A 72,089-nucleotide genomic window follows, 5' to 3' on the forward strand; every position below is an offset into this window, starting at 1 on the left:
TAATCCCAAACAATATCATATGGTGTCATAAGAGGCCATATGGTGTCCTAAGGGGTCATACAACACCATATAACCCCTTAGGACACCGTATGATCCCTTTGGACACCATATGACCCATAATGACACCATATGGTGTTGTTAGGGGTCATATGGTATTGTAATGGGTCATAGAATACCTTGACCCCTTAGGACACCATATGACCCCTAACAACACCATATGCCATGTCTTAAGGGCTCATATGGTATCTTAAGGGGTCATAGAACACCACATGATCCCTAAGGACACCATATGACTCCTAAGGACACCATATGATCCCTTAAGACATAATATGACCCCTAACAACAACATATGACCTCTTACAACACCATATGACAACCCAGGATACCATATGGTGCTCTTAGGGGTCATATGGTGTCCTAAGGGGTAATATGGTTTTCTATGATCCATTAGGATTCCATATGACCCCTTAGGACACCATATGATCCCCAAGACCACCATATGGTATCTTGACGGGTCATATGGTGTTTTTAGGGGTCATATTGTGTCCTAAGGGATCATATGGTGTTCTATGACCCCTAACGACACCATATGACCCCTAATGACACCATATGATGTTCTAAGGGGTCATAAGGTGTCCTTAGGGGTCATATGGTGTTCTATGACCCCTTGAAACACCATATAACTCCTTAGAACATGTCATATTGTGTCCTAAGGAGTCATATGGTATTATATGACCCCTTAGGACACCATATGACCCCTAACATCACCATATGGTGTCCTAACGGGTCATATGATTTCCTAAGAGGTCATATGGTGTCCTAAGGGGTCATATGGTGTTCTATGACCCCTTAGGACACCATATTACCCCTAACATCACCATATGGTGTCTTGAGGGGTCATATTATGTCGTTAGCAATCATATGGTGTTGTTAGGGGTCATATGGTGTTCTATGACCCCTTAGGACACCATATGACCCCTAATGACACCATATGGTATCCTAAGGCGTCATATGGTGTGCTTAAGGGTCATATGGTGTCCTTAAGGTTCATATGGTGTTCTATGACCCTTTGAGAGACCATATGACCTGTTAGGACATGTCATATGGTGTTCTAAGGGGTCATATGGTATTCTATAACCCCTTAGGACACCATATGACCCCTAACATCACCACATGGTGTCCTAAGGGGTAATATGATTTCTTAAGGGGTGATATGGTGTCCTAAGGGGTCATATGGTGTTATATGACCCCTTAGGACACTATATAACCCCTAATGACAACATATCGTGTCTTAAAGGGTTATATGGTTTCTTTAACCCCTTGGGACACCATATGAGCCCACAGGACACCATATAACCTCTAAAAACACTATATGGTGTCTTAAGGGGTTATATGGTGTTCTATATCCCCTTAGGACACTATATGACTCCATACAACAACATATGAACCCTCACGACACCATATGGTGTCCTAAGGGGTCATATGGTGTTCTAAGGGGTTATAAACTACCATATGACTCATAAGGACACCATATGACCCCTAACGACATTACATGACCACTTAGGACACCATATGGTGTCGTTTGGGGTTGTATGATGTCCTAAGGGGTCATATAACACCATATGACCCCTTAGGACATCATATAGCCCTTAACAACACCATATGATGCCTTAGGACACCATATAGTATCCTTAGGGGTTAGATGGTGTCCCAATGGGTCAGATGGTGTCCTAAGGGGTCATAGAACACCATATAACCCCTTAGGACATTGTATGATCCCTTAGGACACCATATGACTTCTAATGACACCATATGGCATTGTTAGGGGTCATACGGTGTCCCAATGGGTCATAGAATACCATATGACCCCTTAGGACACCATATGACCCCTAAAGACACCATATGGCATGTCCTAAGGGGTCATACGGTATCTTAAGTGGTCATAGAACACCATTTTACCCCTTAGGACACCATATGGTGTTGTTGAGGGTCATATGGTGTCCTAAGGGGTCATAGAATACCATGATTAGGATATAATATGACACTTAATGACACCATATGACCCATAACGACACCATATAACCCCTTAGGATACCATATGGTGGTCTTAGAGGTCCTATGGTGTTCTAAGGGATCATAGAACACCATATGACCCCTTATGACACTATATGACCCCTTAGGACACCATATGACCCCTAGCAATACTATATGGTGTTGTTAGGGGTCATATGGTGTCCTAAGGGGTCATATGGCATCCTAATAGGTCATAGAATACCATATGACTCTTTAGGATACCATATGACCCCTAACGATACCGTACGACCCCTTATGACACCATATGACCCCTATCGACACCATATGGTATCTAAGTGGTCATGTGGTGTCTTGAGGGGTCATATGGTGTTCTATGACCCCCTAAGACACTATATGACCTCTTTTAACATTCTAGTACATGACATGACCATTTGTGACACCATATGAACCCTCAAGACACAATATGGTGTCGTTAGGGGTCATATGGTTTCCTAAGGGGTCATATGGTGTTGTTAAGGATCATATGGTGTCCTAAGTAGTGATATGGTATTCTATGACCTATTAGGACACAATATAACCCCTTATGACACCATATGACCCCTAACGACACCATATGGTGTCATTAGGGGTAATATGGTGTCCTAAGGGGTCATATGGTGTTTTTAGGGGTCATATTATGTTATATGACCCCCTACAACACCATAAGATCCCTAACGCCACCATATGATGTTCTAAGAGGTCATCTGATGTTGTTAGGGGTCATATGGTGTCCTAAGGAGTCATATGGTGTTCTATGACCCCAAATTACACCATATGACCCCTTAGGACACCATATGGTGTCGTGAGGGGTCATATGGTGTCGTATGGGGTCATATGGTGTCCTAAGGGGACATTGAACACCATATGACCCCTTAGGACACTATATGGTGTTTTTAGGGGTCATATGGTGTCCTTGGGGCTCATATGGTGTCCTAAGAGGTCACAAAACACCATATGAACCCTTAAGACAACATATGTTGTCATTAGGGTCATATGGTGTCCTAAGGGGTCATACAACACCGTATGACCCCTTAGGACACCATATAGCATCGTTAGGGATTATATGGTGTTGTATAGGGTCATATGGTGTCCTAAGGGGTCATAGAACATCATACACCCCTTAAGAAATCATATGACCCCTTACAACACCATATGGTGATGTTAGGGGTCATATGGTGTGGTAAGGGGTCATATAACATAATATGACCCCTTAAGACACCATTTGGTGTTGTTAGGGATCATATTGTATCCTAAGGGGTTATAGAACACCATATGACCCCATATTGTAGGTCTCGCAGACAACTAAGAGGGGGGGGGGTGAATCAATCGTCTAATAAATTCAAACCAAAAACATATTAACCAACTTAATGCTTAATACCGATAAAATAGTTAAGTATGTCGATAAACAGTGTTAATAGAAAATTACTATACCGGTAAGAATTAATGCATGAAAGATAAGCACAAAGTCATCCACAACACATGACACCAGTATTTGTACGTGGAAACCCTATAAGGGGAAAAACCACGGTGGGAAACCTTATCCACAATCAGATGATACTACTGTAGATAGTAAGTGTACAAAAGGGGTTTGCACATGCAGAAAGGCCAATAGCCTAGAGCTCATTGCTCAATCACAATTGGGAGTCACACTGATTACAGTTGGATGATTAAATCCAATAAGAATGTACTGCACAAAATAGCATCTTCATATGCTAGATTCAGTACCGGTGTAATGCTAATATGCTTCTACAAAAACCTAACTTCACCTTCAAATGATGTCTTCGTGTATGCCTCTGCTTTATCTCGCATATACCCTTTCTTAAATCTTTTTCACATTTCACACTTGATCTTACAAATAAGATCTTACATTTATACCATACCCTAAGACCAATTTTAGTAGGTCGGCTCTACAAGATATTACAATAAAAACATTTTACAAACAATACAATGTTTGATGCAATAACTGATTGAACATGTTAGCTTAATGCATTTACAACAATAATAAATCATCTCCATAGCATGCCATGCTGATCTGGAAAAGATAAACCTGCCGGTGTAACCCTAGATAACTTGAACCTATGTGCCAGTAAAAGCAAATATGCAAATAAGAATATACCAATGATTATTACTTCAAAATAAAGTGTCCACATGATGTCTTCGACATTACCAAGTGTCTTCCATGTCATTGCAGGTACTGGTGAACATTATATCCTGTCGGTTAACCATATACCGATAATTGTTGCACAGTTTACTATTTGTCGGTGAATGTTGTTGGATCTCCAAAGTAGGTGTTGACATCAATGACAAAACCATACCAAAATAAATCAGTGTGAATTAAATCAAGGGCATTATTGGATTTTTTTGGAATACTTTTGAAACTAGCTCTAACTTGTTTTCCAAATTGACATTCCTTACAAATTGTATTCTAAGGTTTCACAATTTTAGATAGATCTCTAACTACCTTAGAAGTACTGATTTTTACCATGCAATCAAAATTTACATGACATAGTCTTTTATGCCATAGCCAACTTTCATCTATATGTGCAATTAAGCATGCCTTTTCACTATTATTCAAATGAAAGATATTACCTCTAGTCTGATTACCGGTTGCAATTTCCAAACCAGTTCTATTCATGATTTTGCATTTTCCATTTTTAAATTGTAATTGAAACCCTTTCTCAACTAATTGACCAACACTTAAAAGATTATGTTTTAATCCTTCAACATAGTAGACATTTTTAGTGTTATGTTTACCATCAAGAGATATTGAACCCTTACCTTTGATTGAACAGGCTTTGTCATCTCTGAATCTTACTAAACCTCCATTGTATTCTTGAAAGTTCAAGAATTTACCTTTGTCTCCAGTCATGTGATGTGAGCATCTTGAGTCAATAATCCATTCATCCTTTGATTCAACTTTAGCTGCTAGGGCTTGTGCTACCGGTTGAGCAATAGGTACCGGTTGATCTTCTGTTATAGCAACAAAGATCCATCCATTGTCTGCTAGATCCTCATCAGAATCATCAGTCACACCTTCATCAGCAATGTAACAAGATTTATCTTTGTTTTTCTTAAATTTGTATCTCTGATATTCAAGATTAGGTTTGTATGTTCTTATAGCTTCTTCTCTTAGTCTAGCATGTCTATCAGGGCATCTTGAAGCCATATGACCAATCTTATTGTAGTTAAAACATTTAAAGGGTGCTTTACCTTCATACTTACTTCTAATTCAGCCTTTTGGCATTTTTCTTGCAAATAGTGCTTCAAGTTCTTCAAGCTCTTCATTCTCCTTCTTGGTTTCTTCAAGTTCTCTTGCATAAAAGGCTCTCTAGTCTGATTTTTCAAAGGATGGAGTAGATGATGTTGATGCTTTGAAGGCCAAATCAGTTTTTATAGTAGTAATAGGACACAATTCCTCAATTTCAAAAGCTGAAAGTTTTCCAGTCAATGTATCCCTAGTTACTGATGTATTAGGCATTCTTCTCAACTCATTTATAGCAGTAACCTTCATTTTATATGCCAGTGGCAAACCTCTTACAATTTTTGAAACAATCTCATCTTCACTCAAGGTTCCTCCACAACATTTGATACCCAAAACAATTTCATTTAACCTTTCCATAAAAGAAGAAATCCTTTCATCTTCTTCCATTTTCAGATGTTCATACCTGACTCGGAAGCTTTCAAGTTTTGCAATTTTGACTGTGGAATCCCCTTCATTCAGCTTTCCCAAATGATCCCAAATAGCTTTTGCAGTGGACCTATCTGATAATCCCATGATTTGTTGATCTAATAATGCACTCAAGAGTGCTTCTCATTCTTTGCAATCATTTTCTTCATCTTTAGCTAAAGTAGTGGGAGCAGTCTGACTAGCTACAATAGCAGTATAACCATTCTTAGTAACTTCCTAGATGTCTTTACCAATGCAATTCAGATGTGTCTCCATTCTGATTTTCCATATCCCATAGTTGGTTCCATCAAGTTTAGGACTATCCTTTCTAAAATAATTAGTAGACATTGGATCTCCTCAAGTTGTTAAACTTCTGGAAGAAGAGGACTAGGCTCTGATACCAATTATAGGTCCCAGAGACAACTAAGAGGGGGAAGGGGTGAATTAGTTGTCTAATAAATTCAAACCAAAAACATATTAACTAACTTAATGCTTAATACCAGTAAATCAATTAAGTATGTCGGTAAACAGTGTTAACAGAAAATTACTATACCGGTAAGAATTAATGCATGAAACATAAGCACAAAGTTATCCACAACACATGACACCAATATTTGTACGTGGAAACCCTATAAGGGGAAAAACCACGGTGGGAAACCTTACCCACAATCAAATGATACTACTATAGATAGTAAGTGTACAAAAGGGGTCTGCACAAGCAGAAAGGCCAATAGCCTAGAGCTCACTGCTCAATCACAAATGGGAGTCACACTGACTACAGTTGGATGATTAAATCCAATAAGAATGTATTGCACAAAATAGCATCTTCATATGCTAGATTCAGTATTGGTGTAATGCTAATATGCTTCTACAAAAACCTAACTTCACCTTCAAATGATGTCTTCATGTATGCCTCCACTTTATCTCACATATACCCTTTCTTAAATCTTTTTCGCATTCCACACTTGATCTTACAAATAAGATCTTACATTTATACCATACCTTAAGACCAATTTTAGTAGGTCGGCTCTACAAGATATTACAATAAATTTTTTTTACAAACAATACAATATTTGATGCAATAACCGATTGAACATGTCGGCTTAATGTATTTACAACAATAATAAATCATCTCCATAGCGTGCCATGCTGATCTGGAAAAGATAAACCTGTCGATGTAACCCTAGATAACCTGAACCTATTTGTCGGTAAAAGCAAATATGCAAATAAGAATATACCAATGATTATTACTTCAAAATAAAGTGTCCACATGATGTCTTCAACATTACCAAGTGTCTTCCATGTCATTGCAGGTACCGGTGAACATTATATCCTGCCAGTTAACCATATACCGGTAACTGTTGGACAGTCTACTATTTGTTGGTGAATGTTGCTGGATCTCCAAAGTAGGTGTATTTAGTAGGTGTTGACATGAATGACAAAACCATACCAAAATACCAACAAGGACATCATATAACCTCTAATGACACCATATGACCCCTTAGGACACCATATGGTGTCATTATGGGTCATATTGTGTCATGTGAGGTTAGATGGTGTTCTAAGGGGTCATAGAACACCATATTACCCTTTAGGACATCATATGACCCCTTAGGAAACCATATGACCCATTTGGACACCATATAGTGTTGTTAGGGGTCATATGGTGTTCTAAGGGGTCATAAAACATGATATGACCCCTTACGACACCATATGGTCTCATTAGGGGTCATATGACATCCTAAGGGGTCATGGAAGACAATATTTCCCCTTACCACACTAGATGACCCCTTAGGATACCATATGGTGTCCTTAGGGGTCATATGGTGTCCTAAGGGGTCATAGAATACCATATGAGACCATATGACCCCTCACTTTTGGCGATAATTTTTGTGATGAGTTATGATCATTTGACTTGATACACTGCACCTAGGAGATTGTGTTATGATTTCCTTAGGCTGAAATGAAATCTAAATGTCTATATATTGACATCTTAGTAAATCATTTAAATCATTATTGGTATGATGGTATGCATGAAGAGCGATAAGTGTTAAGATGAAGAGTGTGTTGAATAGAAATGTTGAATATGCTTAGAAGGATCTGATCAAGCAAGTATTGTGCTACTCAGATAGATCAAACCAATCCTGTTGTTTTCTAACTGTTGTAGCAGAATCAAATCCCCTAACTGGGTAACCTCTAACAAGCTTCAATGTATAAATCCTCTAACAGGGTGATCTATTATTTTAGATTCAGAAATCCTCCACTGAGGTTACTCCTAATAGGGTACTACCTTTAATAGGGTATAAGCTTCTAATCAAGCTTTGGGATCTCTAACAAGAATTGCTCCTAGTAGAGCACTTTGTAGACCTTAACCGGCCAGTTATCTATTACTAAAGATTAACTTGTGAGTTCCATCTCACCGTGGTTTTTACCTATTTGGGTTTTCTACGTACAAACACTTGTGTTATGGTGGATTTTGTTATATCATTTTGGATTGAATGCATTGTATTTAAAAGCTTTGTTAAGTTCATCTACCGGTTAGTGTTTGAAGTAGTTTTATTTTTGGTGTCATTGATTCACTCCCCCCTTTGAGTTCTTTTCAAGTCCATCAATTGGTATCAAAGCCAAACTTCTTTGAACCCTAACCTCTTAGAAGGGAGCCTTTAAACCACCATGGGGGACATGAGATACTTCAAGATGGCTAGAGAGCTAGAAGCTAGCAGAAATGAGCTTGAAACCCATAGGGTCAAACTGAAAGCTTTACAAGTCAAGAGGAGAGAGCTAATTGAATAACTGTTAGAGATACCTGATAATAGTTCTTCAAATGAGGCCAATATTGATGCTTTAGAAGAGGAAGTTGAAAAGTTAAATGGTGAGAAACTGAATCCAAGGAGAGAGCTAGAAGGTCTCACTATCCGTATGAGTTAGGAATTGGAAGCCAGAAGAGCTACTGAAAATCTTATCAAGGAAAGATATCAAGAGATTGCCAAGATCAAGTGGGAAAATGTCACTATGCATGATCATTTGGTTGCTGAAAGAGAAGAAAAGGAGAACCTACAGTTAGAGCTTGAACTTGCATCATCTCAGAGAGACAACATGTCAAAACATAATGAAGATCTCACAAGATAGTTTATCAAAGTCAATGAGAAATTGGAGAAGTTCAATAGAAGTTCTACCATGCTAGAAGAACAAATTCAATCACAAAGGATGAAGGGTGATATCTCTGGACTTGGTTTTCACACATCTAAAAAAGGTGAATCCTTTGGTACAAGGAGCAACACTCTTAAGAACAAATCTTCTCCTAAGATCAATAAACCTACTAGTAAGAAGGTCTTTAAACCTGTCTATTATGTTTGCCATAAACCTGATCAAATTGCAAATGTTTGTAGAGACAAACCTAACAGAATTGCAAGATACAATACTAATGCTAGGTATGTGTCCAAGAAGTTTGAAGGTCATTTCTTTGCATGCGGAATGTATGGGCATAGATCTATTAAGTGCAGATATGGAGCAAACAATCCTGTATCGCACATGCATCCAAGACCAAATGGTGACCAGATGAGGAATTTTGACAACTGGGTAAACTTGAACTAGCAAAGACCCTACGACAACCGGTTTAGTCCATTTAAGATGGAAAAGGTAACAAATGTTATTTGCACCATCTGTAATAACTTTGGTCATGTGGCTATGAACTGCAGAAGAAGAATAGGAAGAGGAAATGCAGGACCTTCAAGATCATCTGGTATGGTCTGTTATCACTATAACAAACTGGGGCACTTAGCAAAATTTTGTAGATCCAGAAATAGAAAACCAGTCAATTCTTCTAAGGATTAGAAAGGAAAGCAAAAAGTTAATGTTGAAGAAACCAGAGAGGAAATGAATCAGATTTGGAAGAAGAAAAGTGATGACTCACCCTTAGAAGAAATTGTTCCTTCACCTAGTGAAGAGAACCCTGCACCGATTACTTAAGCCTTTTTAATATGGCTAAGGGGAGCTTAACGGTCGAATTACCTCTTGACTCCTTGAGAAAAATGAGAGATAAAAGAACTTTGAAGCATGAAATTTTGGTAACTTTTTGTCAATATGCTATCAACCGGTTTTCTCCTTGAGCGATGAAATTAGGGTTTGTAACCCTAACAGGCGAGCATTTAATGCAGTAGGTAAAAAGGATAAAAGTGTTTTATTACTTTGTCATTTTTACCCTAATGCATTCAAGAAAGAAATCAAAGTTCTTGCTAAGCTGAGAAAGATCATTTTCTATCAATTGCCAAATTGCTTTGTGATCTATGTAATCAAGCTGAATTGAAGGTTGCAGAAAGTTGAATTGGTGTGGACTTGGGAATACTACTAGTAAAATGAGGCAACGTCGTAAGAAAAGGTATTTCTCTAAAAATCTAGCTTTGAAGTCTTGTTCATCTACAATTGCATCATCTTCAAAATTTGTAGAGAGGTTAATGATTACTTCTAAGCCTATGGAAGTTGTAGTTACTGAACAAATTGTGTCATATAATGCATTGTCACAAGTTCCGAGTGGAGTTTTGGTCAAAGGTGATTTATCTAGTTATATTGATTGCAAGATAGAAGATCTAGGATCTCTATACATTTATACTCAGTTGAAATCACTTTTTGATGAGAACAGAAATATTGAAACAAAGAATGCTAGGGTTTTCATAATGCTACTTACTTTGTTGAAGATTTTGAGGAAGATCATATCAGAATAATTTTGAGTCGAGTTCATGGAGAGAACATTTATTTAGAGAGAACTCACACAATAACTAAGGAAGCCATTCAGCCTGTAACTGGTTCTTTTTTAACTGGTGAAGTACCTATTCTAAGACAAATTTCAAAAGATACAATATTCTCTTTAACCGGTTCTACTTATGATAAGTGTTCCTTTTCTATTAACAATATTAGAGACCCTATAGTGAAAGTAGTAGCACTGGTGATAGGCTACCGATTATTTTACTCTAGTAGACTTAATAGTTTTCCATCTATAGCAATTCATACAACTCACAGAATAATTATTGATAATGCAAATTATGATCTCTGTGAAGCTATCAAAAGGCAATTATTTCAAAATTTGCAATCTATTAAAAAGGACAACAGTCAAAAGTTCAAATATGGTCAGCTATTAGTTGGGTTATTCTTCTATTTCCAGAACTTTCTACTGGGAATTGGAGACATTGAATGGTCAAAAGACCTACCAGTCACTGTACAAATAAAGAACAACATTAAGGCTATAAGAAATACTTTCCCTACAGCTATGAATAAGTATTTTAATGAATTTCAGAAAAAGATGAGTATGAAAATGAAATTACTAGAAGATATGGTAAGACACTTTGCAAAAGACATAGTCTTTAACACTGACTTTTGCTTGATGCAAGCAATTGAGCCTAGGAAAGAAGAGATGGAAGACATGAGTTATGAGGTGAACTATGATCTTCTGGTTGGATATGCTAACAACCTATTAGCATCGCCTAAAGACAAAAAGAAGGCAAAATTGGACATTGTGGTAGTCCAAGTTGCACCAGCAGAAACCAATACTACTCCTGTTACTAATGTGAAAGGAAGGAAAAAGAAGTCTGATGAAGCACCTCTAGTGATAAAGAATACAAGGGTGACTTAGAGTATCCAAACCAAGAAGAAATTGACATCTAAATTCTATGTAAAGAAGGAGAATGTGCCAAAGAAGAGAAGTCAAAAGCAAATTCTTCAAGAAGAATCAGAAGGAATGGACACTAAAGAATAACCTAAGAAGATGAATGCAACCGATAGAGTTGCAAAGTCAGTAAAGGTAGTAAAGGAAGTGTCGAAGGAAACTGTACCTTTTGATATATCTACCTACAAGTCGGTAACTAACTCTCAAAGGACAATGAATCAATTAGAAAGGAAAAGATATGAACTGGTAAAAGAACATTTTGATTCTTTTAGTGAAGATTAGAAAGAGAAAGTTACTCATTAGGTAATTGATCATTTGTGTCAATATATTAAATTGCCTCAAGATACTGAAAAGGAAATTTCAAAGTCTTTGTACACTATTCTTGTAAATAAATGGGAAGAAGCTATCAAGTTGGAAAGAGAAATTATTAATGAGATTCTTTTACAATATTTTCCCAACTTGTCTAAAGAAGAAATTATTGCTTTAATTGATCAATACAAAACTCAGTTTGCTTTCAAAGCAAGAAGACTGAATATTCTTAATGGAAAAAGGTCAATTATTGAAACTAAGATCCATCAAATTTCCTGCAATATGAAGTGGATGCAAGAACTCATACAATCCTGTAAGAATGAGGAAGATGTTGTCAATAGACCAGAATTAGATGAAGAAGAGATTTTTCAAGCAAATGTGGTATATCTTGTCAAGGATGACACCACTTTTCATTTTATTGATGATGTTTAGGACACAGTTGATATATATGGAGATGTCACTGCACTAGATATGGAGCCTCCTGAAGTAACAAATTCACAGGTCAAGTCAATTGAGCAACCGACAACTCAACTAAAAGTGGACAATCCACCCAAAATAAAACAGTTGGAGAAACCCCAATCTCCATAGGTCATTGAAAATAATAAGGAGTCTACTGAAAAAGTTGTTACATAGTCCTCTAAAAAGGAAACGAACAAGAGTATAGAGAAAGCAATCATTAAGGTTGTATCCTCTGAACCATCAAAGCAAATGCAACTTGATGAAGATGTTGATGATTCTTTAAGTATTTCAAGACCTATTGATGTGGACACCATGAGTGCATTAGAAATGATGAAGATTGCTAATGTCATGCAATCTAGAGTGCATAAGAAGAGACTCAAAGAGAAAAGGATTGAGGTAGAGACAATTTAGACTGCAGTAGACATTTTATCTGGTCTGGTACCAGAAACATCTACAAGACATCTATCTAAACCTATTAGCAAACTTGGTTAATTAATTGCAGATGCATCTGATCAAATTAAGTGAATGGAAGATGCTACTCAAATCTATTCTGAAAAGAGATCACAAGAAGAAGTATGGAGAAAAACTAGCAAAGGATATTCATAGTGGAAAAATGGCTCTATCGCACAATACAGATTTGTTGAGCAATGCTATTGAAATGGGAGGAAAGTTTCTTGCTTCCACCTCTAATGTTTCTTTTTTTTATTTTGACATTTCAAAAAGGCATACAAAAATAGAGCAAGAGCTCGAACAAGTATGCAATGCATATGCTCCTCTTAAGGATTTTATTTTTTCCTCTAACAAATCAATAGATGATTTGCATAATAGGATGGGTATATAATATATTGAGAAGGCAAAGAGACTCCAGTCTCTAAAGGAGCTCAAAAGTCTACTCACATCACAATAGACATACTTCAGAGAGCTTACTCAAATGTAGAAGCTATCCTAGCAACTCCTGAAACCTACACACTAGATTCCATGGAAGATTTTTGTTCACAGCTGATGTCTACATTTGAGTACACTGAGAATGTGTTAGAGTCATGGACAAATGCTTTGTCACAATTTAAGAACAGCTACAATGTTATTTTCATGAGAATTTCTTATGCCTGAACTTTGATTCAAGTTTTTCAATTATTATTGTATATGCTAAACACTTTGATACAGATTTTCTATATATATATATATATATATTTTACTTTTTCAATTTGGCATTGTTGTCAAAGTGGGAGTAGAAATATGTATGTGTGTTTTTGAAAATTTTGTATAATGTTTGCATTAAGGGGGAGCATGAGTATATGTGTAAATTTGTTGTGTATGCACACTTAGCGGTATTACTGTAAAATTTTCTAAGTGTTGCCATCAATGCCAAAGGGGAGATTGTTGGTATGATGATTGTAATCTATTCATCATATGTTGTCACTGATGAAACACTCACACACACACATATGATTATATTGACTACCGGTGTAACTTCAATTGTTTACACTGTCAACCAATATACTTAGTGGTTAATCTCTAACAGGTATGTGCATAAGAGACAACCGGTACTTTGTGATAACCGGTATGTGAAGATCATGACAGGTGATTCAAGGATAATGGTTCATATGTTTTACTCAAACCGGTATTTGATTGTTCCAACTAGTATTCAATAATTTTGTGATGAGTTATCATAGATCATGATGAGGTATCCCACTAACAAACTTTTGGCAGTAATTTTTGTGATGAGTTATGATCATTTGACTTGATACACTGCACCTAGGAAATTGTATAATGATTTCCTTACGCCGACATGAAATTTGAATGTCTATCTATCGACATCTTAGTAAATCATTTTTGATATGATGGTATGCTTGAAGAGTGAAAGATTTTGATGAAGAGCGATAAGTGTTAAGATGAAGAGTGTGTTGTATAGCAGTGTTGAATATGCTTAGAAGGATCTGATCAAGCAAGTATTGTTCTACTCAGATAGATCAAACTAATCCTTTTATTTTCTAACAATTACAGTAGAATAAAATCCCCTAACTGGATAAGATCTAACAAGCTTCAATGTATAAATCCTCTAATAGGGTGACCCACTGGTTTGGATTCATAAATCCCCCACCAAGGTTAGTCCTAATAGGGTACTACCTTTAACAGGGTATAAGCTTCTAATCAAGATTTGGGATCTCTAACAATATTCTCTCCTAGTAGAGCACTTTGTAGACCTTAACTGGTCAGTTATCTATTACTACAAATAGTTAACTTGTGAGTTCCCTCTCACCATAGTTTTTACCTATTTGGGTTTTCCACGTACAAACATTTGTCTTATGGTGGATGTTGTTATATCATTTTGGATTGCATGCATTGTGTTTAAAATCTTTGTTAAGTTCATCTATCGGTTAGTGTTTGAAGTAGTTTTATTTTTGGTGTCACTGATTCACCCCCCCCTCTCAATGCTTTTCAAGTCCATCAGATGACCGGAAAAGTACTTTTGGTTGAGATTTCTTTCTTGGAAAGAAACTTATTTCATGGATCAACAAGAAATAATCATGTACCTCTTTATCTATTGGTGAAACTGAGTATGATGATGTTGATACTAACTGTACACAAGTTCTATGGATGAAGCAAATGTTTAAGGACATAAAAGTGCATTGCAATGAATAGGTAGTTATTTACTATGATAACTTTGCTACCACAAACATATCAAAGAATCTGGTATTTCACTCTAAGAAAAAGCACATATCTATCAAGTATAAATTTTTAAGGAAAAGATGGAAGAAACGGAAGTTAGATTGGTTTGTGTGAACACTAACAAGTAGATTGCAGACATCTTCACTAAATTTTTGCCTAAAGAATCATTTTGAGTACCTCAGAGATAGATTAGAGGTTTCTACCCCTCTGATAGAAAAATGATTGATGCTATTTAGCATCAGTCTAATATGCATTATCAGAGCTATTATTCATTTCAGATTGATGTGGTGATGCTATTACTCAGGTGTAGTAGTTAGTCTTGTGATTCAATGGTTTATGATTTTGTTTTGATATTTATGTCAGATTTATGACATTCATGTCAAAGGGGGAGAGATATTCATATGAAAAACTTAAGGAGTTATATACATTAGGGGATAAATTTGCAGAACTTAACTATGATATCATCTATAGGTGGAAATGGATCAAAAACTTCACTACAATATTCTTGTGTGGGAGATTTGTTTGGCATTTCTTGGTACTTGGATGTTTTTCACATCTAGTGTTGCCATCAATGCCAAAGGTGGAGATTTTTGGCCATTTTGAGGAATTGATTATGTGTTGCATTGATGTTTTGTCATTGATGTCAACACTATTAGCTTTGGCTATTTCCTGGTATCCTTTCGGTTCCAGTAAGATGTTTGGTTTCTGGCTGGTAAGATCATGTTGATCTGGTATACTCCGGTATGCTTTGGCTTATGAAATTGGCTTAGATCTACTACTCATACTGCTCAGATACATGTTCAGTTAGTTGGTATTGATTTGGTGATCGGATTCTATCTTATATGTTGGTAAGCCTAGTTTATTTATTTGATGAGGGTTTCACCGGCAGAGCTTTATTTAAAATGTTTTGATATTATGCATAAGTTGTGTTGGTGCAGCTTCTAGTAGGGATTCAGGATGTTGATGGTGATCATGTTCAAGCCTTAACTAATTGGGATCTTTTCTTAAGCATGTGTGGACCAAAATTGGGTCTTGTACTATCTAGGTTATGTACTAGCTTAATGTAACATGTTGTTGGGACTTCTTGATGTGATTCCGGAATGACTTATGGGTTGGATGATATTTTTTTGGTCTCAAGCCAACATGTTTTATTGTTATGTAATTGATTTTATTGTCTAGTGGCCGATCTAATTGTTTAAGGTCAAGGGTTTTTATATATATGTGTAAGATCTCTTTGTAGATCATGTAAGGGATAAGGTAATGCAAGCAAATAATGTAATAATCATTCATGTAGAGGATTTGGTCAATCATAGGTGATCGAGTTGGGTTTATGCAAGAGGTTTAAAACCTCCAGTATTGAGCTTAACTAACATTGTATTCAGGCATAAGAGATGTTATTATTGTAGTTCACTCTTTCTTTCGGATTGTAGTATGGATTTCTATGTAGTCAGTGAGACTCCTTTTTGTAATGGGCAGTATGATCTAGGTTGTTGGACTTCCTACAAGTGCAGGCCCCTCAATTTGTAATCACATACTTACTGTAGAAGTATTATCTGACTGTCAATAGGCTTCCCACCATAGTTTTTCCCTTTATCGGATTTTCCACATACAAATCATGGTGTCATGAGGATGTTAACTATTCTCTAATTGTTGGTTGTGCTTAATTGGTATATTTGCTATTTTGGTAATTGGTTTATGTATTTTGGTATTAATTTTATGTGTTCGGGTATTAAAGTTTAAATTCTGAATATTTCGGCAATCTGGTGACAACTGATTCACCTCCCCCCCCCTCTTAGTTGTCCTCCAGTTATTTGAACTATCTAACACCACTCACATTCTCATGAAACAAATTATCCAAATTAGGCTCCATAGATTTGGTAATTAAACCTTGGGAAGTCTTAATTTAAGAACTTCTTCTCAAAGAAAAATTATAGGTAGGACTAATGGTAGTAAAACTCATGCACAAAGGAGGGAAATTTGAATTTGAATTTGGAAATTATGATTAAGCAATATAAAATTTTGTGAAAATGATTGTTTAAATAATTAATTAAGAAATTTGAATTATGAATCTGAAAGATAAATGCATCTAGATCATAGAATAACTTTCATAAAAATCAAATCTCATAGTTACTTTGAAATATTATGTTATCCACGTGAAAAACTTTAGAGTTTAAAATTAAGGTTTTTTTAAATTCAGCCACTAAATTTATGTAATTCAATTTGAAAATGAGATCTAGGAAGGAAATTTTGAACTTTAAATTAAATCAATAATCAATTTTGAAATAATAAATCAAAATGAGACAACGCACAAGCTCAATTTTAGGATGAAATTTTAAATGCATAAATAATCAGATTTAAGAACATAAATAAGAATTAGAAGTAAATAAAACTTTAACTCTAATCCAAATAATTCTCTTGAAGAACTTATTCAAATATTATAAACTTAATTCTAAAATGAAATCACCAAACTGAAATCTAAGAGATAGATCACACAAAGAAACCATTGCACAATATATTATGTGGAAACCCAAGATGGGAAGACCACAATGAGAAATGTTGCTAGGATCTACTATCCTAATCCAAACTCATAGTTAAAAAATTTATAAACTTTTAGGGCACTAGCCCAAGGAAACCCCAAATACCCTATGAGAGCACCAACTACCTACAAAAATCTCAACATATCAAACTGAGCACAAACTTAGCATTCTTAAGGCATTAACCAAAAGAATGTTACAAATATATCATTCCAAATTTGAAACATTGTAGTTAGCACAATTAGAATTATATATTAAAACATTAAAAACCGATTACTATTTGCTTTGAGATGTTTTGATTAGATTTACAAATCACAGTGGTATTATCTTGTAAACAAACTTCAATAAAAGAACTATCAATAATCTTCTAAATGATGTTTACAAACTTAGAAATATTCATCAAATAACTTACAATATACTTCTTTTATTTGAATTACAATTATATTCAAAACCCTAAAACATTCACCACAAAATGGTCATATACTTGTATCCATAGCACTTCATCAAGTATTGTTATTGAATGGCCTTCACAATATTGCAAGATGAGTTCTCCCTTTTTTTCAGCGATGTTACATTCAGACTTTTTCAATATAGATATCTTTGTATCATTTTACAAAAATTGAATATATAATATTATTATCAATACTATAGTTTTTCTCACACCTTCTTATCTCTCACTCTTAAAAATGTCTAAAATATGCATCCATATAAATAGAGAAAGAATTGTTACAACTAAATGATAGTTTTTTAACTAATGATAACTAATCATGATGGGTAGAGGTTAGTTACAACTTATCTAACCAACTTGGAAGATCATTCTGTATATCATTTGTAGTAACTCTTTTTGATCAATTGTTTTCTATTTGTAAATTCAACCATCAATTCGATGGCTAGAAGATGGTTAGAAACTACTTTAACTGTCAAGACATCTATGCCTATGTAGTATTTATAACCAAAGCCAACTTTATAAACTGCAAACATAACCAATAATAAAGCTCACCATGTTTTAATATAAACATATCATCTAATCAAAATATATTGAAGCTAAGGTTAGAGATAATTTATATTGTTTATTCAATTTATATTCTTTATCACCATTCATCATTAACATCATTTTGAAACTACAAGTACTTGTATCAACATAACTCATCCTCCTGAAATATGAGACTAAAAATAAGACAATCTTAAGAGATTTCAACACCAAATAATATGTAGTTTTGAATACAATTTGAAACAACTAGTGATAAAAAGAAAAGAATATTTATGAATTTGGTGACTATCAAATCTATGAGGAATTTTTATTCTATTATCTATAGGAAATGCCATCTCTACATATCTAGTTTTAATGTCAATGACAAAAGAAAATATGTCTATTTGTTTCACAATGTCTAACACCATTTCCAAAATATGATAAAGGAAAAGCCCCTAAAACAAACAATAATGCCAACTACACTAATGTGTCCTATGATTATACTATCAATCATATCATTGAGTTGGACAAAAATGTGTCTAACAACATCATAAAAGGCAAAGCCCCAGAATGCAATGTCATTATTGATGAGGGAAAGTTACTTTACAAGGTGCTACATCCAAAAACTAAAATGACCTTATAGACCAATTGAGAAACAAACCCACTCTTATTTTGATCCTTGACCTCTTGCGTATTTGACGTTTGCACAAATCCATTTTGGAAAAATCTTACAAGAGACAATCATCCCTACCAATCTAAATGTGGACCAGTTTCAAGCCATGATGGGACACCATTCTACCTTTCATTGCCTTACATTCACCATATAATATGACACATCTCTACAACAACTACACAATGCACCACTTCACATTGAAGCTTTCCTCCATAAACATTAGATAAAATGAGTCTTGATAGATGGAGGAGCAGGTCTCAATATTTCCACTTTGAAAGTTGTCATAACACTGAGATTCTTTGAAAATGCTATAGATTCTAGAAAGATCACTATAAAAGCATATGATGATGAATGGCCCTCAAAAGAGAAAATCATTCCACCTCTCCAAATTGGGATACTAACAAAGGATGTGGTATGCCAAGTCCTTGATGTTGATCTCACATACAATATACTTTTGGGACAACCTTGGATACTTGCAATGAATGTAGTGCCTTCAACATACCATCAATGTATCAAGTTCCCACACAATAGAACATAAGTCATAGTTAAAGGTGATACAAACCCATACATGTATTGCAATAATATTTGACCAAGACCTATAACAACAGTCACTATAAATTGGGAAGCTAATCCATCTTTAGCATATATTGATCTAGAACCACTAAAAGCTTTCACTTGAAAAAAAGAAGAGCTCAAAGGGAAATTCAAGGACAAAGGCATGGGAGAATATAATCTAAATCAAACCATGTATTTAAGGCAACTAATGGACTCTCCCAAGATTTATGATAGATCACATACTTCAAAGCAGGCATCAACAATCATCATAAAATAGGATCCCACTACTTTCAAAAGATGGGGTGAAGTAGAAGAAGATATTTACAAGATGCTTTACAAAGAACCAAATGAATAGCTTGATCAAGACTACATCACAATACTAATTGAAAATTATGAAAAAGGCTTCAATTTTTTGCAAAAGGTGGGATATGATGGGAGAGGTCCTCTTGGACTATAAAAGAAAGGCATCATCAAAAAATTACAACCTAAGTTAGTACCAAAGAAATAGAGGACAAAGGGACTTGGCTTTCCACGATTAAGGTTACATGATCTTGACTATCAAGAGAAATGGCAAATTATTTATCCCACTTCCACCAATGATCAAAATAAGGTAAGGAAAGATGGCAACCTAAGTTAGTACCAAAGAAATAGAGGACAAAGGGACTTGGTTTTCCACCATTAAGGTTACATGATCTTGACTCTCAAGAGAAATGACAAATCATTTATCCCACTTCCACCAATGATCAAAATAAGGAAAGATGGTATTCTACAAATTCAAACGAGTGGGAATGGGGTTCCAATAAATTATCTAGTAATTATGACATTGCAGAAACCTTCAGAGAACTTTGGAGAGGGTGTCAAACCTTTTAGTCACAAAAAATATTAAAATACAAACAAATGATGGGATTTTTTTTTTGAAAACTGCACTAGGATGTCTTCTGACCCCAAAAACTAAAAAGAAAGGAACCATATGATTTTGAAAACCTCCCTACATTGCATAATTTAAATGAATCTTTTTTTTCTTTTATTCAAGCTTTGAAGAGTTGATTTATTTGAAATAATATTGACAAAAGAGTCCTAATAGAAAAACTAATATGATTTCTGATCAACAACCTAAATGAATCAAAGCTAGAAATGTCTTGTTTAAACTCCCAAGAATATTTTAACCTTCATAAATGACAATATAAAACAAAAGCCACCCACCCCGCTCTCAATTTCTCCTATTGCTTGCCTAGCATAAGAAGAGAGCACAAGCACATATGATCACCAGCCGAATCTCTGCCACACTTCAACAACTTACACCTATTGTATATGACAAACATGCTTATAAAATTCCAATTGAATTACTTCATGCATTATCATTATTACTCTGTAAAGTCTAAACCTCTCAAGGAATTAAAAGAGACAGAAATATAGAAAACAAACTGAATATTTATATTAATAATAATGAAATATTACATCAACCTTCATTCCTCTATAAACTCACAACTTATAGCTAGAAGAGATCCTCCTTGAGTGCTTTCATTTAATGCTGAGGATTAAGAGCAGATCCAGTGTTGTTTAAAGAGTCCCATATCTGGTGCCTTCTCACCTAAAATCTGCAGGATTTCCAATTTAAAAAGAATAAAACATCACCCTATCCTCCTTTTATGCGTGCAAATACAAAATTTCCCTTGAGAATTTATCTCTATCGATTCCTGTGCGAATACATTTAACAGAGAAAAACTGAGAAGGAAAATAATAATAACTCTGTATCCAATGTTCCACAAAATATATCTAAATGAAGAATGCTTATTCACGGTGCTTTGAATTATTCTTCTGTTTAAGTAAAATGTCTAAAAGCTATCCTTTCAAACATTGTTTAAGGTGATAGAATTTTCACAAAATCAAACAAAATATGAAGATAGTGATGCATATTCCTCACACTTCAAAATATTTGTTCAGTTTCATTTGATGGACTTTAAATGGAGTAATCTTTTTACAAGTTTTTGATTTTGACAATGTTTTTTCTTACAAAGATTTATTATTAAACTAATTAAAACAATAGTTAAAAAGATCCTCAATTATTTACTTAAAACTATAAACATATTCACTTATTAGAAATCAAACAAAAACATATTTTCAACTAATTTTCAAATCAAGTGTTTTTCACTTAGTCTCTTTGGACTAAGATTATTTAGTGATAAACCCTAATAGAACATTATTGATCAACACTCAAGAAATCAATGACAAACAAAGACTCTATATTTATCATATTTCAATGACAATATATTTAGAAGATTTCAATGGCTCTGAACTGAGCCTAAGTATCAGGCTGCTTGGGCACTATGATAGTGACCACTCCATTTTCCATGCCAGCTTTAACCGAATCCACCTTCGCATTCTCAGGTAGTGTGAAATGCCTTAGGAACCTCCCTTTGAACCATTCACAATGGAGATAATTATTGCCCCCTTCTATGTTGCATTCTCTACTTATTTCCAAAATCCAACCATCTACCACTCCTAATTTAACTGCCACTTTATCCACACCTGCAGTGAAATAGAGTCCGGCAAAACTTTCTTGAAGTAAAACCGAAATAAAAATGAAACCCTAAATAAATAAATGATAACTCAATGATGAAAAGTGAGTACCAAACCGGTACTGAGAGGGGGGGTTGAATCAGTACAGGCACAAGATCTTCTCCTGAACCGGTTTGATTGCAGACTAAAAACTACTCACAATCCCCAACACTGGTCCAAACTAGATTGGTATCCGTTAAACACAGTGCAACTGTGAAAGACATGAACTGGTCAATCCTCTTAACTCTTCATACAACCTACTCCCTCATTTCCACTTTGTTCTTATGCATAAATAGATAATCTATCATCAAAGATACAATAACTAGCTAGATCAACATGATTCACTGCTTGACAGAAAACAACAAAGCATCACATGAAAAAGACATCACATATGACACACATATTTTTCATGTGGAAACCCAGCTAGGAAAAACCATGGTGGGGATGAATACCCACAAGCTGTTTTGAACTCTTTAGAAGTCTTCTCTATTAGAAGCCTAGTCCGATTAAAGAATGTTACAATAGATTTTGTTAGGAACCAATCCTGTCAGGGATCACCCGGTTAAGGGATGGCTAGAATACCCAGTTAAGGGTTAAACCCTGTTAGAGGTTACCTTGTTAGAGGATTTTATGAACTCAATGGCTTTGAGTCACCCTATTAAAGGATTTACAGCAAGCTGGTTAAAGCTACCCTGTTAAGGGATTTTTCAACTGTTGAAGTGATTAGAGATCAACAGGTATTACAATGATCTGGTAATAGCACTCAATGACAAAGTAGATATGCTTTAGTTCCTTCCTTCTACACACACACTATGCAGGTATCAATCCTCTCAACTGGTCTACCAAGAATCATATATCTTTGCACATAGATACACATCTAACATTTCCCAACAACCTCAACATGAAACATCACATTGACCTTATAGGAAACAGATAGGTCGGTAGCATAAACTCTAAACCCTAAACACTTAGGTTGAGAAATTTGGTCGATTCAATCTTGACCATTGAACACTATTCATTTGAATACAATGGTCTTGAATAGATCTCAAGACATTCTCTTTCATTTGTTCTTCTCCACTCCTTGGAGGTGATAACCCATCACGCGTTCTCCACCGTTTGCAGAGACTTCGCACATTCTCAAGTTAGATAGGATCAATCTCCTTCATGCAAGATCTTTCACGTGCACAAGGATGACGTGGCAATCATGATCTGATCTCTATTACAATGCTAACTCATCACACAATGCCATCGGTTGAAACACACAGGCTCAAAACACTTCAACCAGAAACCCTGAAGCTAAGACTACCAACCGGTAGTTATGTCATATGAACCCTAGATACAAAACATTCCTTATACTAGTTCACAACATCATGCCTGTTCACTTGAACAAACATACCGCTTCACTTTTTCACATATGCTGGTTCACAACATCATACCGGTTCTCTTTGAGCATATTGACATCAATGACAACACAATATCATCATGTCAACATATTCTGCACATATGCCAACAATCTCCCCCTTTGGCATTGATGGAAATATACAAAGATATCTCTCTTTTTGCATCACATCTTTTCGTTAATACTACAGATATCTTTTCCATACCACTTCACATCTTGTCCCCATTTGACAACAATGCCAATGTGGAGGCACAAGCTTCCATGTTCTACTATGCTGCTCCCCCTGAGGAGTAGCATCCTTCAACACATCAATCCTAGAAAGATATAGCAAAGTAAGATCTAACTGATGTGGAACACTAGCCTTTAGATTACCTCTTGAAGGGGAAACACCCCTAGCTCACCTCTCAGATAGGAAAAAGTGGCTTTCAGTATAGGCTTGGTGAATATGTCTGCTAACTGCTCCTTATTGGAAACATGTTCCAATACCACCTCTTTGTTTTGAACCTTTTCCCTCAAGAAATGATACTTGAGTTCAAAATGCTTGGTTCTAGCATGTAAAACTGGATTCTTGGATATGTTAATTGCACTTGTATTGTCACAGAATATACTTACCAGTTCAGATACACAAACTTTGAAGCCATTCAATACATACTCATCCATATAGTCTAGGTGCAATTCATAAAAGATTCAACATACTCTGGTTCTATTGTAGACTGAGAGATACAACTCTTCTTTTTACTCAACCATGAGACCAGTCTTCCACCGAGAAAGAATGCACCACCAGTTGTGCTCTTTCGATCAGCTACATTACTAGCCCAATTAGCATCTGTGAACACTTTCAGGTTGAAATAATTTTGTATGGATACCATAACCCATAGTCAATAGTTCCCTTCAGATATGTAAGAATCCGCTTGACTGCTACCAAGTGGGATTCTCTTGGGCTTTGCTGAAATTGAGTGGTAATACCCACTGCATGTGCAATGTCTAGTCTTCTATGCACTACATAATGCAACTTACCAATCATTGATCAGTACTCCTTCTCATTTACCAATGCTGAGTCATCCTCTTTTGATAGTTTACAAATGGTCACCATTGGTGTACCAACCGGTTTAATATCTTCCATGCCAAAGGTCTTCAACACCTCTTGACATACTTGGACTGAGTAATAAAGATTCCATTTTTCATTTGCTGAATCTGCAGTCCAATTAAGAACTTAATTTCCCCTATGAGTGACATTTCAAACTCCTTTTTCATCTCATCTGCAAAGTCATGACTCATCTTGTCATCTCCACCAAAGATTATGTCATCAACAAATACTTCACATATCAGAATCTGATCTCCTTCTGATTTCAAGTAGATATTGCTATCTTCACTTGTTCTTTCAAATCCTATCTTCACAAGATGAGAATGCAAGCGTTCATACCATGCTCTTGGTGCCTGCTTCAATCCATATAAGGCTTTATGTAGCCTACACACCATGTCACTGTCTTTTGATAGGGAAAACCCATCTAATTGCTCTATATACACTTCTTCTTCAAGTTTCCCATTTAAAAATGTAGATTTTACATCCATTTGGTATACCCTGAATCCTTTAAAAGTTGCATATGCAAGAAGCATACGAACTCCTTCCAATCTTTCTATAGGAGAAAAGGTTTCACAATAGTCTTCTCCTCCTTCTTGGGCATATCCTTTACATACTAGTCTGGCTTTGTTCCTTACCACTGTGCCATCCTCATTTAGCTTATTTCTGAAAATCCATTTGGTTCCAATGACATTTTTATGCGCCGATCTGGGTACCAAAGACCATGTACCATTCTTTTCTATCTGGTCAAGCTCCTCCTCCATTGCCTTGATCCAGTCTTCATCTTTATGTGCCTCTTGGAATGATTTAGGCTCAAATTCAGAGATCATACATGAGCTTTCTCTGACCTTTCTTCTTGTAAGAATTCCTGCATCTTTGTCTCCTATGATCTGCTTTGGATCATGATTGAGTTTGACATACCTAGGTATATTCTTAACAGCTTCCTCTTGCTTTTCTTCATCATCCTCATCTTTATCAGCATCAGCATCTACCATTGTAGGAGCATAATTACTAGTACTGGGCTGATTAGCAACTGATTCCCAAAAGGTTACTACTGGTTCATCTCCTACATGCTCTCTATCAGTTTCCTCTAATTTTTCAGGGTTTTCATCAACCCTAACATTGATGCTTTCAACAATTCTTGGAGTCCTATTGTTGAAACATTTGAGAGCTTTTCTCTTAGTGGAATACCCTATGAATATTCCCTCATCACATTTAGCATCAAACTTGCTTCGATGTTCACTCCTCTTGATATAACATTTACTACCAAACACTCTGAAGTAGCTTACCACTGGTGTCTTACTGGTCCAGTACTCATAAGGAGTCTTATCCTTTCCTTTATTGATGAGTACTCAGTTCATTGTGTAGATTGCAGTGCTCACCGCTTCTCTCCAAAAGGTGTGAGCGACCTTTCCTTGGATCAACATAGTTATAGCCACTTCAACCACAGTCCAATTATTTCTCTCTGCTAGGCCATTCTGCTGTGGAGTCTGGGGGGTAGACAAATTCCTCTTTATGCCATTCTCGTCACAATATTTGTTGAATTCACTGGAAGTGAATTCCCCTCCTTGATCAGTTCTAAGGCATTTGATTCTTCTACCAATTTCATTTTCTACCAGTGCTCTGAAAGCTTTAAACTTTCCAAAGGCTTCAGACTTGTCCTTCAAGAATGTGACCCACATCATTCTTGAGCAATCATCTGTAAGAATCATAAAATACCTATCTCCCTGCACACTCCTAGTTTTCATAGGACCCACAAATTAGTATGCACAAGATCAAGTAAGTTGTTAGCAGTGAAAGATTTACCTTTGAAGTTTGAGGAAGACATTTTCCCCAGTTGACATTCTCTGCACAAAGGATTTTCCTGTTTGCTCAGCATCGATAGTCCTCTAACTGCCTTGATCTTACTGGCCTTTACTACGTTATCAAAGTTTACATGGCAAAGTCTCCTATGCCGTATCCAGCTATCATCAAACTTAGCCATAAGACATGTACTTATATTTGCATTCAACTAAAATAAGTTACCTTTGGTCTGCATACCAGTGGCCATCAGTTCACCATTCTTTCCTTTGATTTTGCAGACTCCATTTTTGAATTCCAGAGTGAGTCCACTATCATTTAGCTAGGCAACACTTAATAGATTGTGTCTAAGACTTTCCACCCAATGCACATTGTCAGCACTTCTCTTTCCATTTAGAGAGATGGACCCTCTGCCTTTGACCATACATGGTGCATCATTACCAAAATGAACCACCCCACCATCATACTCTTCCAGAGATATAAACTTGATCTGGTCACCAGTCATATGGTGAGAACAACCACTATTGATAATCCACTCATTGGAATTATCAAAGCGGGAGACAGGAGCCTTTTTGTCTCACACATCCTCTTTGACTGCACTAAACACAATATCTTCATTTTCTTCGTCTTCTGATTCCTCATCTGTGACACCTTCATCAACTGCTACAAAACAGTTTCTCTAGTTTCCTCCTTTGAATTTCTTGAACCTTTCCAGTTTTTCCTTGCTATCACCATTAGGACAGTTTATAGCGATGTGTCCTATTCGGTTACAAGAGAAGCATTTCAAAGGAAGCTTACCTCTGTATTTTTTGGTTCCCTTAGGAAGTCTCTTGGAAAGAAGAGCTTCAAATTCCATTAGAATCTCCTCATCATCCATTTCTCTGCTCTATCTTGGTTCACCACTGGTGCTTGCTTCTTTTCCTTTTTTGGATGGGGTAGCAGATGCTCTAAAAGCTGATTTAGTCTTTTGAACACTGCCATCAAAACTATTTATCTCATAGGCTGTCAACTTTGCAATGATGGAGTCTAGGGATACCTTAGTTTTGTTTATTGATCTCAACTCCTGAATAGTAGCAACCCTTATTGCATAGACCAGTAATAAGGATCTTAAAACTTTGCTGACAATAGTGGAATCTTTCATTTTACCACCTGCACTCTTGATATCTCCAACAACGGTTTTGATTTCTATTCCATATTGTTGAATGGTCTCACCTTCAACCATCAGCATGTCTTCAAACTTCCCTCTAAGGCTATCTTCCTTAGCTTGTTTTACATGCTCATCACCGCCATAGATATTCTCAAGAGTATCCCTTACTTCTTTGGGATTGTCTTTATCCTTGACATCAATAAACTCAATGTCAGATAAGCTACTGATTAGGGCTTCCATGACTTGCCCATTCTCCTAAATCTCTCTCTTTTGGTCATCGATGAGAGTACCAGTAGGGTAACATAAACATTCTCAACATAGATCCAATGTTGAGCACCCATGCTTCTGATGTATATCTTCATTCTGTCCTTCCATATTTTAAAGTTATCTCTATTGAACTTTGGACCTTCCCTCTTCATCATTACAATAGGATCTTTCCCTCAAGCAATTAAGCTTACAACATAGAGGACCTAGAGGATGCTCTGATACCAATTGATAACTCAATGATGAAAAGTGAGTACCAAACCGGTACTGAGAGGGGGGGGTGAATCAATATAGGCACAAAATCTTCTCCTGGACTGGTTTGATTGTAGACTAAAAACTACTGGCAATCCCTAACACCGGTACAAACTAGATTGCTACTGATTAAACATAGGGCAACTGTGAAAGACATGAACCGGTCAATCTTCTTAACTCTTCATACAACCTACTCCCTCATTTCCACTTTGTTCTTATGCATAAATAGATAATCTATCATCAGAGATACAATAACTAGCTAGATCAACATGATTCACTGCTTGACAGAAAACAACAAAGCATCACATGAAAAAGACATCACATATGACACATATTTTTCATGTGGAAACCCAACTGGGAAAAACCATGGTGGGGATGAATACCCACAAGATATTTTGAACTCTTTAGAAGTCTGCTCTATTAGAATCCTAGTCCAGTTAAAGACTATTACAATAGGTTTTGTTAGGAACCGATCCTGTTAGGGGTCACTCGATTAAGGGATGGCTAGAATACCCGGTTAAGGGTTAAACCCTATTAGAGGTTACCTTGTTAGAGGATTTTATGAACTCAATGACTTTGAGTCACCCTGTTAAAGGATTTACAACAAGCTGGTTAAAGCTACCCTGTTAAAGGATTTTTCAACTATTGAAGTGATTAGAGATCAATAGGTATTACAATGATCTGGTAATAGCACTCAATGCCAAAGTAGATCCGCTTTAGTTCCTTCCTTCTGCACACACACTATGCAGGTATCAATCCTCTCAACTGGTCTGGCAAGAATCACGTATCTCTGCACATAGATACACACATAACATTTGCCAACAACCTCAGCATGAAACATCACATCGACCTTCTAGGAAATAGATAGGTCGGTAGCATAAACTCTAAACCCTAGCACTTAGGTTGATAAATTTAGTCAGTTCAATCCTAACCATTGAACACTATTCATTTGAATATAGTGGTCTTGAACAGATGTCAAGATATTCTCCATCGTTCATTCTTCACCACTCCTTGGAGGTGATAACCCATCACACGTTCTCCACTATTTGCAGAGACTTCGCACATTCTCGAGGTAGATATGATCAATCTCCTTCATGCAAGATCCTTCACATGCATGAGGCTGATGTGGCAATCATGATCTAATCTCTATTACAATGCTAACTCATCACACAATGCCATCGGTTTAAACACACAGGCTTGAAACACTTCAACTAGAAAGCCTAAAGCTGAGACTACCAACCAGTAGTTATGCCATATGAACCCTAGCTACAAAAAATTCCTTATACCGGTTCTCGGTCTGACATACCGGTTCCAGGTCCGACATACCGGTTCCAGTTCACAACATCATACCGGTTCACTTGAACAAGCATACTGCTTCACTTTTTCACATATGTCGGTTCAGAAAATCATACCGGTTCTCTTTGAGCATATAGACATCAATGACAACATAATATCATCATGTCAACATATTTTGCACATATGCCAACAATAAATACTTACCGGCAAGGTCAGCCTTAAAGACATGAGTATCTGCAATTTCATTCCAATCTACAGGTGGAAATGTTGGAGTGTCATTCCAAGACATGAAACTATCAGGCATTTTGTAATGAGGGTCAACGATTTTGGCGTAACTATTAGCAAAGTCGCTGCGTTTCATTTCGTAATAATTCGTGAGGTCTCTGCGGGACATTTCGTTAAAATTCACGAAGTCTGTGTGGATATCAGACATTTCGTAACAATTCGCCAAATCAAGAGAAAAAACTTCTTCTAGCTTCACACCTGACGTCTCTTGTTAGATCGGCCTTGAAGAAAATGGCAGATTGAAGCGTCTTATATATGTTTCTCAACTTTGTTCCAGTAGTTTCTCAAAGGACCAGATATTTGTAGCACGTTAGGGTAACAGTTATTTCTAAAACATTGTAACTTATTCAAACGATTGCAAAAATAAATTTTATTGTTAATAAATTAATAATAATATACAATTTGTATAGCCAATTTTATAGTATATTATAATATTTTTAAATATAAATATTTACTCCATCCACTTTATAGACTAAAACCAGCATAGTTATATTTTAAAAATTTATGTAGTGATTATAGCATTATGATTATCAACAAACATTGTTAATCAGTTAATAATAAATAACCACCATAACTATCTTATATTTTATTATATATTTAAAAATATAGATTTGTATCATTCAATTTACATGACTAGAACTAATATACTTACATTTTAAAAAACCTATGCAAAATAAAAAATCATGGCATTGGGATATACCAACAAATATTGTCAGTGAATAACTAATAGATTACTCTCATCTAATTTGCATAAGGGGAGCTAGCATACTTATACAAGTTTAAAAAATCTAAGCAAAATAGAAGTCATGAGATATTGATTTAGTAGCAAATATTGTTAGTCAAAATAATATACAACTAGCATAGTGATCTTATATTTGATTATAACATTTAAAGATTGTAGCATCGTAAATTGTACGCACTTGCTAGGGTGGTACAATTTCACACCTAGTTTAGCACCCGCCTTGGCGCATTTTGCATTTTGCATTGCATTTCCCCTTTAGCACTTAATTAATTAAATTAATTAGGTCTAAGGTCCTATTTTATCATCTCCCATATCATAAAGTTGGGCCCTTTCATTAAAGTGTGCCCCTTTCATTTTATTCTTCCAATACATCATTTAATCAAAAACCCTGATTAGGTCCTATTTCGAACTTGGGGGCTTGATTTCGGGGGTCAAAACATCTCGAAATCACCTGTAACTTCGGGATTCTCTCTAAAATCATCATATCTGACGGCCCTAAAAATTTGGTGAAAAGTTGTCGGGACCATGGCGCCCCGAGTGCAACATGGTCCTGGACATTTTTCCCGAAATTTTAGGAGCACGATCCAATCATAAAATAAAGCTTAACCCCAAGAAATTGGCGGGATATTCAATCTCTAGGTCGGCCAAAATACGAATTTACAACCTAGGGTTTCATACATAAAAGCTCTCTTTCCTCATTGGAAAGGATCCGATTTTTGATTTCCAGGACCTCATATGCAGCGAAAGAGCAGATCTTTGAAGACTTCAACAACATTCAACATCCATCTATCAAGTATTCATCAATTTCATTCATTCATTTAGGGCTTGGAAGACATTGAAGAACAATAGGAGATTACCGACTGAAGATTGGCTTGTACTCCTCCCTTGAGGGTTGGGTATGATTTCATGTTGTTTTCATGTCTTTGCATAAGCTTCAATATATCATTTATTCATGCTTTAGATCACTTTGCATCTTGATTTAGAGCATTTACATTATCATTTACAAGCAATTAGGGTTTACTTTCTAGGTTGCTCTAGTTTGCTTTCTTGCATTTAAGGACCTTGCACACACACTAGGTCTGCACACACAATACATTTTACTATACAACTTGGCTATTCGTGGAGGTGGAAATCACCGAAGCGGGGGTTTGACTAAGGCAAAACCCTATATAGCCGCCCAAACACCTTTTCAGATATAAGTGCAGGTTTCGGGACTCGGACGACGCCGCAGGTTGTAGATCCGGGAGAAGCAGACTGAGACAGACCTTCCCACCAAATTTCAGTGCAAAAGACCAGGACAGGGGCATGGGGTGCCCTGGTCCTACCAGGACAGGGGCGCTGGGCGCCCTGGTCCTCCTGACAGACAGCATTTTCAGCATTTTTGACAGCTTTTCCAGAGTGCAAAAACAACAGTTTCCGGAGCAGTTTCAGGGGCAGAATCAGGACAGTGGCTCCCCCATCCCGAACATTTTCAGTCAGATTTTAACTCCGGGTACGCACCTGCATTCTTATTTCATCCTTGTATTTACAGCTGTTCATTGTTTAATCTTGATTTTGCAATCTTGTTATTAGTTCATATTTGCATTTTGGGATTAGGACTTGAACTTGCATCATTTTATCTTTCAATTTCAACAAAGGAATAGAAATCCTAATAGGTAGCCCGTGGCTCTCTCTTTCACAAGAAGAAGTAGCCAATTGTGTGATACCTCTAGGCTCTTTCATATTCTGTAATGTGTGTCAAAAGGTAGGATTAGGGCATGTTAACCTAGTCTCGCTTTTTCCCCTACACAAAGATATAGATTTACCCCACCCAATTTATGCTAACAAAGATAACATACTTATATTCTCAAAAAGTCTATATAAAATAGCAATCATTGCATTGTGATTTACCAACAAATATTGCTATCAAATCTTATATTTTATTATAATATTTAAAAGCATAGGTTTACTCCATCCAATTTACACGAGTACAACTTCCATGCTTATATTTTGAACAATCTATGTAAAATAGAACTAATAACATTTTGATTTACCCAAAAATATTTTTAGATGAATCAATAATATACAAACCAACTTGAATGCTTATATTTTAATAAATTTATGCAAAATAGTAGTCATGGCATTGTGATTGGTAATAAATATTGTTAATGGACCTAGCATACTTATATTTTAAAAATTAATGTAGAATAAGAATCATGACATTGTGACTTACCACCATATATTGTTAGTTAATAAATAGTATACAATTTGCATAGAGACCTTATATTTCATTATAACACTGAAAAATACAGATTTATCCACATCCTATTTAGAGCTCACTACCATTCTTATATTTTAAAAAATATATGTAAAATAGGAGTTGTGGAATTGTGATATACTAAGAAATATTATTAAAATTATATTTACCTCCATCTAATTTACAAGAGCCAGTAAGAATTCATGTATTTTAAAGATCTATTTAAAATCAATGGAGAGATATCAATTTAAAGATAAGTTAAAAATTAAAATAAAGAAGCTTATTTTTTATTTTCCTAATAATTTAGAATAAAAGCATATTACAGTTTTTTAGATTTTCAAAATTCTACAATTTTATAAAAAACAAAATTAAAATTAAAATATGTTTTCTTAGATACTAGAGAGAAAGGGAGGGAGAGAGGTAGGGAGGGAGTCAAGGTGTGCATTTAGGGAAATAGTGGGAGGGGTTAAAGAAATTAGAGAAAGGGAAGGATAAAAAGAGGTAGTGATGGGGATAGAGAGGTGACATATTGATGAGAGAATGTGTGTGGGGTAGGTAGATAACAAAGGGGAGATAAAAAGTATAGTGTATAATGACAAAGATAGGTTTAGAGCTTGGGGAGAGATGATAGAGTAATATAGATAGGGGAAAGGGGGAGAGTGAGAGTGAGAGTGTGAGTGAGAGTGAGAGGGAGAGAGAGATAGATATAAATATAGTTTGAGAAAAAGAGAGTGAAATAGAGATAAATACAATGATTATAGAATGTTGGTGATTATTTAAATTTCACTAATTCTGACAAATTACAAGATCTAGATATTAGCTAGAGGAGAGATAGTGAGATAGAGAGATGTATAGAGGGAGTAGAAGGATAGTCATAAGAAAATAGATAGGTCTAGAGCTTAGGTAGAAAAAGAGAATGAGATAAAGAGAGATAAGGACAATGGTGATAGGAGCATACTAATTAGAAAAAATGACAAGGTATGAAAATTAGAAGATCTCTTAAATATAGAAATATGCATTATGATTCTTAGAGTTTTAAAATTAAATTATTATTCCTAAATATTACATTTCATATACATATTATATGAATAAAACTTAGGGAAGGCAAAATAAATTAGCATTCAAAATGTGTTAATGTTTTATGAAACTAAAAACCTAAGTAGAGGCAATCTTTTTTTGTGCCTTAATATTAATAAAATATGTACTTGTTTTAAATTTGATTATCATAAGGGGTGTGTGTGTGTGTGTGTTATTCTCATTGAACAAAACATGTATGTGCTTTTTCTCTCATAAAAACACACATTTTTTATTTCAAATAAAACATACATATTTTGCCTTGTACTTAGCCTTCGATCCCAAGAATTAGGCTTAGGATATTCCTTTCAGTTGGTATTGATTTGGTGATCGGACTCTATCTTATATGTTGGTAAGCCTAGTTTGTTGATCCAGTGAGGGTTTCACTAGCAGAGCTTTGTTGAAGATCTTTTGATGCAATGCATAAGTGGTGTTGGTGTAGCTTCTAGTAGAGTTTCAGGATGTTGATGGTGATCGTGTTCAAGACTTGACTGATTGGGATCATTTCTTTATCGTATGTGGAACTAAACTGGGTCTGGTACTATCTAGGTTTTGAACCGGCTTAATGTAACGTGTTCTTGGGACTCCTCGATGTGTTTTTAGGATAACTTATGGGTTGGATGATATTTGTTTGGTCTCATACTGACATGTTTTATAATTATGTAATAGGTTTTATTTTCTGGTGGGGGACCTAATTGTTTGAGGTCGAGGGTTTTATTATATATGTGTATGATCTTATTGTAAATCATAAGGGATAATGGTATGTAAGAGAATAATGTAATAATCATTCATGCAAAGGAGTTAGTTGATCGTACATGATCGGGTTGGGTTTATGTAAGAGGATTAAGTCCTTCGGTATTGAGCCTAATAGGAACTATATTCAAGCATAAGAGAGGATATTATTACAGTTCATTCTTCTTTTTGGATTGTAGTTTGGATTTCTATTTAGTTAGTGGGACTCCTTTTGTAATGAGCAATGTGCTTTAGGTTGTTGGCCTTCCTGCAAGTGCAAGCCCCTCAATTTGTAATCACATACTTATTGCAAAAGTATTATTTGACTGTGGGCAGGCTTCCCACCATATTTTTTCCCTTTATCGGGTTTTCCATGTACAAATCTTGGTGTCATGTGGATGCTATCTATTCTCTAATTTTTGTTTGTGCTTAATTGGTATATCTTCTATTTTGGTAATTGGTTTATGTATTCCTGTATTGATCTTATGTGTTCTTGTAATAAAGTTTTAATTACCTAATGTTTCAGAAATCTGTTGGCAACGGATTCACCCCCTCTTAGTTGTCTTCCAGTTATTTGAAAAATCTAACAGTTTTATGTTTTGAATGCTTTATTTGATTACTAACCATTGCATCTCCTTGTGATTTTCACCCTCTTCATTTTGGCACATCTGGTGGGACCCACGTCCCTAGTACTAATTTAAAAATTTGAGTTTATGAGTTTGTAGGTTGTAGGTTCCGCTTCAATGTCTACACCTACAAGTCGACACCTACACTTAGTTGTTTGAATGTCTACGTTCTGGATTGATGCCTCCACACAAAATTCAAATTTACTGAACTGCCTTTTTGTAAGTTGCTGTCCTTCAATGTCTCTGCACTGCTTTGACACCTACGCATAGTGTCTTTTGACACTTGGTTTTAGAGCTTTTATTTTTATTTTTACAATATAAAAAGAACAAAGAAATCTAAAGAGGGTCTAAAAAGAATTAAAAAACAATCCTAGGATAGTTATTTACTTTATGTTTTCTACAAATTAGTTAAATATTTTAGGCAAAAAGTTAGTTTCTCAGGCCTTTTGATTTTTTAGCATTTGTGCAAACAATCGACATTTGCACTCTAGTTCGACGTATGCGCTTCGGTTCAACGTCTGCATCAGACCCAAAAAATACTACCCAAATTCAAATTTCAAATTTCAAAATTTTAAATTTCTAGCTAACTATTTTTTGCATTTATTTTTGTTTTGATGTTTGCACAAATGTTTAATGTTTGCTCTTAGGTCTGATGTCTCCGCATCAATAGTTTAAAATTCAAATTTAAAAAACAAATTATGTTTTCCCACTTTCTGTTTTGGCAGTGTGTTGGTAGACTGTTTCAGCATCTACGTAGACATTTCAATGTCTGCACAGGCGTTGCAACATCTAAGCCTATGGTTCAACATCTACATTGTAACTTAAGAAATTTTTTATTAGTAATCACAATTTTAATTTTTGCAGGTATTTCTTGTTAGTCCAAGACCATATTTTGAAACTACTGACTATTTTTGCATCCCCTCTTGTTAAACAATAAATCTTTATCAGTAGTTTCATTTCTTTTTTTGCAAATTATATTAGAGAACCTTTCATGTGGGACTAAAATTAACAAGTGTATTCCATGTCTTGTGGGCTTGCACACATGTTTGGGTGGACCCACCATTGCACTTGAGTATCCTCTCCCCTTGCCTTCGTGGATCTTGAGTGTAAGAGAAAGAGCGATCAAAAACACCTATATTTTATTATGTGGTGAGAGGTATTCTTGATTGGGGATTTCATCACACCACAAGAGTACTTTGAATTGGGACACATTGGGGATATCGACTCTCCCAACATGATCTCAGGTGATTTTTTTTGAGCCGCTGTATAAATAAGCTAGCCACATGACTAAAGTGTTGAGTGAATTCGATTTATGTGAGGGAATTCTCTACTCCAATAAGTTAAGTTAGAGTCTTAAGTGGCTTTCTTCAAGAATCCATCGTTGGATCGGTGATCCCTTGGAAATTACACTAAGAACCTTGTCATAGTATCCCAAAATACCACATTCATATTGTAGGGGATGCAGATCATACCCCGAAGTTACCTCTCATGTACCCACACAAGATGAGACAAGAATTCTCCATATAATAGATCCTCATATCTTTGGAGTAAGAGAATCTTGTATGCTCAAGAAGTGAGTGCACTATAAGGGGGAGCCATTGCTACCAAAATCTCTATTTGTCCTCTTGTTTGAGGTATATCTTGTGTGAGAGGCATATTGAATGGTTTCCACTTTTTGGCATTAGGTTGTATGTCTTAAAGTGTGTCTTCATTTTGTCAAAACCAATAAAATTTGTTTGGGCTAATCTAGTCCCCATCACATTCATGCTTATCATCAAGTTTTTTACTTGGCCAGTGTGTATACTTTGCTTGATGTGTTCTTGCCAAGAGTAGTCAACCAAACTTTTACACACCTTCCCACTTTGACCAACTTTTGGTTAGAATTCATAATTCCCTTCATGCCCATGTCAACCAAACATCCTATAAGGTCAATCCACCATCAAGTCGAGAAGAAGAAGCCTAGTTTGAAACAAACCCTCAAGTGTAACAAGTTCCTATGTATCAATCGCAAACTCTTAAACTGAAACATATAACCTTCTTGCATTGCTTTTGTAATTACTGTTGTGGTCACAAAAATGAGTTTGATGAGGAGTCTCTAAGGGAGTGTGATTTTCAATAGAGAGCAGGCCTTTCACAATCCATAAATAGGGGTGGTCATATAATTTTTTCTTATTTTACCTCTCAACCAATCATGCATTGATTCACCTTCCATCTAGAGTAACCTTGTCCTATTTCTTCCATAATTATTATCATCGCTCTTTTTCTTTTCCATCCTTTTGTTTTCAAGGACTTAGCACCCCTAGTCAAAAAACATGACTTTGAATCCAATCAATCAAAATCCTATCATCCAAAGATCAAATCAATCAATCATTCAAAATCTCATCAATCAATCTCATCCTAAGGTTAATTCCTTGACAAAGTTTTATTTAGACCCTCATCCTTTATCAATCAATCAATTAGCTTTTTTGCTTTGGAAATAATCTCCCCCAAGTACCTTTTCCTAATCACTGTGGGTTGATCCAAACCCTTCTCTTTTGTCTTATTTTGCTTAGGGACATTAGTCTACCCTAAGTAAGAGAAGACTTGATCACTATCATAGGGTCTAAAATTTACCTAGCTTGGTTGTCACCTAGTTTATGGTTAACATCATCAATCGCTCACTCCAAAACCTAATCCAAGGACTAAGGTGTAATTCCAATCATATCAATCCCATTCCAATCCAAGGACCACCCGAACCCATCCTCATCCAATCAAATATTTATAATTAAACTTTCTTCCAAATCATCTCTAAGGTTATTTGTGCATGGTATTAACTTTCACTCAAAAGGTGAAAATGGTAGCTGAAGACTATGGAATGTCCGACACCAGTATCCTCTATAATCAAGATCTGCCACATCAAGAGGAATAAATTATTGATTAACCTAACCTTTATCCATGTGTCCAATTGTTTCTCGTTGATCTTTACAATAAAGACATGATGGAGAAATTATTCAAACATAATGCTAATGGGCTTGTAGCTCATCTCATCACTTAAGGGGCACAACTACCCTCAGGATTTGATTGGTCTATCCTTGACAAACCTTCACAAGGTGACCTCATGGACCAAATTGACATTGATACCATCCTCCATCCGCCACCTTGGACATCCACACCAGTGATTTATACACCTCCAACTTTTGTCCCTCCAACTTATGTACCTCTGATTTTCATACCTTCTATTTTTGTACCTCAAATCACATCCAATATAACCATGTCCCAACTTCCTAGGTTGATTACCCCTCTCTATGATTCTCTCAATTATTTCAACATAAGCTTTCCTACCATTAGCACTATCTGTGGATCACATCCTCAAGTCACCTCACACCCTTCTATTACATCACAAGCTATCGTCTCTTCATGAACTTTCATTTCCTCATATCAATACATTCATGGTGGTGGTATTCCATCCTCATCTCATCAAATCCCAAGATGAAAAATAGGTCACTATGTCTCTAATGTCCCCAATCAACAACATGATCTTATAAAAGAAATTAAGGACAAGAAGGACCTTATAAAAAACTTTAAGTGTGGAACAAACAAGAGACCTTACACCTTTGAGGAAATATGTCCTTGTCCCTATGACCCATCTGTTTTCATTGCTCCCTACCAAACAGTGTTTTAAATGCCTAAATTTGAAAAATACAAAGACAAGGGTGATCCTAGATACCATGTCCGTGAGTTTCACATTTTGTGTCATGAAGGCTTTTTCCAAAAAGTCTTTTCGAAGATACCCTCGATTGGTTTTATGCCCTACCCCTTCGCTCCATCACATCATTCCCATACTTGGTAGAAAAATTTGTGTCTCCCTATTCCTATAAGTTTGAGAATGATTCTTTTATGATGGACCTATGCAATACAAAGCAAAGGCCTGGAGAAACTTTCACCAAATTTCTCCAAAGATGGCAACATCTCATCAAGAATTTCTCTTGGAACATATTAGAACCTCAGCAAGTTGAGCTATTCTAGTGTAACTTGGTAATGTAATTATCTAAATAGGTTATTTGTCAATGCTTGACTACCTTTGATGAGATATCCAAAAAGGGTCTACCCTTGGAATGTGTTCTTTTGGGATAAGGAACACTAAAACACTATCAGAAAACTAACCAAGGTTTATCTTACAATGACAAGCCAAAGTTTTGGTCTAAGAACAAGAACATGGTCAATGATGGAGTCATTGACACAAAGTGTTTCCAAACTATTGTTGAATCAATCCAATCCTTTTAATCAATTGAATCAATTGCAACCTCGCAACAATCCTTCCATCTAAGATCGACCTCCCCATTCCAACAACCAATCCCAAAGTGAGTACACCCTACTTGGTGAGCCTATAGAGGTCATCTTCTAGAAGCTTAACCAGGCTGGCACAGTTCTCTTTCTTATAACCCCTACTTTTGACCCTAATCAACCTAAACCCTAGTGGTACAATGAGACTGAATATTGTTATTATCACTGTGTTAATGGTCGTGATACATGAAAGTGTATGAAAATCAAGAACTACATTCAAGACCTTATTGATAAGGGAGAAATTGGAATAGAAGGTGCTAAAAATGGTAATTCCAAGGATAAACACAAAATGTACCAAGTTCCATTCCCTAAACATGGTAAGGATAAGGCCTCATCATCTCACAATGTAAATTATGATTATACTAATTATGTCTTTGTGTTTTACTCCTCAATACCCATGTTAATACCATCACAATCTGAGGAGTTAATCCCCCTCCTACCCCTCATAGACCCAGAGTTACCATCCAAGGTGTACCTTCACCCTAATCATCGAGTTAGACCTCTCAAGCCAAAATAGTCATTAAAGGAGCCACACCCTCAAATGATTGGAATATAGCCACCCATAGAGGAAGAGTAACCATCGAGGGAGCTCCTCCCCTTCCCTCCTCCTTCACAAAAACCCCACTAATCTATACTACTAGCGGCTGCACCTATAGGGGTACCTATACCCAAGGCACCTATTATCCCCCCTCCTCGTCCACAAAACCTGTCTTTTCCCCCTAGTTCTCTATCCTCCTCCTCTTGTTGCTACTCTGTCTGTGGGTTCATCCTCCTCTCTCCCTACCACCTCATCCAATAAGGATCATAGCTCGTCCCCATCCTAAATGCTTGGTATGCTAATTGTCACTAGTCAAAGAGCCTCCCATTAGTAGTTGTAAGCTCTTGTGCATCCCAGATCATCCCTCGCTCATCCGAAGTGATCCTCTCTACAACATCCCAGCTGACCTACACCTCCAAAGGTCCCACCGCCTATCCCTAGATCCTTGTGTCCTATGTGATTTGTGGATATGAATGCTCATGCCCGACAATGTCTTAGACCTATCTCAACTGCCTCATAACTCTATGTGTTACATATTGCTCAATGACATAGACAGTCCTCTCGAACAACTAAAACTGTGAGTCTACCCACATGAGGTACCAATCTCCCTTCCATCGCTCACTATCTAAGAAGGGTTACCATGTGAACACCACCATCTCATCTATAACCCTCTATCGAAACCACAGGGCTCCTATCATGGTGTAGTGCAATAGTCCCCTGTACCTGTCAAGATAAGGGAACTTGCATCTCCTATTTTGAATACACATTGGCCTCGCCATTGAAATGTGTTCCCTAGCCCATATGTGTAACAAGTTAACCCCTATGCCAAGGCTCCTACCCTAGTAGACACAAAGATGAATATCATGGAAGAGATGCATGAGCATAACTGTTCCCCATGCATAGGGAACATAATCCTCCACCATATAGTACACATAGTAGGCCTATCCAATGGATAATCCATTCCCACTCAGGTTTGGCATCACATGATTGCTGATCAAGTTGCATATGAATAGTACTAATTCATAGATATGTTGAATCTACATGGCCCACCAAAGGTGCATCTGTGTACCCTCCAACAATAATGCATCATACTCATTCACCTGAAAAAGTTAGTAGTCTCCTCCATCTATTTGGTACTATGGGATCATGCCTTTGATGGGGATGTTCAAGATCCTCTAGATATTTAACAGGGCAATAGTAGCCTCCCAGGTAGGTAGGTGAAATGTGCAAGTTCGGCTATCCCAATGATCTACTATTATCATTATCATCGCAATGTGTGCTTTGATCTGTGGCTACCTCCCCACAAATCCTTGTCCCACTACACTCAAAATTTCCCTCTTGTCAGTCCTAAGTCATCTGTATAGTCTCATAATCAAAGGCCAATTCTCTCATGATGTGAGAGGCTTACATCCTCCTACAACCAACTAATTCATCTCATTATCTTTCTTATTCTAATGTATTCTACCCTATTCTACCCTATTCCTATCTTATGCTACCCCTAGGGCATGTACACGAGTCCATGCCCCCTTTCATCTTTTTTCCATCTCCCCTTTTCCCCTTTCCTAGCCTCCTCAATAGAAACGTTGATCCCCTCCAGTAGAGATGTTGAACCCATGGCAAAAACATCGTGCCCCCCATTCTACCCTTTCTCCCCAAAACAATGTCTATGCAAATGTTAATTGCTTCTTGAGAAGTTGTTCCCCCCATGTAGATGTCGAAAAGATGATCGACATCTATGCCTTGACAATTTTCTTGCCTCATTTATGACCCTAATAAATGCCTAAATCTATGAAATCACAAAGTGGGATCAAGGTAACTACTGATGTGCTATACTTGGTTGGTCGTTGGTATTGTCAAACTCTCTGCATGGTGCTCATGATGTGGGAGGAGATCCATCTTTCTCCTAGGGCTTATCGTTATTTCCCAATTTTTAATTCCTCCACTCAATCTCTCTCCTCTTTTCAAATTCTCCTAATTTTCCCATTTTTTGTTTAATCTCTCATTAATCTTCTTAATCATCATCTCTAATCATTTTCTAGTGACTAATCCTCATGATTAGCTGCAAACTCAACCAATTGCCATAAATTGCTTGTTCCCTCTCACCCTCCAACCTTAAATGCACCAACTTTGGTCATTTCAAGGATTTTAAAATTTCCTTTCTCCCGCATACACTCTCATCTTCCCAAGGAATTTTTTATTTCTTTTCCCATTTCCTTTCCCCATGCATCTCATTATTTGAGAATTTTTATTTCCCTTGTCCTCCCCCAAGAAATTTTTAATTCCTTTTTGTCTTCCCAATGTACTTGAGGGTATCTTCCCGTTGTACATTATGGAGTGTGGAGAAAAGAAATACCTTTATGGCAAATCTCTTGTTAGTCACACCATGTCCTCTGAATCCTCACCCATCTCAATCCTTCAATCTCAATCCTTGATCCACTTTTAATATCAACCATTCATTTCTACCCCTTCAATTCTATAAATTGGGGTCTCCTCCCCTTCATTTCATATCTCATCTTGTGCAATCTCATCCTACTCATTTAGCTCTAGAATCCATCCTTAGTGCATCCACATTATCATCAATTTTATTCATCCTCCACATGCATCATATCCTTGCAAACATCCACCCATTTTATCCACCATAGTTGGTGTGCATTGGAGAGAAACCTACATCTCAATCAAGAGCTCATCAAATCAGGTGGAGACAAGGTTGCTTCTTCACTTCATCGATAACTCAATTTGAAGGAGAAGGTAAAATGGAAAGGTATAATGATTATTGTTTTATGTTTTGAATTCTTTATTTGATTACTAACCATTGCATCTCCTTGTGATTTTTTACCCTCTTCAACCAAAATAGAGAGGTTGTCCAAAAAACATGCCACTCAAGAAAGATGCCACCCTTCTAGAGTTTGCAAAGAAAGACCCTATTGTGCATGTAAAGAGGGCCCCCCAAAAAAGAACCACATTTGCTCATAACAAACAAAGTCCACTACACATGGAAGAATACCAAAAATTATCATTTGTTCTCAACAAACACCAAAAAGGTGAGAAGACTCTCCAGTGGAAAAGAACTCCAATGCTCATGAATATTAATAAAAAATATGGACTGACATGATGGTAGAACAAAGGCAATGATGTAGATTTCAACCAACCCAAAGGAAGAGGCATCAAATATTTATGATTAAGTTTCTCATGCACTAGTCAAACATGCATAGAAGCTAAAAATGGAGTCTCATACAAAATAATTGATCCGACTATGAGTTCACTTGAAAACAAATGAGCCATTATTTGCTTGTATGGGAGAGATGGCGAAGAAATCAAATTAATTTCCACCAAAACCTAAAGTCTTTGTTACATAGACTCCAAATTATAGCAAGCATGAAGGAGCATTGGAAAAATGGCAAAACAAATGCCACCAAAGACCAAAATACACTATGCAATAAGACCAAGCAACTCTGGGGTAAGTGCACCAAGTTGTGGTACCAAAAAGGTGCCACTTTTTATCTTTTCATAAAAATGCATCATTGGCATGAAAAGGTCATCCAAACCTATGGGTTGGATGCCCAAGGAAAACCCAACCCAAAGGGCTGGTATTCTCCCAAGAAAACCATTTGATGAGTGTCAAATATGGTGCTTGGTAAATGCAAAATTTTGAATTTTCATATTTGGTGCGTGCCAAATTTGGTGCTCGCCAAATGTGAAAAGTCAATTTCTTGCTTTTGGTGAGTTCCAAATTTGGCATGCACCAATCTAGACACAAGTTATATCCACCCCCGAAGGAGAATATATACATGAAATATAACATTTAAGTATATCTATATAGGACTTATAATGTAGATTTTAGTTTTTAGAGGATCATATAAAATTTTAGACAGTCAAACTTTAGTAATCAACATGTCAAGTTTCAGTAATTAGCATGCTCCTATTAGCATTCTTTAGCTCTGTATCTCACTCTCTTTATCTTCCCCAAACTCTAGACCTATCTCTCTCCATCTATTGTCTCTCTCACTTCTCTATCCTTGACTCTCTCTCTCTCTTCTCTCTCACTCTCTTATTTTTTCTCTCCCCTCCCACTCCTTTCTCTTGGTCACTACCTATCCCTTTTATCCTCTCTCTCCTCATATATAGGCTTGTCCCTCCCTCCCTATTCACCTCACTCCCTCTCCCTCCATATATTATTACCCACCTTTCTCTCCCCCTCTAGGTTTCTCACTTATTTAATTGTCCACCCTCTATTTCTCTCCCTCCTTCTCCACCTTTCTCTCCCTTCTCCTTACCTCTATCTATTTATGCACTCTCTCCCTCTCTTCTCTCTCTATCTCTCCAAACCTATCTATCTCCTCATTTTCTAGGTCTCTCACTTCCACCATGTCTATCTCTATATCCATCTCCTCTTACTCATCTCTTTGTTCTTCTATCTCTTCTATCCTCCCTCCCTCCCCTCTCCAGGTCTCTACCTTCCTTTCTTCCTCTCTCCCTCTCTATCTCCCTCTCTCACTTTCTCATATTCTCTCTTCCTCTCTTGTTCTCTAAATTCATTGTCTAGGTAATTACCTCTCCACCTATCTACCTCTGTATATAGGTCTCATTACCCACCTCTTTTTATCCCCCTCTATCTATCTCATTCATCTCTATCCATCTAGGTCTCTCACCTATCTATATGCCCCCTCTATATTTCTCTTTGTCCCTCTCTACCTCTCTCTCCCTCCTCCTTTTCTCTTCCTCCCCTAACCTCTTTATCTCCTCCTTCCATAGGTCTCTCACTCCCTCCATGTCTACCTCTCCATCAATCCCCTCCTACTCCTCTCTTTGTTCTTCTATCTCTTCTCTTCTCCTTCCATCCCCTTTCTAGGTTTGTCCCTTCATTTCTTCCCCACTCCCTTTCTACCTCCCCATCCATAGATACCCCCATATATATCTCACTCCCCCACTTTATAATTCTCTCTTCCTCTTTTAATCTCTCTCTCTCTACATTCTAGGTCATCAACTCTCTCTCACCTCTCTAGGTTTATCACTTCCTTATTTTGCACCTATCTACCTCTGCATTATGTCTCATTACTAACCTCTCTCCCCCCTATCTATCTCATTCCTCTCTCTTGTCATTTAGGTCTCTCATCTCTCTTTCCCAATATAGTTCTCTCACCTATATATTTGTTCCCTCTCTAGTTCTCTCCCTCTCTCTTCCCCTCTATCTCCCTCCCTCTTTACCCCTATTTATTTTTTAACTCTCTCCTCCTCTTCTCTCTTTCCCCCCACCTCTCTATCTTCTCCTTCCCTAGGTCTTGTAGTCCCTCTATGTCTACCTCTCCCTCAATCCCCTCATACTCTTATCTCTCTTTATTCTTTCATCTCTCCTCTTATCCCTCCCACCCATTTATAGGCATCTCCATTATTTTCTTCCCCTCTCCCTCTCTATCTCCCTCTCCCTCCTTATCTCCATCTCTCTCTCCCTTCCCTACTAATTCTTATTCTCTCTTTACCATCTACATCATCTCATTTCCATCACACCTTCTCTATCCATTGCTAGCTTTCTCCCTCATTCCCTCTCCACCTCTCTACATCTCCATCCATATCTCATTACCCACCTCTCTCTATCACCCTCTATCTATCTCAACCCTCTCTCTCTCTCACCCTATCTAGGTCTCTCATGCCTCTCTCCCCCTCTAGGTATCTTATATCTCTATATAACCCATCCAGGTATGTGCATGAGCATTGTGGGCCATATGACCCCTTTTGAAACCATTACTATCTATCTTAGGACACCATATTACCTCTTAGGGCAACATATGGTGTTGTTACAAGTCATATGGTATTCTAAGGGGTCATATGGTGTCATTATGGGTCATATGTTGTCCTAAGGGGTTGTATGGTGTCCTAAGGGGTTGTATGGTGTCCTAAGAGGTCATCTGGTTTTCTATGACCCCTTAGGATACCATATGATCTCTTAGAACACCATATGAGCCCTAACAACACCATATGGTGTCCTAAGGGGTCATATGATTTCCTAAGGGGTCATATGGTATCCTAAGGGGTCATTTGGAGTTTTATGACCCCTAAGGACATCATAAGACCCCTTAGGAAACTACATGACCCCTAATGACATCGTAAGACCCATAACAGCACCATATAGTTTCCTAAGGGGTAATATGGTGTTCTATGACCCCTTATGACACCATACAACCCTTAACGAAACCATATGGTGTCATTAGCAGTCATATAGTGTCCTAAGGGGTCATATGGTGTCGTTAAGGGTCATGTGGTGTCCTAAGGGGTCATATGGTGTCCTAATAAATCATAGAATACCATATTACCCCTTAGGACACCATATGAACCCTAACAACACCATATGAGCCCTTAGGACAGTCTATGCCCCCTAATGACACCATATTTTGTCTTGAGGGGTCATATGGTGTCACAAGAGGTCATTTCATGTACTAGGATGTTAAAAGGGGTCATATGGTGTCCTAAGGAATCATAGAACACCATATGACCATTCAGGACACTGTATGACCCCTTAGGACACCGTATGGCCTCATTAGGGGTCATATGGTGTCCTCGGGGGTCATATGGTGTCATTAGGACTCATATGGTGTCCTTAGTGGTCATATGGTATTCTATGACCCATTAGGATGCCATATGACCCCTTATGACACCATATGGTGTCATTAGGGGTCATATGATGTCCTATAGTGTCATATAGTGTCATAAGGGGTCATATGGTGTTGCTAGGGGTCATACTATGTCCTAAGGGCTCAAATGGTGTTCTATGACCCCTTAGGACACCAGATGGTGTCCTAAGGGGTCATATGGTGTCCTTAGGGGTCATATTGTCTTCTATGACCCCTTAGAACATGTCATTTGGTGTCCTAAGGGGTCATATGGTGTCCTAAGGGTCATGGTATTCTATGACCCCTTAGGACACCATATGACCCCATACAACACCATATAATCCCTAACAACACCATATGGTGTCATAAAAGGCCAGAAGGTGTCCTAAGGGGTCATAAAACACCATATAACCCCTTAGGATACCATATGATCCCTTAGGACACCATATGACCCATAATGACACCATATGGTGTTGTTAGGGGTCATATGGTATTCTAAAGGGTCATAGAATACCTTATGACCCCTTAGGACACCATATGACCCCTAACAACACCATATGCCATGTCATAAGGGGTCATAGAAAACCACACAATCCCTAGGGACATCATATTACCTCTAAGGAAACCATATGACCCCTTAGGACACTATATGGTGTTGTTAGGGGTCATAAAACACCATATGACCCCTTAGGACACCATATGACCCGTAACGACACCATATGACCCCTAAAAACACCATATGATATGTCAGGACACCATATGGTGGTCTTAGGGGTCATATGGTGTCCTAAGGGGTCATATGGTATTCTATGACCCATTAGGATTCCATATGACCCCTTAGGACATCATTGGTGTCGTTAAGGGTCATATGGTGTTCTATGACCCCTTAAGACACCATATGATCCCTAAGACCACCATATGGTAGCCTGAGGAGTCATATAGTGTCATTAGGGGTCATATTGTATCTTAAGGGGTCATATGGTGTTCTATGACCCCTTAGGACACCATATGACCCCTAACAATACCATATGGTGTTCTAAGGGGTCATATGGTGTCCTTAGGGGTAATATGATGGTCTATGATGCCTTGAGACACCATATGACTCATTATAACATGTCATATGGTGTCCTAAGTGGTTATATGATTTTCTAAGAGGTCATATGGTGTCCTAAGGGGTCATATGGTGTTCTATGACCCCTTAGGACACCATATCACCCCTAAGATCACTATATGGTGTCTTGAGGGGTCATATGGTGTCGTTAGGGGTCATATGGTGTCATTAGGGGTCATATTGTGTTCTATGACCCCTTAGGTCACCATATGGTGTCATAAGGGGTTATATGGTGTCCTTAGGGGTCATATGGTGTTCTATGACCCCTTAGAACATGATGTGAACCCTAATGACACTATATGGTGTCCTAAGGGGTCATATGGTGTCCTTAGGGGTGATATGGTGTCCTTAGGGTACATATTATGTTCTATGACCCCTTGAGAGACCATATGACCCCTTATGATATGTCATATGGTGTCGTAAGGGGTCATATGGTATTCTATGACCCCTTAGGACACCATATGACCCCTAACATCACCATATGGTGTCCTAAGGGGTAATATGATTTCCTAAGGATCTATATGGTTTTCTATAACCCCTTGGGACATCATATGACCTCTAAAAACACCATATGGTGTCTTAAGGGGTCATATGGTGTTCTATATCCACTTAGGACACCATATGACCCCATACAACACCGTATGACCCCTCATGATACCATATGGTGTCCTAATGGGTCATATGGTGTCCTAAGGAGTCATATGGTGTCCTAAGGGGTCATAAATCACCATATGACTCATTAGGACACCATATGACCCCTTAAGACACCATATAGTGTCCTTAAGGGTCATATGGTGTTCAAAGGGGTTAGATGGTGTCCTAAGGTGTCATAGAACACCATATAAGCCCTTAGGACACTGTATGATCCCTTGGAATACTATATGACCCCTAACAATACCATATGGTGTCGTTAGGGGTCATATGGTGTCGTAATGGGTCATAGAATACCATATGACCCCTTAAGACACTATATGACCCCTAACGACACCATATGACATGTCCTAAGGGGTCATATGGTGTCTTCAGTGGTCATAGAACACCATATGACCCCTAAAGACATAATATAACCCTTAGGACACTATATGGTGTTGTTAGGGGTCATAAGGTGTCCTAAGGGGTCATACAACACCATGCTTAGGACATAATATGACCCTTAACAATACCATATGATCCCTAATGACACCATATGACCTCTTATGACACTATATGATGGTCTTATAGGTCATATGGTGTCCTAAGGGGTCATAGAACATTGTATGACCCCTTATGACACTATATGACCCCTTAGGACACCATATGACCCCTAACGACACTATATGGTGTCGTTAGGGGTCATATGGTGTCCTAAGTGGTCATATGGAATCCTAATAGGTCATAGAATACCATATGACTCTTTAGGACACCATATGACCCCTAATGACACCATACGACCCCTTAGGACACCATATGACCCCTAACGATACCATATGGTGTCCTAAGTAGTCATATGGTGTCCTGAGGGGTCATATGGTGTTCTATGACCCCCTAGGACACCATATGACCTCTTTTAACATCCTAGTACATGACATGACCACTTGTGACACCATATGACCCCTCAAGACACAATATGGTTGTCTACTCCAACGACAATAATAATAACTCTAATTAAAGTCTCATCCCAAAGTTTGGACATTCATCTAGTAAAGTTACTATTTTCATGGCTAGTGCTCATTTAGTTATCAACCCAGGGACATAGTACTTGAAATGGGTCTACACTATATATGCACTAAGTTCCTACAATGGCTATTCTACATTACTACAACAACTAACATTATGCAAAAAGGAAAGGCAATAATGGAAATTATGAAAGGCTACAAGAAAAACTTATAAAAACAATGTTGGAAACATTTAATATAGATCATAGAAATTACTCTGTTCTAGCTTGGTTGTAGGAATAGTGGATCTAGAGGCATACCTTGTCATTGAAATTTGGTCTTCTTTGAGCAACATAGAAGACTTTCTCATTCTCACCTTGAATTGGCTTGAAGTCAGGTACGTCCACATTTGCAACCATTTTACATTTGCAATCCTTCTTTCGTTGTTTACAATGAGGACATGATTCTGCAAGAAATGCATCAGTTTCCTCATGCTTCTTCTTAGTTGCCAATATATCCAACTGGGTAGCCATATTGTTTATAATGTCCTTCTTGAAGTCCTTCGACAAATGAATAAGTTTCAATCTAGAAACTCCAGTTCCAGATGTTGATAATGGTGCTCCTGGTTTAAATCTCCTATTCTTCTTAGAAGTAGATCTGGAATACTTCTTGCAAATTTGTCCTATTTCAGCCCAAGTGGATTGTGTAATGTCACCTCTTCCCATAAGATCCAAAGAATCAGTGCATTCATCATTGATTCCCCTCAAAAATATCAACTTGAGGGAATCTTCATTGAGAGTACTATGCTTGGACTTTTTGACACTAAATAGGAACCTTTCCAGATAATCTTCAAGACTCTCATCTTCAGTTTGTGTCATTCTAAAGATATCATCACCATGATGATCAGTGCCTCTACAATAATCTTTGTATTTTGAAAGAAACAACCATTTCATCTCATCCCATGTATTGATTGTGCTACTACCCAAGCTCATAAACCATCTCAAGGATGACTCCTTCAAAGTGGCAGGAAAAATTTTAGTCTATGGGCTTCTATAGTATAGTCAAAACTCCTACATAGAACATCAAACTCAAACAAAAATGTGTCTGGATCCTGTGTCACCAGTCCATAGAATTTAGGGAGTGAAGATGCTGGAATGTTCTTGAGATTAGCATTATCATGCCGATCAGATATGGGAAACTCAAACGTTGGACCTAGTGGTGGTGGTGGATTATTCCCACCAAGAGGTGGTTTCCCTTGCATTCGACTTGTGGGGGTTGTTACTATAGGAAATTCTTCTTCTTGAAGACCAAAAAGGAACTGAAGACTGCCTTCTAAAAATTCATATTCAGGGTTCAAATTTTGTGGGGCTTGGTAAAGTTCAGCAAAAGGATTTATATCTAGGAAATTATCTTCTGCATGATTAGAATGAGTGGGCAGGAATCTACCTCTGGGGTCTCTTCTTCTTCTATGCATGTTGATTCATGAAATTTTTCAAATGATCGGGTATACCAAAATAATTAACTAAAAACTGAAAAGAATAATGAGCAAAAGAGGTTCTTAGTTTGACACCATCCCCGGTAACGATGCCAAAAATGTCCACTCCAAAAATAATAATAATAACTCTAATTGAATTCTCAACCCAAAGTTTGGACATTCATTTGGTAAAGTTACTATTTTCATGGCCAGTGCTCATTTAGTTATCAACCCATGGGCATAGTACTTGAAATGGGTCTGCACTATATATGCACTAAGTTCCTTCAATGACTATTCTGCATTACTGTAGCAACTAACATTATACAAAAAAGAAAGACAAGAATGTAAATTATGAAAGGCTACAAGAAAAACTTATAAAAACAATGCTAGAAAGATTTAATATAGATAATAGAAATTACTCTATTCTAGCTTGGTTGCAGAAACAGTCAGTGGATCTGTTTCCAGTGGCTATAGGAACAGTCAAAGCAAGAACTTCTACTGCAACTAAAGAAAAAATAATTTCAATGAAGACACATAGGATCACTCACCAAGTGGGACCCCTTGGATGAGTGATATCAAGCTTCTAGAAAACTACCTTTAATGGATCAAAACAAATCACTTGGCCGCAGGAATAAATAGCATGGTTGTAGGAATAGACCAACAAAGTTCAAACATGATTTCATAAGTTTAGGTTTAAAACATGGAATACATATAGTCAATTTACAATACATCACTACTACTATGCAAACCAAAAGATGTCAAAAACCTAAGAGTTTTGATGATAAAAACATGACAAAGTCTTAACTTATCATGCCCCCAACTTTAAGAGCTTGCTGATCCTACAGCAAAAAGAAAATTTTTGACTCTTGCAGTAACTCTCAAATCACCAATGGTGCCCTGATTTGTCCCCCCTGAAGCCAAGTTCCAATAAAATCCTTTCATTTTTCCAGCCTGGACCATCTAGCTGATTCTTTTGTGACTGCATCATAGTTCTGTTCCATAGGCTGACATGCCAAAAGTGGCCACATAAGGATTGGGGGTTGAAAGATCAATGGTAGCCAATTGTTGGCTTTCTCCATACCTAACTATATATATCTGGCGGCTCTTTGCATGGCTACTTGAAAATTCTATAGTGAATAAGGTTCTCCTTGCTTCAATTGTTCTGGTAAATTATTCCAGTGCCGAGTTAACCCTTCTATTGCAGCTGTCCTATCAGTCTGAACCAAATGCTCATATGCCTGATAGATTTCTTCTCTCATTGGAAGCACTAATTTTCTATCATCATCTCTTACTAGTAATTTCTACCACTCATAATAAAGAACTCTTGGTTCTTTTGATTCTCTCCTTAATGGTAATGGACAGTCAAACTCTAATTTTTCATATTCCTAGGCTTGTGCCCCCATGATGATCTCATTTTGGATCCATGACATTAAAGCTTTGATATGGACATCCCCAATATACAATAAAGGGTTCCACTCATTGTCTGAGGGTACAACATAGTTATGTAAGTACAATTCACATAGCAAATTCTTCATAGCCGGTGGAGAGGTTTGGTAAGCATAAAAAAATTCTTCACATGTTTCTAAGGAGGGGCTAAGGTCCCTAATAATGTGGTTTAGTTTGAAGTTCAAATACCACTCCTTCAAGTGCACTGCATAAACCCTTGGAGGTGACGTACACTGCATCAACTCAGGAACCATACCAGAAATTATTTCTACCTTATCCTCTAATTCCTCAATTCTATTATCTCTCTTTTCAATTTCTTTTTGTTATTTATCAATAATCCCTTGCAACCTAGCCCTCTCTATTTCTCATTGTCTGTAAAATGTTAAAGAAATAGATAAACTACTTAGGGATGAAGGAGGTCTAATAGGTGCTACCTTAGACCGTGGGATTTCCTCAATAAACTCCTCAATCTGTGTTGGCATCTCTCCAATATTTTCCTCGGGCTACTATAGAATGTCTCCAATAGTCTCTTCAAACTATTCAGGAATATCTCCAACAATTTCTTCAGGCTGTTGAGAAATATTTTCAACAGTTTCTTCAAGTTGCTGTGCCACAAAACCAAGATTTGCTAGTCTATCCTCATCAACTTTTACTTGGATTTCATTATCCGTAGGGCTTCCTTCTTCTTTAATTTCAATATCTGCAGGTCTTCCTTCTTCTAAAGTTTCCACTGTAATAACCTCTATCGAATTACCCTTAGGATGAGCCTTCCATTTCTTACTACGTGTTCTTCTCACATAAACCTTTGGAGTGGTTGCAGGAGTTGGTTCAATTGTTGCAAGAGTTTTTCTTTTTGTCCTATGCCTCTTGGCTGTAGGAGGAATCTGAGTTACTTGCGACTGGGCCATAGGTTCTTTGTCTATTTCATCCCTTTCCAACTCCTTCCCTTTTCTTTGAGGAACTAATGAATCTCTTTGATGAGAAGTAGAGGGTTGTTCCACATTTGCCTCTGCCGTCTCTTCCTCCATAATAACTACGGCTCCTTCAACAAAAAGCAAATCCTCGTCTTTAGCAACTATGGGGGAAGAGGGTTCCACAACATTTTCTTCTTCAACCGGCAGATTCTCTACAACATGGGCATCTTCAACCCTAAACTACAGTATATTCTCAAATACACCCCATTCCATTTGTGAAATGTCTCTCAGGGACCATTGTACAAGCAGCTTAACCAATCAATGATGGCTAACAAAATGATTTCTATTTTTTCGTGTCTCCTTAGCATTTGTAAAAATGAGGTGGTATAAGAAATTAGGAACATTCACTCACCGGCCATGCCATAGATGACTAAGTAATTTAAAATGAGGTTAATGTAGATTTGAATATCACCCCACACATGTAATGTATTTCATAACATACAAAGCTACCTGAGGCTACTCTACTAGTAGAGAAACCTTTGTAGTTCCTTGTTTGTCCACCATTAGGGGTCCATCTGTGGGAATTGTGAACTCTGCCCTGGCGCTCCTTGCATCTTTTGATTTTGGAAATAGTTCTCCTTCTTGCGGCAACCTCGTTACTTCTACTATTCACTGCTTTGTAGAAATAACCCTCAAGCCTTTAACTATAGCTTCTCCTTCATTAAAGAAATGCATAAATTATGAAGCAATTTCTTTGCTATAATCTCTGATTTTCAAGAAGTAATCCAGCCAGCCGTAGTGTCTAAAATAATGCTCACAAAGAGAATCCTGCAACAACACTTCATGAACCATTGGCTCATGTCAAATTGGATCACCACCCATCTCTTACTCTGCTATTTTTTTACTCTAAGACTAAGAAACAGAAGACCTGAATATCTGACAGACTTGCTAAATTGAAATTCCCATACATATCTTAATTCTAGTGACAAAATTTATTATTCCCTTGTGTGAAATAATAGCATGATAAGCAATTATGGAAAGAAATCAATTCGAAGTACCAAAAAGGATGGATAATCAATCACTTTGAAAACCGAACCATAAATCACCCCCCCCCCCCCAACTTAACCTAGCACATGTCCACACAAGATGATGAGATTTGGGGGAGTGGAGCAGATTTAAAAAGGATATAATCATAATGAACTAATAAATGCATAATTAAAACAAAATACAGTGTACACATACCTACAATTGTATGAAAAAATGATGGCAAAATAAAGTGAAATGATAGATAAGAACATGGGATGGAATGACATGGATGGAATTTTATTTATAGAGAATAATATTCCCATAAGATATGGAAATATTTTATTATGAAGCGGAAAACATGGTCACTATAGAGGCTAGAGGAACTTTACCTTTATTACCTTGCTCAACTGTAGTAGGAAGTTGATGAGTTACTGCAGGATCATTATCAGTTGCTGCAGGAACCTTTGTTTCATCCTATCGAGCAAATTGCTGTAGGAACTCTTGTTTAGTGTGTAGGTCCCGGGGACAACTGAGAGGGGGGGTGGGTGAATCAGTTGTCTAATAAATTCAAACCAAAATCTTATTAACCAACTTAATGCTTAGTACCGGTACGATAGTTAAGTATGCCAGTAAACAATGTTAACAGAAAATTGCTATATCGGTAAGAATTAATGCATGAAACATAAGCACAAAGTCATCCACAACACATGACACAAATATTTGTACGTGAAAACCTTGTAAGGGGAAAAACCATGATGGGAAACCTTACCCACAATCAGATGATACTACTGCAGATAGTAAGTGTACAAAGAGGGGTTACCCACAATCAGATGATACTACTGCAGATAGTAAGTGTACAAAGAGGGGTCTACACATGCAGAAAGGCCAACAACCTAGAGCTCACTGCTCAAACACAAATGGGAGTCACAGTGACTACAGTTGGATGGTTAAATCCAATGAGAATGTACTACACAAAATAGCATCTTCATATGCTGGGTTCAGTACCGGTGTAATGCTGATATGCTTCTACAAAAACCTAACTTGACCTTCAAATGATGTCTTTGTGTATATCTCTGCTTGATCTTGCATATATCCTTCCTTAAATCTTTTTCACATTCCACACTTTATCGTACAAATAAGATCTTACATTTATACCATACCCTAAGACCAATTTTAGTAGGTCAGCTCTACAAGATATTACAATAAAAACATTTTACAAATAATACAATATCCAATGCAATAACCGATTAGACATGTCGGCATAATGCATTTACAACAATAATAAATCATCTACATAGCGTGCCATGCTGATCTGGAAAAGATAAACCTATCGGTGTAACCCTAGATAACCTGGACCTATTTGCCGGTAAAAGAAAATATGCAAATAAGAATATACCAATGATATTACTTCAAGGAAAAGGGCCCACATGATGTCTTTGACATTACCAAGTGTCTTACATGTCATTGCAGGTACCGGTGAACATTATATCCTGCTGGTGAACATTATATCCTACCGATTAACCATATACCAGTGATTGTTTGAACAGTTTACGGATTGCCAGTGAACATTACTGGATCTCCAAAGTAGGTGTATTTAGCAGGTGTTGACATCATTGACAAAACCATACCAAAATACCAACAATCTCCCCCTTTGGCATTGATGGCAACACAAGATGGAAAAACCATCAAAGTGCCAAAATAGAAATGCCAAGTACAAAAACCAATTCTCCCCCTGGGAGTAATATGTGTTTATACAAAGATTTATTTACAATACCAATCTCTCCTCAAAAAGATTTTCCATATATTTTTCCTTAATGTTTTTCCATATATCTCTCCCCCTTTGACATCAAATGCCAAAGTCACAAAAAGATCAAGTTCATACAAAATACTAACCAATTCAATATACCGACTACTACCCCTAAGAAGTAGCTTCCTCATCAAATACCGGAATAAAAGATTCATCCATTTAATTCTATCGGTTGATGACAATCATCAACTGTCTAAGTCACTACCGGTGGAGGTAAGACTCTGAGCTGATCTCTGAGATACTCAAAAGTTTCCTTAGGCAAAGGTTTTGTAAAAATATCTACAAGTTGTTCTTTAGTATTCACATAAACCAATTTTATTTCCTTTTCTTCAACTTTTTCCCTTAGAAAATTCAGTTTGATAGAAACATGTTTTGTTTTAGAATGTAATACTGGATTCTTAGATATATCAATTGCTACAGTGTTATCACAATATATAGTAATAGGTTCCTTGCATTTTACCTTTATGTCTTTCAACATTTGCTTAAGCCAAAGTACCTGTGTACAGTTTGTTGCTGCTGCAACATATTCTGATTTTGCTGTTGATAAAGATGTACAACTCTGTTTCTTACTTAACCAAGAAACTAATCTCTTTCCAAGAAAGAATGCTCCTCCAGTGGTGCTCTTTCTATCATCCACATCTCCTTCCCAATTTGCATCTGTGTATGCATATAGATCAAAATTTTCATCTTTAGGATACCATAATCCAAGATTTGTTGTGCCTTGTAAAAACTGGAAATTCCTTTTTACTACTGATTCATGATTTTCCTTAGGATTACTCTGAAATCTAGAAACTATACATACTGCATTCATAATATCAGGTCTGGTTTGTGTCAAATACAGTAAACCTCCTATCATAGATTTGTATCTAGTTGGATTAACAGGTGTGGATTCATCCCTTTGAGATAATTTGTCATTTGTAGTCATAGGTGTGCTTACCAATTTAGAGTTCTCCATCCCAAATTTCTTGAGTAGTTCTTTCAAGTACTTAGATTGACTCAAAAATATGCCTTTATCAGTCTATAAAATCTTCAATCCTAAAAAGAATTTTATTTCTCCAAGCATAGACATTTCAAATTCATGCTGCATTTTAAGAGAAAATTCTTTACATAATCCATCTTCTCCTCCAAAGATTATATCATCAACAAATACTTCCATAATCAAAATGTCATCATTAGTTACTTTGTAATATAAATTGCTATCTGCATTTCCTTTAGTAAAACCAATTTTTAAAAGATACTTATCCAATCTTGCATACCAGGCTCTTGGAGCTTGTTTTAGTCCATACAGAGCTTTTCTTAATCTGCAAACCATATCATTGTTATCCATCAAAGAAAATCCATCAGGTTGTTCAATATAGACTTCCTCTTCAAGATCTCCATTCAAAAATGCACATTTAATATCCATTTGATAAACTTTGTAATCCTTGTGAGCTACAAAGGCCAAGAATAATCTAATTGCCTCAATTCTGGCTACTGGTGCAAAGGTTTCATTGTAATCAACTCCTTCTTTCTGAAAATATCCCTTACACACTAGTCTTGCTTTATTTCTGACAACCTTACCATCTTTATTGAGTTTGTTTCTAAATACCCATTTGGTTCCAATTACATTTTTATTTTCAGGCCGGGGAACTAATGTCCAAGTATTATTTTTCTCAATCTGTCCTAGTTCTTCTTCCATAGCTTTAATCCAAAATTTATCTTCACATGCCTCATTGATAGATAATGGTTTAATTTGAGAAATAAGACATACCTCTTCATTTGCCAATCTTCCTCTTGTCATGACTCCTTTAAATTTGCTTCCAATTATCTAATCTTCAGAATGATTCAGTCTTACATATCGGGGTGTCTTAGTCTATTTTTGTTCTTCAATTACTATGGTATCCTCTGATGATACTGGGGTAACTGGATCATCATTCTGTACTGGTGGATTTACTAATGGTTCATTTGTCATAATTTCTGTTACTGGTTTAGAGTCTATATACCTTGAAGTTCCTCTGAATTGTTCATCAATCTTTACATTTGTACTCTCAACAATTTTCTATAATCTTTTATTAAAGCATCTATAAGCTTTAATCTTAGATGAATAACCAAGAAATATTCCTTCATCACTTCTAGGATCAAACTTGCCAATATACTCATCTCTTCTAATATAACATTTACTTTCAAAAATTCTGAAATACTTAAGAGTAGGAGTATTACCAAACCATAGTTCATGAGGGGTCTTACCGGTTTCACCTTTGATGTGAACTTTGTTGAATGTATAGATAGCAATGCTTACTGCCTCTCTCCAATACACATGTGGTAGATTTTCTTCTGATAACATACTTCTTGCTGCATCCAAAATAGTTCTATTTTTCCTTTCAACAACTCCATTCTGTTGTGGTGTCCGAGGTGCTGATAACTATCTTTTGATTCCATTAACTTCACAGAATGTATTAAAATCTCTAGATGTGAATTCTCCTCCTTGATCTAATCTTAAACATTCAATTTTCTTACCGGTTTCATTTTCAACCATTTCTTTGAATAGTTTGAACTTCCCAAGTGCTTCTGATTTTTCCTTGAGAAAAGTAACCCAACACATTCTAGAATAATCATCAATGTTTAGCATGAAATATCTATCACCTTGTAAACTTTTAGTTCTAGCCGGACCACATAAATCAGTGTGAATTAAATCAAGAGTATTATTGGATTTTTCTGGAATACTTTTGAAACTAGCTCTAACTTGTTTTCCAAATTGACATTCCTTGCAAATTGTATTCTGAGGTTTCACAATTTTAGGTAGATCTCTAACTGCCTTATAAGTACTGATTTTTACCACGCAATCAAAATTTGCATGACATAGTCTTTTATGCCATAGCCAATTTTCATCTATATGAGCAATTAAGCATGCCTTTTCACTATTATTCAAATGAAAGATATTGCCGCTAGTCTGATTACCGGTTGCAATTTCCAAACCAGTTCTATTCATGATTTTGCATTTTCCATTTTTAAATTGTAACTGAAAACCTTTCTCAACTAATTGACCAACACTTAAAAGATTATGTTTTAATCCTTCAACATAGTAAACATTTTTAGTGTTATGTTTACCATCAAGAGATATTGAACCCTTACCTTTGATTGAATAGGCTTTTTCATCTCCGAATCTTACTAAACCTCCATTGTATTCTTGAAAGTTCAAGAATTTGCCTTTGTCTCCAGTCATGTGATGTGAGCATCCTGAGTCAATAATCCATTCATCCTTTGATTCAACTTTAGTTGCTAGGGCTTGTTCTACCAGTAGAGCAATAGGTACTGGTTGATCTTCTGTTATAGCAACAAAGACCCATCTGTTGTCTACTGGATCCTCATCAGAATCATCAGTCACACCTTCATCAGCAATGTAACAAGATTTATCTTTGTTTTTCTTAAATCTGTATCTCTGATATTCAGGATTAGGTTTGTATGTCCTTCTAGCTTCTTCTCTTAGTCTAGCATGTCTATCAGGGCATCTTGAAGCCATATGACCAATCTTATTACAGTTGAAACATTTAAAAGGTGCTTTACCTTCATACTTACTTCCAATTGGACCTTTTGGCATTTTTCTTGCAAATAGTGCTTCAAGTTCTTCAAGCTCTTCATTCTCCTTCCTAGTTTCTTCAAGTTCTCTTGCATAAAAGGCTCTCTAGTCTGGTTTGTCAAAAGATGGAGCAGATGATGTTGATGCTTTGAAGGCCAAATCAGTTTTTATAGTAGCAATAGGACCAAATTCCTCAATTTCAAAAGCTAAAAGTTTTCCAATCAATGTATCCCTAGTTACTGATGTATTAGGCATTATTCTCAACTCATTAATAGCAGTAACCTTCATTTTATATGCCAGTGGCAAACCTCTTAATATTTTTGAAACAATCTCATCTTCACTCAAGGTTCCTCCACAACATTTGATACCTAAAACAATTTCATTTACTCTTTCCATAAAAGCAGAAATTATTTCATCTTCTTCCATTTGCAGATGTTCATACCTGACTCGGAAGCTTTCAAGTTTTGCAATTTTGACTATGGAATCCCCTTCATTCAGTGTTTCCAAATGATCCCAAATAGCTTTTGCAGTAGATCTATCTGATAATCCCATGATTTGTTGATCTGATAATGCGCTCAAAAGTGCTTCTGTTGCTTTGCAATCATTTTCTTCATCTTTAGCTAAAGTAATAGGAGTAGGATGACCAGCTATAGCAGCAGTATAGCCATTCTTAGTAACTTCCCAGATGTCTTTACCAATGCAATTCAGATGTGTCTCCATTTTGATTTTCCATATTCCATAGTTGGTTCCATCAAGCTTTGGACTATCCTTTCTGAAATAATTTGTAGACATTGGATCTCCTCAAGTTGTTAAACTTTAAAAAAAAGAGGACTACGCTCTGATACCAATTGTAGGTCCAAGGGACAACTGAGAGGGGGGGGTGAATCAGTTTTCTAATAAATTCAAACCAAAATCTTATTAACCAACTTAATGATTCGTACTGGTAAGACGGTTAAGTATGCCGGTAAACAGTGTTAACAGAAAATTGCTATACCGGTAAGAATTAATGCATGAAACATAAGCACAAAGTCATCCACAAAACATGACACAAATTTTTGTACGTGGAAACCCTGTAAGGGGAAAAACCACGATGGGAAACCTTACCCACAATTAGATGATACTAATGCAGATAGTAAGTGTACAAAGAGGGGTCTGCACATGTAGAAAGGCCAACATCCTAGAGCTCACTGCTCAAATACAAATGGGAGTCACACTGACTACAGTTGGATGGTTAAATCCAATGAGAATGTACTGCAAAAAATAGCATCTTCATATGTTGGGTTCAGTACCGGTGTAATGCTAATATGCTTCTAGAAAAACCTAACTTGACCTTCAAATGATGTCTTCATGTATATCTCTGCTTGATCTTGCATATATCCTTCCTTAAATCTTTTTTGCATTCCACACTTTATCTTACAAATAAGATCTTACATTTATACCATACCCTAAGACCAATTTTAGTAGGTTGGCTCTACAAGATATTACAATAAAAACATTTTACAAATAATACAATATCTGATGCAATAACTGATTAGACATGTCGGCTTAATGCATTTACAACAATAATAAATCATCTCCATAGCATGCCATGCTGATCTGGAAAAGATAAACCTGCCGGTGTAACCCTAGATAACCTGGACCTATTTGTTGGTAAAAGCAAATATGCAAATAAGAATATACCAATGATATTACTTCAAGGAAAAGTGCCCACATGATGTCTTCAACATTACCAAGTGTCTTCCATGTCATTGCAGGTACCGGTGAACATTATATCCTGCCGATGAACATTATATCCTGTCGGTTAACCATATACCGGTGATTGTTTGAACAACTTATTGATTGTCGGTGAGCGTTGTTGGATCTCCAAAGTAGGTGTATTTAGCAGGTGTTGACATCGATGACAAAACCATACCAAAATACCAACATAGTGATCATTTACTAAGAGTTTGAATCAAACAAGATCAATTATGGACAAATGAACAACTCCATTCTAGAAATTTTTTTTTATCTCATATGAACCTAACCACTTGGTTTGAATTTTTCTTATAGCATCTTCATATCTAGAATCATACAGTAGTTCCCAATCAACAGCTTTGAATTTCTTGTCCTTGATATATTTATCATGCCACTTTTCTCTTTGATTTTGAATCAATTCTTTCTGTTGAACAACTATTTTCCTCCATTCATCTAGAGCATTTAATTGTTGAATGCATTCTTTATGTGCTTCAGATAATGTCATATTTAATTGCAAAGCCGTCCTCAGAATTTTATGCTCAAATTCAATAGGCATCATTGTTGTTTTTCCATAAACCATCTCAAAAGGTGTAAAACCAATTGGTGTCTTCCAGGTTGTCTTGTATGCCCAAATTGCTTCTGAAAGCCTATGAGACCAGTCTTTTTTATGAACAGATACTATTTTTGTAAGAATAGCCTCAAGCTCTCTATTTGTAACTTCTACTTGTCCATTAGCTTGTGGATGATATTGAGTAGATTTTCTATGCCTTATATTATATTCATTGACCAAAGTTGTTATCAATGTTGAAGTAAATTGTATTCCATATCTTGTAAATATCTCTTCATAAAGAAACTCAACTACCTTATTATCTCTTGCATGTGTCATGGCACGAGCTGCATGTGTCATGGCACGAGCTTCTACCCATTTTGTTACATAGTCTGTACATACCAATATATAATATCTGCCATTAGAAGGTGCATCAATTGGGCCAACAAAATCTAATACCCACTTATCAAATGGTGCAACTGATATGTGGATATAGTGGCATCTCATCAGATTTTTTAGGTCTTCCCATTCCCTGACATCTATCACATTTCCATGTTTACTGTGTTGCATCCTTATGTAATGTGGGCCAATAGTATCTTGTATTGAGTATTTTCAGTGTTGTTCTTTTGGTAGCAAAATGGCCTCCACATGGCTCATCATGACATGCATGTAGGATGTCATACATTTTATCTTCTCTGACACATCTTCTCATGACTTGGTCAGGTCCAGTGTAAAATAGACAATCAACAATCCATGTGAAGTTAAAACTTTTTTCAACTAGCAACCTTCTTTCCTTAGGAGAGAAATAAATTGGCATCTTAGTAGCAGCTAAATAGTTGGCAATATCAACATACCAAGGAGTGTGAGCTTGAATGAGAAACAAATGTTCATCTGGAAAAGAATCATCTATCACTGTAGAATCTTCTTTTAATTGAAGTCTTGAAAGATAATATGCAACCACATTAGACTTCCCTGGTTTATCAACAACTGTGATATCAAATTCCTACATCAACAATAACCAGTGAGCTAATCTAACAATAATTGATGGCTTATTCATGAGATATCTAATTGTAGTATGCTTTGTATGCACAAATATGGGATATCCTATGATATAATGTCTAAATTTGTTAAGTGCATATATGACATCTAGCATTTCCTTTTCAGTGACTGTGTAATTCAACTCAGGTCCCTGCAAGTTCTTGCTAATATAATATATTGCATTTTCCATTTTGTCAATTTTTTGTCCTAACACTATTCTTATTGCATAATCAGATGCATCTGTATGGATTTGGAATGGTAGAGACCAATTTGGGCCTTTAAGAACTGGTGCTTGAGTCAAAGCATGCTTAATCTTTAAGAAAGCTTCATTGCATGCTAGGGTATATTTAAATTCCATATCTTTATTAAGAAGTGAATATAAGGGACTTGCAATTTTACTGAAATCTTTGATAAACCGTCTGTGGTATCCGGCATGACCAAGAAAACTTCTTACATATTTTTACTTCATAGGGTCACTGATATGCTAAATGACCTCAATTTTTGCTGGATCCACCTGGATGCCTTCTATAGAGATATGATGACCAAGGACTATTCTTTCTTCCATCATGATGAAACATTTCTCACTATTTAATGACAAATTGTAGTCTTCACATCACTACAAAACTTTTTTTAGATTGCCCAATGCTTGCTCAAATTTAGAACCATAAGTTGTAAAGTCATATATATAAATTTCCATAATGTCTTGAGAAATATTAGAAAAGATATTGATCACTGCTCTTTGAAAAGTGGATGGAGCATTACACAACCCAAAAGGAATAACAAAATATGCATACGTGCCTCATGGACAAGTAAATTCTGTCTTCTCTTGATCCTTGGGGGCTATCTGGATCTAATTGTAGCCATTGAATCCATCAAGGAATGAAATATATCTTTTACTAACTAGAGAATCCAATACCTAATCCACAAATTGTAATAGAAAATGATTTTTTCTTGTTGCTAAGTTCAGAGCTCTATAATCAATACATACCCTCCATTTTCCTCCTTTTTTAGGGACTATGACCAGAGGTGATACCCATTGGCTATCAGAGATAGGATAGATAAACCCAACTTTTAATAACTTCTGCAATTCTTCTTTAATTATCTCTTTCAAGGTAGTATTGATTCTTCTTTGACATTGTTTGAGTGGGAAACACTCTTCCTTTATATAAATATAGTGGGTACAAACTGCTGGATCTATCGCATGCATATCCTTGTAATCTCATGCAAAAGCACTTTTATGAAGTTTCAGCAAGTCCACAAGGGCCTTTTTTTGAGTATTTGATAGATCTCTATTGATATTCAAACATTTATTCAACTCCACTTCTATCTTAATAGTAAGATCAATCTAGTTCATCTCAAAAAAATGAGAAGAAGATAATTCCTACGGCAATAGAGTATGCAGTATATTAGTGCCTGCAAGAAAGTCCAAACCTACAACATTCAGAACAAATTCTTGCAATTCTTGCTCTTCTATTAATTCATTTATCAAAATTTCATAAAGAATTGATTCCTTATTATGTAGTTGCATGAATGGTCCTCAATTAATCATCATAAGATGATTAATAGAGTCAACTTCCTTAGATTATTCTCCCAAAAAAAGCCAAACAACTTGTTGTTGTTCAAGCTGGGGTCGTGCTAGAGAATACAAGGCTAATGTTTTTGTAGAACTCCCATCTGAAATAGTCATATCCCCTGATCTACATCCAATATGTGCATCAGTTGTGGCAAGCCAAGGTCTACCCAAAATCACTAGATATCCTCCCAATTTTGCTTTTGGAGATAAAATCATAAAATCTGCAAGATATTCCCAGGAATCCAAAATAACTACTACATCTTCAATGATACCATCAGGTCTCACTGTAGAGCTATCAACAAGTTGTAGAACTGTGGGTGTAGGCCTTAAACTATTGATCTCAAGCTATTTCATTACTTCCCTTGTCATTACATTAATGGTTGCCCCTAAATCAATCAAATCATTTTTTATTTGACTACCATTAATGACTATACTCACAACAGGACTACCTGGATCAGAATACTTTGGAATGGCAATTTTGCCTAACATAATATTTGCTAGTTGACCCATAACATGCACTATTTGTGGGTCCTTTTTCTTCCTGCCAATTTTTTTTAGACATGCTTCTCTCAGTGCCTTACCATATATGGGAACATCTTTTATTGCTTTCAACAATGGAATTTTAACACAAATATGCTTCAGTTGATCAATAATATCAAAGCTTTGTTGTTGTTATGTGGGAACTTCCTTTTCTTGCAATCTATGGGGGAATGGTGGCAATATTTGGTTCTGAGGTATTGTATCTATTGGATGAGAGATTTCTTGCTTCTCTTGTACCTCTGTGATAATTGGATGAGAGGGATTAGGTAGAGTTGTCCCAGATCAGAGGTGAATATCATTTAGAGATAAAGAATAGGTTGGGTATTGATTTAGATTAGCTGAATAAGCTTGTGGTTATTGCTGAGACTTAATAGTAGGATTTGGCAATGTTTGAGTAGGCAACTACATTGGTTTAGGAGGTACAACAGTGGTTGTAGGAGGAGACATTAGCATAGAAGGCTATGGCTACTGGATAGGTGGCTGATAACTAGAAGATTGGGCATTCCATGGATGGCTCCCCCTCCATTGAGAAGTAGGTTGCCAATTCCCTTGAAATTGGTTTCCTTGGCCCTGAGGTGAGTACCAGTTCCCTTGTGGTTGCTGCCACTGTGGCATTTGATTACCAAAATTCTGCCCTTAGCCTTGAGAACCATACCAATTTTGATAATTACCAAAATTTTGAGAATATGGTGATTTCCATTAGTTATTCAGTGCATAAGAATTTCCACTATAACTAGAAAAAGAAAGTGGATCTAGAGGCATACCTTGTCATTGGAAATTTGGTCTTCTTTGAGCAACATAGAAGACTTGCTCATCCTCACCTTGAATTGGCTTGAAGTTGGGTACTTCCACATTTGCAACCACTTTACATCTGCAATCCTTCTTTCACTATTTACAAAGAGGACAAAATTCTACAAGAGATACATCAGCTTCCTCATGCTTCTTCTTAGTTGCCAATGTATCCAACTGGGTAGCCATATTGTTTATAATTTTCTCCTCGAAGTCCTTCAACAGATGACTAAGTTCCAATCTAGAAACTCCAATTCCAGATGTTGATAATCATGCTCTTGGTTTAAATCTCCTATTCTTCTTAGAAGTAGATCTGGAATACTTCTTGCAAATTTGTCCTATTTCAGCCCAAGTGAATTGTGTAATGTCACCTCCTCCCATAAGAGCCAAAGAATCAGTGAATTCATCACTAATTCCCTTCAAAAATATCAAATTGAAGGAATCTTCATTAAGAGTACTATGCTTGGACTTTTTGATACTAAATAGGAACCTTTCTAGATAATCTTCAAGACTCTCATCTTCAGTTTGTGTCATTCTAAAGATATCATCACATTGATGATTAGTACCTCTACAATAATCTTTGTATTTTTCAAGAAACAACCATTTCATCTCATCCTGTGTATTGATTGTGCTACTACCCAAGCTCATAAACCATCTCAAGGATGACTCCATCAAAGTGGCAAGAAAATTTTTGAGTCTATGGGCATCTGTAGTATAGTCAAAACTCCTACAGAGAACATCAAACTCAAAAAAAAATGTGTCTGGATCCTCTGTCACCAATCCATAGAATTTAGGGAGTGAAGATGCTGGAGTGTTCTTGAGATTAGCAATTATCATGCTGATTAGATATGGGAAACTCAAATGTTGGACCTAGTGGTGGTGGTGGATTATTCCCACCAGGAGGTGGGTTCCCTTGCATTGGACTTGTGGGGGTTGTTACTATAGGAAATTCTTCTTCTTGAAGACCAAAAAGGAACTAAAGACTACCTTTCAAAAATTTAGATTTAGGGTGGTTCAAATTCTATGGGGCTTGGTAAAGTTCAGCAAAAGTATTTATATCTAGGAAATTATCTTCTACATGATTAGAATGAGTGGGCAGGAATCTACCTCTAGGGTCTCTTCTTCTTCTATGCATGAAGATTCATGAAATTTTTCAAACAATCAGGTATACCCAAACAATTAACTGAAAACTGAAAAGAATAATAACCATAAGAGGTTCTTAGTTTGACACCGTCCCCGGAAATGATGCCAAAAATGTCTACTCCAACAATAATAATAAGAACTCTAAGTGAATTTTCAACCCAAAGTTTGGAAATTCATCTGGTAAAGTTACTAATTTCATGGCTAATGCTCATTTAGTTATCAACCCAGGGACGTAATACTTGAAATGGGTTTGCACTATATATGCACTAAGTTCCTTCAATGGCTATTCTGCATTACTGCAGCAACTAACATTATGTGAAAAGGAAAGGCAAGAATGGAAATTATGAAAGGCTATAGGAAAAACTTATAAAAACAATGCTAGAAAGATTTAATATAGATAACAGAAATTAGTCTGTTCTGGCTTGGTTGCAAGAACAGTCAGTGGATCTATTCCCAGTGGCTGCAGGAACAGACAAAGCAAGAACTTCTACTGCAACTAGAGAAAAACTAATTTCAATGAACACACACAGGAACACTCACCAAGTGGGCCCCCTTGGATGAGTGATATCAAGCTTCCAAAAACTACCTTTAACAGATCAGAACAACATAATTTTTATTCATTTCTTCTTGAAAGTGATTATATATTTTGAAAAGAAACTTAAGAATGATTATTAAAAATCCTCTACTCTATTGGTTTCTCTTTTGTCTGACCTCCAAGAAAAATGAAGAGCTTATTAATAAAGAGAAGGTCAACTACAATAGACAACACAAATCATGCCTAGAAGAAGAGGCAGATGATTGACTAATAAAGAAGATAACTAGAGCTTGGCTGCAGGAAATGTGGATCTAAACCGAACCACAGTCTTTGCATGTTGTGGCGGTGTTTTGCAAATTCAATACCCACTAAAGTTATACTTTAGTAGTGTTTCTTGGCTGCTCTGCCTATGTCATACCTTGTGCTTGCTTAGCTCCTCTTCAGTTTGATCTTGAGTTATCTCCTACGTGATCTTTCCTTCTTCAGGTGCAAAAGGAGAATATCCATGACGACATCATTTATTACCTGCACTACAACAAAAAACAACATACAAGGACATAAATACACATTTTATTTAATTAACACATATATTAATTCACATATGATATTACCCTAAATAATCTGCATAGCAACAAGAACAAATCACATGGCTACAGGAATAAATGGCATGGCTACTCGAATAGACCAACAAAGTTCAAACATGATTTCATAAGTTTAGGTTTAACACATGGAATACATATAGTCAATTTACAATACATCACTACTACTATGCAAACCAAAAGATGTCAAAAACCTAAGAGTTTTGATAATAAAAACATGACAAAGTCTCAACTTATCAATGGTGTCATTCGGGGTCATATGGTGTCCTAAGGGGTCATATAGTGTCGTTAGGGATCATATGGCGTCTTAAGGGGTCATATGGTATTCTATGACCTATTAGGACATAATATAACCCCTTATGACATCATATGACCTCTAATGACACCATATGGTTACATTAGGGGTCATATGGTATCATAAGAGGTCATATGGTGTTGTTAGGGGTCATATGATGCTATATGACCCCTTAGGACATCATATGACCCCTAACGCCACCATATGATGTCCTAAGGGGCCATATGATGTCGTTAGGTGTCATATGGTGTCCTAAGGAGTCATATGTTGTTCTTTGACCCCATAGTACACCATATGACCCCTTAGGACACCATATGGTGTTGTGAGGGGTCATATGGTCTCATATGGGGTCATATGGTGTCCTAAGGGGACATAGAACACCATATGACCCCTTAGGACACCATATGGTTTTTTTAGTGGTCATATTATGTCCTTAGGGTTCATATGGTGTCCCAAGGGGTCATAGAACACCATATGACCCATTAAAACACTGTATGTTGTCATTAGGGGTCATATGGTGTCCTAAGGGGTCATAGAACACCATATGACTCCTTAGGACACCATATGGTGTTGTTAGGGATTATATGGGGTTGTATGGGGTCATATGGTGTCCTAAGGGGTCATAGAACACCATATGACCCCTTAGGACACCATATGATCCCTTAAGAAATCATATGACCCCTTAGGACACCATATGGTGTTGTTAGGGGTCATGTGGTGTCCTAAGAGGTCATAGAATGCAATATAACCCCTTAGGACACCATTTGACCCCTTAGGACACCATTTGGTGTCATTAGGGGTCATATTGTATCCTACGGGGTTATAGAACACCATATGACCCCATAGGACATGATATAAGATCTAATGGCACCATATGACCCCTTAGGACACCATATGGTGTCATTAGGGGTCATATGGTGTCGTGTGGGGTCAGATTGTTTCCTAAGGGGTCATAGAACACCATATGACCCCTTAGAACATCATATGACCCCTTAGGAAACCATATGACTCCTAGTGACACCATATGGTTTCATAAGGGGTCATATGGTGTTCTAAGGGGTTATAAAACACCATATGACCCCTTATGAAATCATATAGTGTCACTAGGAGTCATATGGCATCTTAAGGGGTCATAGAAGACCATATTTACCCTTAGGACACCATATGACCCCTTAGGATACCATATGGTGTCCTTAGCGGTCATATGGTGTCCTAAGGGGTCATAGAATACCATATGACCCCTAACGACACCATATGCCCCTTAGGACACCATATGACCCTTAATAACACCATATGACCCCTTAGGACATGATATGTTGTTGTTAGGGGTCATATGGTGTCCTAAGCAGTCATATGGTATCATAAGGGGTCATATGGTGTCTTAAGGGGTCATATGGTGTCTTGACTATCAATATGACCACTACCCTCAACCCTATCTACCTTAAACAGTGTTCCATTAATATTGTACTCTAGGCCATAAACCTTATATCCTACAACCTATTATCTAAATCATATACAGGGGAGGGTGAAAAAGAGGGGAGAGGGAAGAATAAAGAGAAAGAGAGATCTACGAAGAAAGGGAGAGGTGGATAGGGAGTGGCTGAGAGGCCTAGAGAGGGAAGAGTAGATAGGTGAGGGAGAGAGAGAATAAAATAAGAGAGATAAGTGCACAAAGAGAGAAAGAGGGGTAAGGAGGTGGAAAGGAAAGAATTAGAGAGGAGAGAGGTATAGAGGTTAGAGATCTAGATCCTAGGAAGATAGAGGTGAGAGACCTAGGGTGGAAAGATAGAGGTGAAGGAGATACAGGGGGATTAAGAAACAAAGAGGAAGATGTAGATATGTAAAGATGGGGGGAAGGAGAAAAATTGGTATGGAAAGAGAGGTTAGGAGGGAGAGGTATTCATTAATAGAACATAGAGAGAGTTTAGAGAAAAAAAAAGAAGACAAGAGAGATGGAGGGGTGGAAGGATAGATATGGAGATAAGGAGGGAAGGTGAGAGAGAGAGGGAGAGAGTATAGGAGAGACCTAGAGAGGGGAGAGAGAAGAAATAGAGAGAAGAAAGGGGGAGTAATAGGTATAGATATTTTGGTAGATAAAGAGGTGACGAGAGAGATAGGATAAGGAGAGAGTTCATAAAGGGAGATGGGTAAGGGGTGATGGGGAGAGAGAGTTGGAGAGGAAGGGGGAGAACCAGAGAGGAGATAAATAGAGAGATGAGATATGTAGAGCATGAGAGAGAGATTAAATACATATATGGGAGAGATAGAGGAGAGATAGATAGAGGGGCTTAAAGATATGTTCCTAATGAGACATTAATGGATAATTATAGAGGTGGAGAGGTAATGAGGGAGAAACCTAGAAATTTGAGAGAGGGAGGTAGAGAGAGTAGGAGGGAGAGGTAACAACCTAGACAATGAAGAGAGGGAATAGATAGAAGAGAAAAGAGATGACTAAGAGGGGATGGATGGAGAGGTAGACATGGAGGGATTCAGAGACACAAGGAATGAGGAGATAGATAGGTTTGGAGAGAGAGAATAGAGGGAGAGAGTTCATAAATGGATAGGGGTATGGGAGAGGGAGAGAAATATGGATATGGGGGGAGAGACCTAGAGGGTGGACAATTAATTAGGTGAGATACCTAGAGGGGGAGTGAGAGGTGGGTAATAATATAGGGAGGGAGAGGTAGTGAGGTGAATAGGGAGGGAGGAAGAGACCTAGATATGGGGAGAGAGAAGACATAAGGGATAGGTCATGACCGAGAGAATGGACAGGAAGGGGAGTGAAATAATAAGAGAATGAGAGAGAAGAGAGAGGGAGGGAGTCAAGGATAGATATGGGTTTAAGGAAAGAATGAAAGGTAGAGAAGTTGGGTTTAACATCCTAGTACACGACATGACCCTTTAGGACACCATATGACCCATTTTAACATCCTAGTGCACGACATGACCCTTTAGGACACCATATGACCCTTTAGGACACCATATGACCCCTTAGGACAATATGATGACTTAAGGGGCCATATATTGTCCAAAGGGGTCATATGGTGTTATAATAGGTGTAGCCCCTTAGGACCCCTTATGACACCATATGACCCCTTAGGACCCCATATGACCCCTAATGACACCATATGACCCCTTAGGACACCATATGATCCCTTTCAACATCCCAGTACATGACATGACCCCTTAGGATACCGTATGACCCCTTAGGACACCATATGACCCCTTAGGACAATATGATGTCCTTAGGGGTCATATGATGTTCTAGCACATGTCTGGTCTCTTAGTTACCCTTATGATCCCTAACGACACCATATGACCCCTTTTAACATCCTAGTACACAACATGACCCCTTAGGACACCATATGGTCCCCTAGGAAAATATGATGTCCTAATGGGTTATATGGTGTCGTAAGGGGTCATATGGTGTTCTAATACATGTTTATCCCCTTAGAACCCCATATGATCCCTAACAACACCATATGACCCCTTAGGACACCATGTCAAATAGTGTCCTAAGGGGTCATATGAAATTCTAACACATGTGACCCCTTATTACTCTTAATGATGCCATATGACCCCTTAGGACACCATATGACCCCTTATGACACCATATGACCCCTTATGACAATATAATGTCCCGAGGGCTCATATGGTGTCTTAACAGCTCATATGGTGTTCTAACATATGTGTGGTCCCTTAGGAATCCATAAGACACCTAACGATACAATATGACCCCTTAGGACACCACATGACCCCTTAGGACACTTCCAACAGTGATCCATCTCACCTGTATGAAT

At 36.9% G+C, this 72,089-nt stretch overlaps 1 protein-coding gene across 1 annotated transcript; it reads right to left on the minus strand.

Moving 5' to 3' along the window:
• Positions 1–21,871: 21,871 nt before the first annotated feature.
• Positions 21,872–29,800, minus strand: LOC131875991 (18.1 kDa class I heat shock protein-like). Its single transcript, XM_059220746.1, has 2 exons — positions 29,572–29,800; positions 21,872–22,098 (listed from the first exon to the last, which is right to left on the minus strand). Exons 1-2 carry the CDS (start codon positions 29,798–29,800, stop codon positions 21,872–21,874), a joined length of 456 nt encoding a protein of 151 aa, XP_059076729.1.
• Between the last annotated feature and the right edge of the window lie 42,289 nt (positions 29,801–72,089).

This window comes from Cryptomeria japonica, chromosome 5 (genome assembly GCF_030272615.1).
Source record: "Cryptomeria japonica chromosome 5, Sugi_1.0, whole genome shotgun sequence".
Lineage (NCBI taxonomy): Eukaryota > Viridiplantae > Streptophyta > Pinopsida > Cupressales > Cupressaceae > Cryptomeria > Cryptomeria japonica.

Coding starts and splice junctions, on each gene's coding strand:
- LOC131875991 (XM_059220746.1), bottom strand. CDS start 29,800: ATGTCTGATATCCACACAGACTTCGTGAATTTTAACGAAATGTCCCGC. Junction 22,099..29,571: donor CTTTAAGGCTGACCTTGCCG/GTAAGTATTTAT, acceptor ATTTCACTGCAG/GTGTGGATAAAGTGGCAGTT.